Source organism: Chiloscyllium plagiosum, unplaced genomic scaffold, assembly GCF_037043375.1.
Source record: "Chiloscyllium plagiosum isolate Xiang-an unplaced genomic scaffold, Cpla_swu_hap1 HiC_scaffold_43, whole genome shotgun sequence".
In the NCBI taxonomy this organism is placed as follows: domain Eukaryota; kingdom Metazoa; phylum Chordata; class Chondrichthyes; order Orectolobiformes; family Hemiscylliidae; genus Chiloscyllium; species Chiloscyllium plagiosum.
The window spans coordinates 43912333-43984022 of NW_028270181.1; the positions used below are offsets into that span (position 1 = coordinate 43912333).

At 47.4% G+C, this 71690-nt stretch overlaps 1 protein-coding gene and 1 long non-coding RNA gene across 3 annotated transcripts in view; both read left to right on the plus strand.

The window, feature by feature from the left end:
• Nucleotides 1–3435, plus strand: part of LOC148137510 (uncharacterized) — a 13841-nt gene extending 10406 nt beyond the window's left edge. The window contains exons 5-6 of the long non-coding RNA XR_015754240.1: nucleotides 2258–2908; nucleotides 3278–3435. This is a non-coding gene — a long non-coding RNA (uncharacterized LOC148137510). The remainder of the gene's footprint in view (nucleotides 1–2257; nucleotides 2909–3277) is intronic.
• Nucleotides 3436–22205: 18770 nt separating this feature from the next.
• On the plus strand, nucleotides 22206–42135 carry LOC148137511 (uncharacterized). 2 transcript variants are annotated; one of them, XM_087982396.1, is made up of 5 exons: nucleotides 22206–22244; nucleotides 22696–22806; nucleotides 23009–23048; nucleotides 28590–28702; nucleotides 35115–42135. In XM_087982396.1, exons 2-5 carry the CDS (start codon nucleotides 22790–22792, stop codon nucleotides 35335–35337), a joined length of 393 nt encoding a protein of 130 aa, XP_087838522.1. In that variant the 5' UTR covers nucleotides 22206–22244; nucleotides 22696–22789; the 3' UTR covers nucleotides 35338–42135. The 2 variants fall into 2 exon arrangements, with proteins under 2 accessions (XP_087838522.1, XP_087838521.1); XM_087982395.1 differs by lacking the exon at nucleotides 22206–22244 and adding an exon at nucleotides 22265–22388 and having other exon boundaries at nucleotides 22665–22806.
• The last annotated feature ends 29555 nt before the right edge of the window (nucleotides 42136–71690 follow it).

Below are 71690 nucleotides of genomic sequence, written 5' to 3' on the forward strand. Positions count from 1 at the left end.
TTGGTGCAGTTCATCACTAAAGGAAGGATTTGTGCAGGATTGGTAATTCGGAGATTTGATACAGGGCCCGCTAAAATTAGAGAATTCTGGCAGCGGACCACTAAATGGGAGAATGGTTGTAAGAAAATACTAAATGGATGAACTGGTGCACAGTGGGACGAGAATTAGGGCCTGGCACCAGTAAATGGGTGAATTAGAGTAGGGCACCTTTAAATAGTAGAATTGGACTGGGCATCAGTAAATGGAAGAATGAGTATCGGGGTATGAGTAAATGGGAGAACTGGTGGGGCTTCAGTAGATGGGTTTGGTACACAGTGCCATTGCATTAGAAAATTAGTGGGAGTGCCAATACATTAGAGAATTGGAACAGAGCAGGTCTAAATGGGAGAATAGGGGCAGGGAATCAATAAAAAGGAGAAATGTTGCAAGCATCAGGAAATTGGAGTTTCAGTTCAGCGCACCCCAAAATGTACAAATGTGAGGAGGGAAGCAATCCGTGTAAGAAATATATCAGAGAACAGTTACATGGGCATCAATACTTGGAGACTTGCTCGAGAGAATGTACACGTGAGAGAGAGATTGCGAGTGCATGAGTGAGGGAATGTGTGTGTGAGTGAGGGAGTGTGCGTGCATGAGTGAGAGTGTGCAGGTGCGAGTGAGAGAGCGTGTGCACTTGCAGGACTTACACAGTTAATGGTAGTGCCCTGGGGAGTGTTGTTGAACAGAGAGACCTCGGGGTGCAGGTACATAGTTCCTTGAAAGTGGTGCCACAGGTAGGCAGGGTCACAGGGTGGTGAAGGAGGCATTTGGCAGGCTTGCCTTTATCGGGCAGAGCACTGAGCCCAGGAGTTGGGAAGCCATGTTACAGCTGTACAAGACATTGGTGAGTCCACATTTGGAGGACTGCGTACCATCCTGTTCACCCTGCTGTAGGAAGAAGGTTATTTAACTGCAAAGGGTGGAAAACAGATTGACAAGGATGTTCCCCCAACTGGAAGGCCTGAGTTATAAGGAGAGGCTGGGACATTTTCCCCTGGAGCACTGGAGGCTGAGGGGTGATCTTATCGAGATTTATAAAACCATGATGGACTTCGATTTAAGGTGAGAGGGGAAAGATTTAAAAGGGACCTGAGGAGTAAATCTTTAACAGAGCCTGGTATGTGTATGGAAGGAGTTCCTAGAGGATGTAATCGAGGGGCGTACAATTACAACATTTAAAAGACATGAGGGCAGATATAAGGAAAGGAAAGGTGTAAATGGGGCTTGGTCAGTTCAGAAAAGCTTTTCAACAAGGACCAGTTGTGTGACATGCTGTGGGACTACAGTTTCTAGAACTCACTCCTGGGTAATTGTTACTCTGTATGTAAGTGAGATTAATCCCCTCAATTCAATTCCAGTCTTTAACTCACCCCTGGATCACCATTATTCTGTGTAAACCTTCCATTGAACTCTCACTGCCTCCCTGCCACCTGCCTGGATTCATTCCTCCCATTGACCAACCAAGCTATACCCTCTACCGGCGTTCACCTCGCCACTCTGTCCCCTCCCCACCCTAAACCCTCCCCCACGCCCCCACCCCTTTATCAGCAGCTCCCCTTACCCTCACTACCGAAGCATTGCCCTCTCCACCCCCTGATGCTGCCTGGCCTGCTGTGTTCTTCCAGCCTCCTGCATGTCTCCGATGGTTAGTAAGGTGGCTCCAAATGTGGTGGTGGGGTAGTGAACGGTGAAGGAGGTTTACCTCAGTGTTAAACAGGACCTTGATCAGACGGGCCAATCAGGAGCTGATACAAGGTTGGGTTTAAGGAGCTGTTTTACAGATGGAAACAAAATCCTTGCTGATGGTCCGTCAATCTTCCAATTGATCCCAGGCTCCATTATGAAGGCCCAAGCAAACAGTGTTCACCCAGAGTCAGTTCCCACTGAGCCCAATGGAGTCAGTGAGAGCCACAAAACCTTTTCATGGCAGCACTGAGGGGGGGTCGGCTCATCTGCCACATCCAACCCCATTCCCCAGTGTCGGATCCGGTCTGTCAGTGAGCCCTCTGACTGGGCCGTGGATTCCCCACCAACACAGCGGCTGATTGGTGGAAAGAACCAAATAAAGAGAGGGGGTAATATCAGCATCAGGCCGGGGGGGAAGGGAATGGAACCAGAGAAAGGAAATCATTGCTGAAAATACATCTGTAATCAAAAGACACGGATTATTTACAGTATATTACTCTGTGTAATAGGAACATTCTCCTTTTTTATTTAGTTTTGCCCAGATGAGTGGATGAGTGAATTCCGTGAGGACAGGAGCCTGCTATTGCTGTTCCCACTCCGGCCTGCAGTGACCGATGATACTTGCCTCCAGGTCATTGACCTTGTATCTGGTTCACTCACTGACAACTGGTTGCTGGGGATAATGTTGTTCTGTGCTTGTCTTATTCCCCCTTCGGGGGAATCTTTCAGCTTTCTATTAACGGTTGCCCATTGCTGACAACACTTCCCACTGTTTTGCTCCTCCAGTCTCTTTGGTTTCGCTCCTCAGATGGAACCATTCCTTGCCCGTTAGGAAAGGAGTGTTACCGTGTTGCTGCTGCTCCTTCTCCTGTCAGTCCATTCCTCACCTGGACCCCTCATTCCATTATCTGCTGCCTTTAATGTTCACTCTCAGTTACTTGGATTTATTCATCAATTGAATTATTTTTATAACTGGATATTTCAGGGCATGTTTTAACTGGTCTCTGAAACTGTTCTGTGTCACCACATAAACAAGTGCATTGGTGCAGCAGCTCAGGTCCCACAGCTTGTGAGGCTTGTGAAAAGATATCGAAAGCAGTGGAATCCAAGGAATGAGCAACACGAAAGAAACGTAAAATATCCACCAACCAGAGAAGGATGAAACTTGCAGATATGGCAAAGAGTAAGATCACAGATTTCCTTCTGCTCTCTATCTCTGGGTCATTCTCTATCTCTGGGTCATTCTCTATTTTTCTCTGACCCCTGAGTCCCTTACGCACCGTAATGGTCTCAGAGATGTGTCCGACAGTCAGAACATTAAGAAAGAGAATAAAAGTGAATGGGAGCATTGGTGTTAAAAATCGCTCAAAGTATTGAAAACTTGCCCACCGGCGGTCAGTATAGTAACTGGACATGGTAGAACAGTACCATGGAACAATGTTGATGACCTTTCCAGGTTTAAATCTAAAATAGTTGGGAACATTTTTAAAAGAAAAGAAAATACAGATTGTTGCTCGAACCCTAATTGAACTATTCTCTGTCCCATACTTAGTTTTCATCTGACAAAAACAAATGGCGACAAATCGATCAAAAGAGAAAGTATGGGTGAACCAGACAGAACAATCAATGGCCCAGCAGCTCAACACATGGATAACACGACACACAGGAGTGATGTCCAGGAAACACCGAGGATAATAATAAAATGGAAACCAGTGAAGTACGATTTTGAAAGCAATGAATAGCAGATCCGATATTGTCATGGCCACCAGATAATGAGTGGTGCTTTTAGACAAACCACACTTGCCCCGAGCTTGGATTAGAATCACAACTAGACTTACTGTAAGAGAGAGAAAAGGGAAAAAAGAGACTTGACGTTACTGGTCAAATGTATCTGTGCCTGAGCCCAGACTATAAGTATTTTATGCAAAAGTGAGGACGGCAAATGCGAGAAACCAGAGTTTAGATCAGAGTGGTGCTGGAAAAGGACAGCAGGTCAGGCAGTATCTGAGGAGCAGGAAAATCATCATTTCGGACGAAAGCTCTTCATCAGGAATAGCATAAAGATAATTGTTGTTCCATATCACAGAAACGTTAAAGCTTCTGAATCATTTTCACTTTGAAAATACACAGGGATGAACACAAATAGCAGGTTCGTCTCAGAAACACAGTGACATATTCAACATTTTTTCTGGGGTTGACAGTGGTTGATTTATTCTGCTTTATACATTGCTCAGGCTCACTGGAGTTGTAAATTAGATAACAGCATTCACACAAACACTCCCAGGATCAGTAAAACAAAGAGTGGATGCACCTAACACAGACATGGATTACAAAACAAACTTGAAATCAGTTTTGGAGCCTCCACAGTTGAGTTTACTCCTAAAATTCTGCACCCACACAACATTAATTACAGTACATGGCACTGGATCACTCAACCGTGTCTAGGAATGGATGGTGTCTCAAATGTGAACAAAGAAATGATAGAGCATTGAGCCCCTCACTCTGAACATCCTGGCAAGCTGAACTAAGAAGATATTCACCAGGGTATCTGACCACCATGCCCCAGCTTGGATACCCAATGCAATCAGGAGAACTTCAACATTTGGCACTGACCCCCCACCAACTGTCGAACACTGTGTACCACGACCTCCACCCAAACCCAGACATGAGTAATATCCCAACAGTTAAGGAGAATCGGGGGCAGAGTTGAGTTTGGTAGCCATTACAAAAGAGAAAGTGCTAAAAAAAGAGCCAAAAGGTCTAAAAATCGATAAATCTCCTGGCCCGGATGGGGTATATCCTAGAGTTCTGAGGGAGGTGGCTGAGGAAATAGCAGAGGCATTGGTTGTGATCTTTCAAAAATTACTGGAGTCCAGGAAAGTCCCAAATAATTGGAAAATCACTGTTGTAACCTTCTTGTTCAAGAAAGGATCAAGACAAAAGATGGAAAATTATAGGCCAATTAGCCTAATCTCGGTTGTAGGTAAAATTCTAGAATCCATTAAGGATGAGATTTCTAAATTCTTGGAATTGCAGTGTCGGATTAGAACAAGTCACCACGGATTTAGTAAGGGGAGATCGTGCCTGACAAACCTGTTAGAATTCTTTGAAGAGTTAACAAGTAGGTTAGACCAGGGAAACCCAGTGGTTGTTATCTACCTAGACTTCCAAAAGGCCTTTGATTAGGTGTTTCACAGGAGGTTGCTGAGTAAGGTGAGCTACTGGCATGGATTAGGGATTGGCTGTCTGATATAAGGCAGAGAGTTGGGATGAAAGGTTCTTTTTCGGAATGGCGGTTAGTGACAAGTTAGATCCCGCAGTGTTCAGTGTTGGGGCGCAGCTGTCCACTTTAAATATTAATGGTCTGGATGGAGGGACTGTGGCATTCTGGTGAAGTTCACCAATGATACGAAGTTAGGTGGACAGGCAGGTAGTACTCAGGAGGTGGGGAAGCTGCAGAAAGATTTAGACAGTTTCAGAGAGTGGTCCAGGAAATGGCTGATGAAATTCAATGTGAGCAAATGCGAGGTCTTGCACTTTGAAAAAAATAAAACAGGAATGGACTATTTTCTAAACGGTGAGAAAATTCAGAAAGCCAAATCACAAAGGGATCTGAGAGTGCTAGTCCAGGATTCTCTAAAGGTTGACTTGTTGGTTGAGTCCATGGCTAAGAAAGCAAATGTAATGTTGTCATTTATCTCAAGAGGATTGAAATGTAAAAGCAGTGATAATAGACAACAGGTGCAGGAGTAGGCCATTCTGCCCTTCGAGCCTGCACCACCATTCAATATGATCATGGCTGATCATTCTTAATCAGTATCCTGTTCCTGCCTTATCTCCATAACCCTTGATTCCACTATCCTTGAGAGCTCTATCCAACTCTTTCTTAAATGAATCCAGAGACTGGACCTCCACTGCCCTCTGGGCCAGAGCATTCCACACAGCCACCACTCTCTGGGTGAAGACGTTTCTCCTTATCTCTGTCCTAAATGGTCTACCCCGTACTTTTAAGCTGTGTCCTCTGGTTCGGCACTCACCCATCAACGGAAACATGTGTCCTGCCTCCAGAGTGTCCAATCCTTTAATAATCTTATATGTCTCAATCAGAACCACTCTCAGTCTTCTAAACTCAAGGGTATACAAGCCCAGTCGCTCCAGTCTTTCAGTGTAAGGTAATCCCACCATTCCAGGAATTGACCTCGTGAACCTACGCTGCACTCCCTCAATAGCCAGAATGTCTTTCCTCAAATTTGGAGACCTGAACTGCACACAGTACTCCAGGTGTGGTCTCACCCGGACCCTGTACAGCTGCAGAAGAACCTCTCTGCTTCTATACTCAATCCCTCTTGTTATGAAGGCCAGCATGCTATTAGCCTTCTTCACTACCTGCTGTACCTGCATGCTTAACTTCACTGACTGGTGTACAAGAACACCCAGATCTCTCTGTACTGCCCCTTTACCTAAATTGATTCCATTGAGGTAGTAATCTGCCTTCCTGTTCTTGCCACCAAAGTGGATAACCATACATTTATCCACATTAAACTGCATCTGCCATGCATCTGACCATTCACCTAACTTGTCCAGGTTATTCTGTAATCTCCTAACATCCTCATCACATTTCACCCTGCCATCCAGCATCATCAGCAAATTTGCTAATGTTATTACTTATACCATTTTATATATCATTAACATATATTGTAAAAAGCTGTGGACCCAGTACTGATCCCTGTGGTACCCCACTGGTCACTGCCTGCCATTCTGAAATGGAGCCATTTATCACTACTCTTTGTTTCCTATCAGCCAACCAACTTTCAATCCAAGTTGGTACTTTGCCCCCAATACCATGCGCCCTAATTTTGCTCACTAACCTCCTATATGGGACTTTATCAAAAGCTTTCTGAAAGTCCAGGTACACTACATCTACTGGATCTCCCTCATCCATCTTCAGAGTTACATCCTCAAAAAATTCCAGATTAGTCAAGCATGATTTTCCCTTCATAAATCCATACTGACTCTGACCAATCCTGTTACTACTATCCAGATATGTTATAATTTCATCCTTTATAATAGACTCCAGCATCTTTTCCAGCACTGAGGTCAGACTAACTGGTCTATAATTTCCTTAATTCTCTCTCCCATCTTTCTTAAAAAATAGACAGATTGCCGGTGTCTCAGGGAGTCACGGAATATGTGGAGTGGGTAGGAAACTGGATTTGCAATCCAGTTCTGATTGGATTGACTGCCAGAACAGACTGAACAGTTTAAACAGGCTGCATAGTCTCCTGCTCACATTTCCTCAGCTCTTAGCTGTTTAATGAACGAGTTGTTTAATGAAGCAATTCCCAATCCCTTTGGATTTGGTTCAGAACTGATGGCTTCTGAATAGATTAGATGAGACTCCCTACAGTGTGGAAACAGGCCCTTTAGCCCAACCAGTCCACACCGACCCTCCGAAGAGTAACCCACCCAGACCCATTTCCCTCTGACTAATCACTATGGACAATTTAGCAAGGCCAATTCACCTAACCTGCACATTTTTGGACGGTGGAAGAAAGCCGGAGCATGGGAAAAAACCCACACAAATATTGGGAGAACGTGCAAACTACACACAGACAGTCACCCGAGGCTAGAATTGAACCTGGGACTCTGGTGCTAACCACTGAGCCACCTTGCCACCAAATTCTGGTGCTGTCAGACCTGCTGAGTTTCCCCAGCAATTTCTTGTTTGGATTTCAGCCCCAATCCAGTTGGTGATGATCACGGCCTTGTTAAGTGTGTTTGGGAATGGGGAAGGAGCTGCTAGCAGGGTGATGGTGGGATAGTGGTGAGCATAGCTGCCTTCCAAGCAGTTGACCCGGGTTGGATTCCCAGCCATCGCAGTGTTGTGGTATGTAAACAGCCTTTTAAAGGAAAGCCTTTTAAATCTGTCAGATTGCTCCTTGCTTTTCCTGGCGATGGTTCCTGTGAATTGCAGTGTGGAACCGGGCAGCATTGCTCGGCATCTCGGAAGCTTTCCCCTCTGCTGCTTCCCATTTCTTATTGAAATATTGGTTGCAGCACAAGGATGGGTTTGTTTTGCTCGAAAAGTGAGAGACTGCTCCCGTCAGGAACCTGAAATAATTACAGAAGCCGCTGGAAACACTGAACAGTTCCAACAGCTTCTGTAGTGGTGGGGAGGGAGGATTAATGTGTCACATCTACACAAGGATAAAATAAACTCCAGCCACAAAACAGTCAGATTTCCTAAGTTTTACAAACATCAGTATATCATTTTCCTGAGCCATCAATTCACCTTAAAACTCTTCCAATGTGGAATAGCATCTTTCTGATTCTCACTTTGAGAGATGTCCCTCAGTGAGCTCCTCCCCCATTCTTTCCATTTCACTGGGGACCCACTATCCGCAGTCTCCAATCACATGACCTGAACTCAGACACAGAGAGATCTTAAAGAGTGACACAATGCAGATAGGAAGTTGATTTCATTTCTGTTTCTGAGTCCAATCTTCACTCAGTGAGACAGAGTCAGGTATTCAAGGCTCCAACAAGAGCTGGATTCTGCTTCTGGTGATTGTCTTCATTCAGTGAGAAGGAGGGCCGTGGGCCGGAAGGAGCTCATCATTGTGCTTCGGGTTGGCTGCTCAGTCTGCAGCATTGCAGGCCGTGGGAGCAGGGCAGTGGGAAAGGTACCTCGTGTGGACTGCAATAGGACTTTCCACACATTGTTCCAGGGCAGTTACAGAGCTCCAGGAATTCTGAATGAGGATCGGAAAAATGCATTGATTGAAGGAGGAGGATCAGGGAAACAGGATAAAGCTGATGAGATCAGCAGGATTTCTCGGTCTAACTCTGTACCATACTTTATTTTCTGCTTCATAAATCTACAATCAGGAGCTCAACCCACTTAGAGCAATAAAAGCTCAGAAACAAATCATTAAGTCCAACACATCCATGCTGAACTGATATCCGATGTCAATCTCATCCTATTTGTCAGAATTTGGCCCATGTTCCTCAGAACCCTTTTTAATTCCTACACCCACCAAGATACCTTTTAAATGTTGTAATTGTATCAGCCTCCACTACTTTCTCTGGCAGCTCATGCACACAGTGCCCTCTGCGTGAAAAATGTTCTCCTTCGGTCCCTTTTAGTTTCCCCTCTCAACTTTAACATATGCCACCTGCTTCTGGACTCCCCCACCACAGGGAAATCACCTTGCCTTTTTACCCTATTGAGGACCTTCATGGTTTTGTGAACCTCTATCAGGTTACCCCTCAGCCACTGACGCTCCAGGGATAATAGCCTCAGCCTATACAGTCTTAACCTCCAGCACAAAACTCTCCAACCTTGGCAACATCCATGTAAATCTTTTCTAAACACTTTAAAGTTTCACAACACCCTTCTTACAGGAGGGAGTCCAGAATTGCACATTATATACCAAAAATGGCCGAACCAATACCGTAACATGACCTCCCAACTCCTTTACACAATTAACTGAGTAATAAAGACAAAAATGACAAACGCCTTCTTCACTATCCTATCGAAATGTTAGTCCATCTTCAATGATCTATGAAGCTGCACTCCAGGTCTGTTGGTTCAGCAACACCCCTAGTACCTTGTCATTAAGTGTATAAGTCCTGCTCTCTTTTGCCTTTCCAAAATGCAACACCACACATTTATCTAAATTAATCTCCATCTGCCACTCCTCAGCCCATTGGCCCATCTGATCAAGAGCCCATTGTCCTCTGAGGGAACCATCTTCACTGTCCTCCACACCTCCAATTTTACTGTCATCTTCAAACATACTAACCATTCCTCCTATGGTCACATCCAAATCATTTATATAAATGACAAAACAACAGTGGAGTCAGCACTGATCCTTGTGGCACACCGCTGGTCACAGGCCTCCAGTCTGAAAAGCAACCCTCCCCACCACCCTCTGTCTTCTACCTTCGAGCTAGTTCTCTACCAAAAGGGTAATTCTACTGCCCAACATACAAATGTGACAATATGACGCGTGTGTCAAAAGTACAACAAGAATCTATTCCTGATGACAACAGGCGGGTCAGTTTGCCACCGGTGCTGTTTATACTTGGAATATACCTGGAGCAGAGCAACACAAACCCAACTGGAGAGGGTGGCTCTGTATAAGGAGAGTCAGTGTGGAGTTAAAATTCAATAAAATAAAAGATTAATGAAGGTAAGGCCCTCCAATCTGTTTCACAAATTATTGCATTCGAGGCTGGATAAAAACTGAAGTTATTGTAAGAAATGACTCAAGCTCACCATGGGGAATTAATGTGCTCGGATGGAAAAGTGCTGAGTGATCATAAATTACTGCAACTTGCAAACAGCAGAATTAAAATCCAATTTGCTTTTTTCCTGCAAGGATGAATATTTTAATCATGTTGTTCTCGAAAGACAAATGATACAGACGGTTATTTATTATCGAGACAGAAAAGACAATTAATATTTTCTTTGACATCTGACTTGGATTTGGAGAAGATACTGTGGATGATAACGACCAACAGGATTGTTTGCATAGATAGGCGAATAATAATGTCACCAGAAATAGCAGAAGGTTGTGGAGGGAAATGAACAGACTGAAGCCCGCTGTGATGGAGTTTGGCATAAAAGGCTAAAGAGAGACAAACTCGACCGAACTGCAGAGTTTGAAATGTGAACATGGATAGAGTTGCCTTGGTGTTCATGTGCACAGGTCTGTTACTGCGACAAGATCTGTTGAAGGGGGAAATAGAAAACATGTGGGATCTTAAGCATCACAAATGAGCCATTGAATAAGGAGAAAGAAAATACATAAAGGGAAAACCCTGCTGTCCCTGGGGATCTGAAATCTAACCTCAGCAGGTCAGGCAGCATCTGGGAGAAGGGAACCAGAACCCATTTCTCCCACAGCAGTCTGCAAGGCACCAAGGGAGCTCCCTGATCTGATTGGCTCTGTGCTAATTAACACTGCACACAGATATTAATCCAGTGGGTCAGCTTCTTAGTTAAACAGCGAGTTCCTGAGAGTGACGAGGCAGACCCTTGTATGTTGTTCACACCTACATGGTCAGTAACATGGTACCCTGCCCGTCCCATTGCACACTCAGCTTCAACTCTGACCATATTTCCTGAAACCCAGCATCGGGAGGAAACACTGCCTCCTGGTCTTAGGTTCTTTGCTGTAGGAAAAGGTGTCACTTCCTGTGATCTCCCTCTGACAACTCCATTGCTTTTAGTTTCTCTCACATAATCGGCTTTCTGTCCCTTCTGGTTTCGTGGTCTAGTCACACTTCCCAAATCTGAAGCTCCTACTAAATGGTAGAATCTGGCTAGGGCATCATTAAATGGAAGAATTAGTACAGGGGTATGAGTAAATGGGAGACTTGGTGGGAATCAATAAATGGGAGATTCAGTGCACAGTGCCAATACATTGGAAAACTGGTGTGTGTCAATATATTAGGAAATTAGAGCAGAGCATGTCTAAATTAGGGAATAAGGACACCAATTAAAAAAAAATGTTGCATCAGTTAATTGGAGATTCATTTCAGTGCATCACTAAATGAAAAAATGCAGGACATTAATAATTGGGGAATTCATGCAGGTGCCATTAAATTCGAAGTGGGAGGATAACACTCAATGGGACAATTTGTGCAGTTCCAGGATTTGCGCAGGATTGGAAAATGGGAGAAATAGCCATAAACAGAGTCATACAATCGTCGAGATTTACAACACACAAACAGATCCTTCGGTCTAAGTTGTCCACGTGTCTATTTAAGAATTCTGACAGCGCTCCACTAAATTGGACAATCATTGCAAGGGACTACTTAATGGGAGAATTGGGCAAGGGCTTATCAAAATGTGAGAAATGTAACAGGGCATCAGTCAATAGAAGAATTAGTACAGGGGTATGAGTAAATGGGAGATCCGGTGCACAGTGCCGTTGCATGAGAAAATTGGTGGGAATGCCGATATAATGGAAAATTGGAGCAGAGCATACTTAAATTGGGGAATAGGGGCCAGCGAATCAATGAAAAGAAATGTTGCAAGCATTAGTAAATTAGAGATTCAATTCAGTGTATCACTAAATGAAAACAATTCACCAGGTCACCCGTACGTGGAAGAAGTGTTTCAGGGAAAACTTGAATCGAAGGACTTGATGGAGGACATTAATAATTGGAGAATTCATGCAGGTGCCTTTAAATAGGGCAGGATAATGCTCAATGGGAGAGTTGGTGCAGTTTCAGGATTTGTGCAGGATTGGTAAATGGGAGAAATGGTGCAGGCCAGCGGAGCCATAAATAGAGTCATACAATCAAAGAGATGCATAATATGGAAACAGACTCTTCAGTCCAACTTGTGTATGACTCAATTTTAGAATTCTGGCAGCGCTCCACGAAATTCGAGATTCATTCCAAGGAATTACTAAAGGAAGAATTGGGCAAGGGCTTATCGAAATAAGATACATTGGAACGGGGCATCCGATAACAGCAAATTAGTGCAGTTAGCAACAAATGGGAGAGTTTCAGTTCAGCAGAAAATGGGAGAATTGGTGCAGTGTAGCACTAAATGGGAGAATCGGGACAGGACAATACCTGATGCGGGAATGGGAGTAGGGCACGCCCCTAAATTGGCGAGGGCATCATTCAATATGAGGATTGGTGTAAGGTAAAACTGAATGGAGAACTTGTTCAGGACGTCAGTAATTGAGGGAAAATGGTACTAAGCAACACTGAATTGGAGAATTGGTGTGGGGTATCAGTAAGTGAAAGACCTGGTGCAGGGTGCTGATAACTTCGAGAATGGGAGCAAATGGGTGAATATGGGCAGCGAATCAGTAACTAGGACAAATGTTGCAAGGATTAGTGGTCCAGATTCAATACAGTGTACCATGAAATGGGGAAGTTGGTGTAGTTCACCACGAAAGGGAAGATATGTGCAGGATCGGTAATTTGGAGATATGATGCAGGGATCACAAGATGAGAGAATTCTGGCAGCGAACTACTAAATGGGAGAATTGTTGCAGGGAAATACTGAATGAAAGAACTGGTGCACAGTGGAGCTAAATTGGGGAATTGGTATATGGCACCAGGAAATGGGAGAATTAGAGTAGTGCACCCTTAAATGGCAGAATCAAGCTCGGGCATCAGTAAATGGAAGAATTAGTACAGGGATATGAGTAACTGGGAGATTCGGTGGAAACGATAAATGGGAGATCTGGTGCACAGTGCCATTCCATTAGAAAATTGGAGGGTGTGCCAATATTCTGGAAAATTGGAGCAGATCATGTCCAGATTGGGGAATAGGGGCCAGGGAATCAACAAAAAATAGAAATGTTGCAAGCATTGGGAAATTGGAAATTCAGTTCAGTGCATCGCTAAATGAAAAAATAAAATCAGCAGGGCTTCCGTACATTGAAGATGTTTATCTGGGAATAATTAATGAAAGGAATTGATGCAGAGCAACATTAATTGGACAATTCATGCAGATGCCATTAAATTCTAAGTGGGAGGACTGGGGCAGGATAACCTCAATGGGTGAGTTGGTGAAATTCCCGAATTAGTGCAGGATTGGTAAATGGGAGAATTGGTGCAAGGAAGTGGAGCACTAATTACACCCCTAGAGATGTACAGCACAGAAACAGACCCTTCAGTCCTACTTGACCACGCCTAAATTTAAGAATTCTGGCAGCTCTCCACTAAATTGCAAGAAACTATTAAATGGCAAAGTTCCGAAAGGGCTTATCAAAATGTGAGAACTTGCAACAGAGCATCAGATAATGGGCGAATTAGTGCAGTTCAGCACTAAATTAATGAGTTATGCTGTGTTGCACTAAATGGGAGAATTGGGGCAGGACAATACCATTTGGGAGATACAGAGTAGGGCATCGCTAAATTGGGCGAGGGCATCAGTCACTATGTAACACTGAGTGGAGAACTTGTTCAGGACATCAGTAATTGGGAGAAATGGTGCTAAGCAACACTGAATTGGAGAATTGGTGTGGGGTATCAGTAAATGAGAGACCTGGTGCAGGGTGCTGATAACTTCGAGAATTGGAGCAAATGGGAGAACACGGGCAGTGAATCAATAAATAGAACAAATGTTGCAAAGGATTAGTGGTAGAGATTCAATACAGTGCACCACGAAATGGGGCAGTTGGTGCTGTTCACCACGAAAGGGAAGATATGTGCAGGATCGGTAATTTGGAGATATGATGCAGGGATCGCAAATTAACAAATTCTGTCAGCGGACTACTAAATGGGAGAATTGTTGCAGGGAAATACTGAATGGAAGACCTGGTTCACAGTGGAGCTAAATTCGAGAATGGGTGCGTGGCAAATGGGGGAATTAGAGGAGCGCACCCTTAAATGGTACAATCTGCTAGAGCATCAGTAAATGGAAGAATTAGTACAGGGATATGAGTAAGTGGGAGATTTGGTGCACAGTGCCATTAATTGGAAAACTGGTGTGAATGTCAATATATTAGAAAATTGGAGAAGAACATATCTAAATTGGCGAGTAGGGGCATGGAATCAATAAAAAGAAATGTTGCAAGCATCGGTAAATTGGAGATTCTGTTCAGTGCATCACTAAATGAAAACAATTCAGTAGGGCACCAGAACGTGGATGAAGTGTTTCAGGGAACAATTAAATGGAAGGAATTGATGCAGGGCATCAATAATTGGAGAATTAATGCAGGTGCCTTTAAATTGTGCAGGATAATACTCAATGGGAGAGTTGGTGCAGTTTCAGGATTTGTGCAGGATTGGTAAATGGGAGAACAGCGGAACCATAAGTAGAGTCATAAAATCATAGAGATGTACAACATGGAAACAGACACTTCAGTCCAAGCTGTCGATGACTCAATCTTAGAATTCTGGCATCACTCCACGAAATTGGAGAATCATTCCAAGGAACTGCTAAATGGAAGAATTGGGCAAGGGCTTATCAAAATAAGAGGATTTGGAACGGGGCACCCGATAATGGCAAATTGGTGCAGTTAGCAACAAATGGGAGAGTTTCAGTTTTTCAGGAAATGGGAGAATTGGTGCAGTTAGCACTAAATGGGAAAATTGGGACAGGACAATAGACTCATAGAGATGTACAGCATTGAAACAGATCCTTCAGTCCAACCTGTCCATGCCGACCAGATATCCCAACCCAATCTAGTCCCACCTGTCAGCACCCGGCCTATATCCCTCCAAACCCTTCTGATTCATATACCCATCCAAATGACTCTTAAATGTTGCAATTGTACAGGCCTCCACCACATCCTCTGGCAGCTCATTCCATACACGTACCACACTCTGCATGATAAAGTTGCCCCTTAGGTCTCTTTTATATCTTTCCCCTCTCACCCTAAATCTATGCCCTCTAGTTTTGGACTCCCGGACCCCAGGGAAAACACTTTGTCTATTTATCCTATCCATGCCCCTTATAATTTTGTAAACCTCTAGATGGTCACCCCTCAGCCTCCGACGCTCCAAGGAAAACAGCCCCAGCCCGTTCAGCCTCTCCCTGTAGCTCAAATCCTCCAACTCTGGCAACATCCTTGTAAAAATACTTGATGTGGGAATGACAGTAGAGCACCCTTAAATTGGGCGAGGGCATCATTCAATATAACGATCGGTGTAAGCCCAAACTGAATGGAGAACTTGTTCAGGACATCAGTAATTGGGGGAAATGGTGCTAAGCAACACTGAGTTGGAGAATTGGTGCGGGACATCAGTAAATGATGGTGCCTGGTGCACAGTGGAGCGAAATTAGAGAATTGGTGCATGGCAACAGTTAAATGGGAGAATTACAGTAGCGCACCCTTAAATGGTAGAATCAGGCTAAGGCATCAGTAAATGGAAGAATTAGTACAGGGATATAAGTAAATGGGAGATTTGGTGGAAACAATAAATGGTAGATCTGTTGCACAGTGCCGTTACATTAGAAAATTGGTGGGAGTGCCACTATATTGGAAAATTGGAGAAGAGCATGTCTAAATTGGGGATTAGGGGCCAGGGAAACAATAAAAAGAAAAAAAAATGTCACAAGCATCGGGAAATTGGAGATTCAGTGCACTGCATCACTAAATGAAAAAAAAATCATCAGGGGTTCCAGACGTGGAAGATGTGTTTCAGGGAACAACTAAATGGAAGGAATTGATGCAGAGCAACAATAATTGGAGAATTCATGCAGGTGCCATTAAATTCTAAGTGGGAGGACTGGGGCAGGATAACCTCAATGGGTGAGTTGGTGAAATTCCTGAATTAGTGCAGGATTGGTAAATGGGAGAATTGGTGCAGGGAAGCGGGACACTAATTACAGCCTTAGAGATGTACAACACGGAAACAGACACTTCGATCCAACTTGTCCACGCCTAAGTTTAAGAATTCTGGCAGCTCTCCACTAAATTGGAGAATCATTGCAAGGAACTACTAAGTGCCAAAATTGGGAAAGGGCTTATCAAAATGTGAATATTTGCAACAGAGCATCAGATAATGTGTGAATTAGTGCAGTTCCCCACTAAATGGGTGAGTTGCGTTGTGTTGCAACTAAATTGGAAAATTGGGGCAGGGCCATACCTTTTGGGAGATTTAGAGTAGGGCACCTCTAAACTGGGACAGGGCATCAGTCATGGTGAGGATTGGGGTAAGGCAACACTGAGTGGAGAACTTGTTCAGGACATCAGTAATTGGGGGAAATGGTGCCAAGCAACACTGAATTGGAGAATTGGTGTGGGGTATCAGTAAATGAGAGACCTGGTGCACAGTGGAGCTAAATTGATGATTGGCAACAGTAAATGGGAGAATTAGGGTAGGGCACCCCTAAATGGAAGAATCAGTAAATGGATGATTTAATACAGGGATATGAGTAAATGGGAGCTTTGGTGGAATTTGGGCGAGGGCATCAGTCAATATGAGGATTGGTGTAAGGCAACACTGAGTGTATAACTTGTTCAGGGCGTCAGTAATTGGAGGAAATGTTACTAAGCAGCACGGAATTGGAGAATTGGTGTGGACCATCAGTAAATGAGAGACCTGGTGCACAGTGGAGCCAAACTACAGAATTGGTGCATGGCAACAGTAAATGGGAGAATTAGAGTAGCGCACCCTTAAATGGTAGAATCGGGCTAAGGCATCTTTAAATGATGCACTGTTGCACAGTGGAGTTGCATTAGAAAATTGGTGGGAGTGCCAATATATTTGAAAATTGGAGCAGAGCATGTCTAAATTGGGGAATAGGGGCCAGGGAATCAATAAAAAGAAGAAATGTTGCAAGTATTGGTAAATTGGAGATTCAGGTCACTGCATCACTAAATGAAAAAAAAATCGGCAAGGCATCGGTACGTTGAAGATGTTTGTCAGGGAACAACTAAATGGAAGGAATTGATGCAGGGCAACAATAACTGGAGAATTTATGCAGGTGCCTTTAAATTCTAAGTGGGAGGACTGGGGCAGGATAACACTCAATGGGAGAGTTGATGCAGTTCCCGGATTTATGCGGGATTGGTAAATGGGAGAGTTGGTACAGGGAAGCGGAGCCCTAAGTCGAGCCTTAGAGATGTACAGCTGCTTTATCTCCCACAACAGTGACTACACCTCAAGGACTTCAGTTGCTATGAAGCACATTCAGAAATCCTGAATGTGTGAAAATACATTTATAAATACCTTTGCAATGAATAAAAGACCCAAGAACAGGGCAGGAAATTGATATCAATCGGTCTCATCTCACAGGAGAGAAATCAGTGGGTAAAAACTGTGTTTTTGATGTGATTAACACCTGAACAATTAAATACCAGTTCAATTAAAGAGATAATTCATATCCAATGAAGTAAACTATTGCTGACAGAATAAACACAGTCCAGTTCTGGATGCAATAACAACAGAATACAATCACATGTTAACTCACTGGAATGTGTGTGTCACCATAGTCTTCCCAGACCACAGGGGCTGCTCTCTTCATTACTGAGAGAAGCGACTCATGGTGATTTGACCAGAGGCCCAGACCTCAGGCAAGGGGAGAATTTGAGAACGAGAGTCCTTCATGGTAACCTCAAACTGGTAATGGGAATTGAAACCACGCTGTTCACATCACACTGCTCTGTAAACCAACAATACAGCCAACTCAGCTAAACTGATTCCCCTGAACTGGAGCGTCACATGTGGGGATGAATAATTGAATCCCTTGCTACACACAGTGCAGGTGGACGTCCTCTCCCCACAATGTGTTTGTTGATGTTTCATCAAATCATTGCTACTCATAAAGCTCTTCTCACAGTCAGAGCATTTACATGTTCTCTCATTGATATGAACAAAGCCATAGCTGCTGAGGTTGGAGAACCGAGTGAACCCCTTCCCACACAAGGAGCAGGTAAAAGGTGTGAATGTGCTGGTGCTCACTGAGTACAGATGACTAAGTGAGTCCCTTCCTACACTCAGTGCAGGCGGACAGTCTCTCTCTCTCTCTCTCTCTCTAGTATGGCCACGCTCGTGTATTTGAAGCTTTGCTGATTTAATAAATCCCTTCTCACACACAGAGCAGATGATTGGTCTCTCTCCAGTGTCAACTCAACTGACATTAGGCTGAACTGGGAAGTTTATTCCTTCCCAAACAGAGCAGACAACGCTTCTCTCCCGACGATGAAGACGTTTGTGTGATATTACACTGGATCCCCAAGTGAATACCTTCCCAAACATGGAACAGCTGAATACCTTCTCTCCCATGGGAACAGGTTGATGTTAAATTATGGCTGAAAAATGTGTTGCTGGAAAAGTGCAGCAGGTCAGGCAGCATCCAAGGAACAGGAGATTCGACGTTTCGGGCATAAGCCCTTCTTCAGGAATGAGGAGGGTGTGCCAAGCAGGCTAAGATAAAAGGTAGGTAGGAGGGACTTGGGGAGGGGCATTGGGAATGCAATAGGTGGAAGGAGGTTAAGGTGATGGTGATAGGCCAGAGAGGGGGTGGGAGTGGAGAGGTCGGGAAGAAGATTGCAGGTCAAGAAGGCGGTGCTGAGTCCGAGGGTTGGGACTGAGATAAGATAGGGGGAGGGAATATGAGGAAGCTGGAGAAATCTGCATTCATCCCTTGTGGTTGGAGGGTTCCTAGGCGGAAGATGAAGCGCTCTTCCTCCAGGCATCGTGTTGCTGTTTGAGGACGTGGCTGAAGAGCTTCAGGGCAGAGGAGATGACCTGGGGGGGGGGCAGTTAGAAGGGGGACTCACTGAGATCCTTGTAGAGGGAGGAGGAGAGCTTCTTCAAGGAAGGCATCCTTGCAAGAGGATTCACAGTAGCAGAAAGTGAGGACTGCAGATGCTGGAGATCAGAGCTGAAAAATGTATTGCTGGAAAAGCGCAGCAGGTCAAACAGCGTCAAAGGAGCAGGAGAATCGATGTTTCGGGCATAAGCCCTTCTTCAGGAATGAGGAGGGTGTGCCAAGCAGGATAAGATAAAATGTAGGGAGGAGGGACTTGGGGGAGGGGCGTTGGGAATGCAAAAGGTGGAAGGACGTTAAGGTGTGAAATTATGACCATTGAATTTAAGACCTTTACACATCTTAAAGTTTTTTTTTCCTTCACAGTCAGGGGAAAGGTCTCTTGTCAGTGTGAACCCACTGGTGTTACATGAAGCTGGATGACAGAGTAAATCCCTTCCCACACATAGAGCAGGGGAACAGTCTCTCCCCAGAATGTCTGTGTCGATGAGTCTCCAGCTGGCCTGGGGATTTGCAATCCTTCTCACAATCCAGACATTTCCATGGTGCTGATCTCCTCACATATCTCCAAGTTGGATAATCTGTTGAATCCTTTCCCATAAACACAACATATTTATGGCTTCTCTGTCTGTAGATTTTTAAAGAATGTTAACTGGATAATGTTAAATAATTTCTGTAGTCAGTTCAGTGGAACACTCACACTGTTGTGTGTGCGTGTGTGTGTCTGTGAGTGTGTGTGTGTGTCTGTGTGCGCGTCTGTGTCTGTGCTGGCACTTTACAACTCAAAATGTTTACTTGAAATCTTTGCTTACAGACATAACAGATAAACATGTTCCCTTTATGTCCAAATGAATTAAGTGACTCTTTTGGATCTATATATCATGTTTGATTTGACTCACTCATCTTCAATTCTTTCAATCTATTTCTCTGTGAAATGATATTCAAATATTATCATGGTGCATACAGAGTAAAATCTCAAAACAAACAAATCCAATTTCAGAAAGACATCCTTCCTCTATTCTACACCCCCTCCCAAACAAATGATCTAATCATATCAAAAGATGCAAAAAGCACAATCAAAAACAAAAAGGAATGTTCCTGAATAAATCAGGTTGTTGTTCCAATATCTCTGAGACATTGTGTGTCCTGAGGTGCAAACCTGTTGTGGGATGTACCTCGCCAACTGGTGAACAGCACAGCCCCCTATCCAGAAGGATGTTACACAAGAGATGACCCCCTTTGCTGCTGCTGTACATCAATGGGGAAGAAAGGGAATGGGGAAGGTTGTTGTCAATCAAGAGAGCTGTTTTGTCCCACATGTTGATGAGCTTCTTGTGTTGTTGAAACAGCATTCAACCAGGCAAGTAGAGAGGATTCCGTATCACACCTGACTTACGTCTTGGAAGGTGGGCAGGCAGGAGGTGAGTTGAGTGCTGCAAGACTTTTTGCATCTGCCCTGATCTTGTATCAACTGGTTGTATGGTTAGTCCTGTTCATTTCTGGTCAATATTACACCCCCGGAATGCTGCTCATGGAGGATTCAACAATGATATTGCTGTGGAATATCAACAAGGGATACTCGGATATTCTCTTGATGATGATGGGCTTTGCCAGGCTCGGATATGATAAGACTGTTACTTGCCACTTGTGCAGATTTTAGATGCTGGCCAGGTCTTGCTACATATGGATATGTGGTGTTTTAGCTACGGTGAGGTTCAGGTTGTAAGATTGTTCTCAATGAGAACAAGCCTACGAGCTCAGTGAGCAAACTTACAACCTGAACATATGGATATGAGCTCCATCAGTATCGGAGCAGTTGAAAATGATGCTAGATATTGTCGAATTGTCAACCAACAATCCTGCTGCTGAAGGGAAAGTGATTGACAAAGCAGCTGAAGATGGTTGAACCTGAGACTCCATCCTGAGGAATTCCCCTCGAACTAACAAGGCCTGGATTCTCAAGGCCCACCTACTTCACAAGTGGGACATGACACGTCTGAACAGGTTGGTTAAAAATGTCACCTGCAGAAAACTCCAGGTATTCAAGTAGACTGCTGTTTGTTTCAAAGATCACCTGGGGGTGAAGCTGTTATAAAGCTATCGCCCAGGACACTGCACCACCCGGGCAATGGGTTCTGAAGAAGATGCACACAGGACTGGAATGGTTCACTCTGTTTCTCTGCCAGACCTGCTGACTTCCCCCAGCACTTTCTGATTTGATTTGAATGTGAGCAAAAGAGGTACAGTAAGTAAGATTGCAGATGACACCAAAATTGGAGGTATGGTGGACAGAGAAGAAGGTTACCTCAGATTACAACATATCTTGACCAGATGGGCCAATGGGCTGAGAAATGGCAGATGGAGTTTAATTCGGATAAATGCAAGGTTCTGGATTTTGGGAAAGCAAATCTTAGCAGGACAAGTACACTTAATGGTAAGTTCCTAGGGAGTGTTGATGAACAAAGAGACCTTGGAGTGCAGGTTCATAGCTCCTTGAAAGTGGAGTCACAGGTCAATGGGATCGTGAAGGCGGCGTTTGGTATGCTTTCCTTTATTGGTCAGAGTATTGAGTACAGGAGTTGGGAAGTCATGTTGCGGCTGTACATGACATCAGTTAGGCCACTGTTGGAATATTGTCTGCATTTCTGGTCTTCCTATTGGAAAGATGTTGTGAAACTTGAAAGGGTTCAGAAAAGATTTACAAGGATGTTGCCAGGGTTGGAGCATTTGAGCTATCGGGAGAAGCTGAACAGTCTGGGGCTGTTTTCCCTGGAGTGACGGAGATTGAGGGGTGACCTTACAGAGGTTTACAAAATCATTAGGGGCATGGAAAGGATAAATAGACAAAGTCTTTTCCCTGGGGTGGGGGAGTCCAGAACTAGAGGGCATAGGTTTAGGGTGAGAGGGGAAAGATATGAAAAAGACCTAAGGGGCAATTTTTTCACGCACAGAGTGGTACATGTATGGAATGAGCTGCCAGTGGATGTGGAGGTGGCTTGTACAATTGCAATATTTAAAAGACATTTGGATGGGTATATGAATAGGAAGGGTTTGGAGAGATATGGGCCGGGCGCTGGCGGGTGGGACTGGATTGGGTTGGGATATCTGGTCGGTATGGACGGGTTGGACCCAAGGCTCTGTATCCAGGCTGTACATCTCTCTGATTCTCGTCTCAGGTTTTCAGCATCTGCATGAATCACCCACAGGCCCCGCCCAATGACGTCACGCATTCCTCTGCGCATGCGTCCACATTCCCGGCCAAGATGGCGGCTGTTCACCTCGGAAATGCAAAACATTTACCCACAAGTTATTTTTCAAGGTACTCGCTTCTCTCTGGAAGGGTTTATTCTCGGTCTGAATCCCTCTGTCCAGCTCCTGCAGCCTTACCGTCTGGAAAAGCGCGTCTCTTCCCATTTCCCACGGAAACAAACCCGGCACTGCGGCTGCGCCGCCCTCGCCTGTAGTGAGTATAGAGGGTATTCAGCACCGCGGGGAATGCTGGGTAGGTACTCCGCCATTGAGGAGATTAACACAGAAGGTTAATTCTGTTCATTAATAATTTTCTCTTGCCTGTATTCCAATCTTCTGCTATCCAAATAATCTTTGGAAGAACAAAATTGGCTGTTAGAAATTACTGTCCTGAACTGATGGTGGTACATTTTGGAAACTCCTTTAACAGGTGGATGTTTAACACTCAAGCCAAGAGATACATTTGTTTATTCTGAATGTCTCTGAACAGGTTTCTTTTGTCATCTCCTTTTACAAAATAGTGGAAGGACTGAAAACTGAAGTGTTTCTCTGATGCCAGTTCTGTGCTAACTTCTCAGCTTCAAGCTCCAGCCAGAGAGTTTACATTGAAGTACAATGACACTGATTCAGAGGTGAATATTTTTGAGCATTCATCTATAATTCAGTAGTTAACGTGCTTTGCTGTGGTTCATTGGTTAGGCCCTGGTGTGATCTCTTTACTGTGGATCTGAATCCCTGTCCTCCATGACAATCTCTTTGCCAATGTCCAACCTGCGCTACCTTTAATAATGAGTATTTTAACACTCTGTGACAGTTTACTGTTATTTCTTCCAGTTATGGTCAAATGAGAGCTTCATCACTGCAGGTCCCTGAGGTATGTGCTGTTAATTTATTCCACTCGTATGTGTGGCCTCCCTCAGCAACATCACTCAGACCCTGCTATGCTCCGTATTGCTTTCATTCTTCATGCTACCTCTTACACACACTATTCCCTTCCCTGCTCGTACACACCCGTGCTTACCCTCCCGTCGCCTTCCCCCTCCCGTCCCTTCTTCCCCCCCGTCCCTTCTCCCCCCACGTCCCTTCTCCCCCCCCCGTCCCTTCTCCCCCCCCCGTCCCTTCTCCCCCCCCCCCCGTCCCTTCTCCCCCCCGTCCTTCTCCCCCCCCCGGTCCCTTCTCCCCCCCGTCCCTTCTCCCCCTCCCGTCCCTTCTCCCCCCCCCGTCCCTCCTACCCCCCCCGTCCCTTCTCCCCCCCCCTTCTCCCCCCCCCGTCCCTTCTCCCCACCCGTCCCTTCTCCCCCCCGTCCCTTCTCCCCCCCCGTCCCTTCTCCCCCCCCGTCCCTTCTCCCCCCCCCGTCCCTTCTCCCCCCCCCGTCCCTTCTCCCCCCCCGTCCCTTCTCCCCTCCCCCGTCCCTTCTCCCCCCACCGTCCCTTCTCCCCCCGCCGTCCCTTCTCTCCCCCCCCCGTCCCTTCTCTCCCCCCCCCCGTCCTTCTCTCCCCCCCCGTCCTTCTCTCCCCCCCCGTCCCTCTCTCCCCCCCGTCCCTTCTCTCTCCCCCCCGTCCCTTCTCTCCCCCCCGTCCCTTCTCTCCCCCCGTCCTTCTCCCCCCCCGTCATTTCTCCCCCCCCGTCCTTCTCCCCACCCGTCCCTTCTCCCCCCCCCGTCCCTTCTCCCCCACCGTCCCATTCTTCCCCCCCCGTCCCTTCTCCCCCCCCGTCCCTTCTCCCCCCCCCGTCCCTTCTCCCCTCCCGTCCCTTCTCCCCCCCCGTCCCCCCGTCCCTTCTCCCCCCCGTCCCTTCTCCCCCCCGTCCCTTCTCCCCCCCCGTCCCTTCTCCCCCCCGTCCCTTCTCCCCCCCGTCCTTCTCCCCCCCGTCCCTTCTCCCCCCCCGTCCCTTCTCCCCCCCCCGTCCCTTCTCCCCCCCGTCCCTTCTCACCCCCATCCCTTCTCCCACCCCCGTCCCTTCTCCGCCCCCCGTCCCTTCTCCCCCCCCCCGTCCCTTCTCCCCCCCCGTCCCTTCTCCCCCCCCCGTCCCTTCTCTCCCCCCCCAGTCTTCTCTCCCCCCCCCGTCCCTTCTCTCCCCCCCGTCCCTTCTCCCCCCGTACCTTCTCCCCCCGTCCCTTCTCCCCCCGTCCCTTCTCCCCCCCCGTCTCTTCTCCCCCCCTGTCCCTTCTCCCCCCCCGTCCCTTCTCCCCCCCCGTCCTTCTCCCCCCCCGTTCCCTTCTCCCCCCCCCGTCCCTTCTCCCCCCCCGTCCCTTCTCCCCCCCGGTCCCTTCTCCCCCCCCATCCCTTCTCCCACCCCCGTCCCTTCTCCGCCCCCCGTCCCTTCTCCCCCCCCCCGTCCCTTCTCCCCCCCCGTCCCTTCTCCCCCCCCCGTCCCTTCTCTCCCCCTCCCAGTCCTTCTCTCCCCCCCCCGTCCCTTCTCTCCCCCCCCGTCCCTTCTCCCCCCCCGTACCTTCTCCCCCCGTCCTTCTCCCCCCCGTCCCTTCTCCCCCCCCAGTCCCTTCTCCCCCCCCCGTCCCTTCTCCCCCCCCGTCCCTTCTCCCCCCCCCCGTCCCTTCTCCCCCCCCCGTCCCTTCTCCCCCCCCCGTCCCTTCTCCCCCCGTCCCTTCTCCCCCCCGTCCCTTCTCCCCCCCCCGTCCCTTCTCCCACCCCGTCCCTTCTCCCCCCCCGTCCCTTCTCCCCTTCCCCCGTCCCTTCTGCCCCCCCCGTCCCTTCTGCCCCCCCCGTCCCTTCTCCCCCCCCCGTCCCTTCTCCCCCCCCGTCCCTTCTTCCCCCCGTCCCTTCTCCCCCCCCGTCCCTTCTCCCCCCCCGTCCCTTCTCCCCCCCCCGTCCCCCGTCCCTTCTCCCCCCCGTCCCCTTCTCCCCCCCCGTCCCTTCTCCCCCCCCGTCCCTTCTCCCCCCCGTCCCCTTCTCCCCCCCCGTCCCTCTCCCCCCCCCGTCCCTTCTCCCCCCCCGTCCCTTCTCCCCCCCCCATCCCTTCTCCCCCCCGTCCCTTCTCCGCCCCCCCGTCCCTTCTCCCCCCCCAGTCCCCTTCTCCCCCCCCGTCACTTCTCTCCCCCTCCCCGTCCTTCTCTCCCCTCCCCCAGTCTTCTCTCCCCCCCCCATCCCTTCTCTCCCCCCCCCCGTCCTTCTCTCCCCCCCCCCGTCCCTCTCTCCCCCCCCGTCCCCTTCTCTCCCCCCCCGTCCCTTCTCTCCCCCCCCGTCCCTTCTCTTCCCCCCCGTCCCTTCTTCTCCCCCCCGTCCCTTCTCCTCCCCCTCCGTCACCCTTCTCCTCCCCCCTCCACCCCTCTCCTCCCCCTCCACCCTTCTCCTCCCCCTCTGTCACCCTTCTCCTCCCCCTCCCGTCACCCTTCTCCTCCCCCCTCCGTCACCCTTCTCCTCCCCTCTCCGTCACCCTTCTCCTCCCCCTCCGTCACCCTTCTCCTCCCCCTCCACCCTTCTCCTCCCCCTCCACCCTTCTCCTCCCCCTCCGTCACCCTTCTCCTCCTCCCCGTCACCCTTCTCCTCCCCCTCCGTCACCCTTCTCCTCCCCTCCGTCACCCTTCTCCTCCCCCCGCCGTCACCCTTCTCCTCCCTCCCCCCGTCACCCTTCTCCTCCCTCCCCCGTCACCCTTCTCCTCCCTCCCCCGTCACCCTTCTCCTCCCTCCCCCGTCACCCTTCTACTCCCCCTCCGTCACCCTTCTCCTCCCCCCTCCGTCACCCTTCATCTCCTCCCTGTCACCCTTCTCCTCCCCCTCCGTCACCCTTCTCCTCCCCCTCCGTCACCCTTCTCCTCCCCCTCCGTCACCCTTCTCCTCCCCCTCCGTCACCCTTCTCCTCCCCCTCCGTCACCCTTCTCCTCCCCCTCCGTCACCCTCCCTCCTCCCCCCTCCGTCACCCTTCTCCTCCCCCTCCGTCACCCTTCTCCTCCCCCTCCGTCACCCTTTCCTCCCTTCCTCGTCACCCTTCTCCTCCCCCTCCGTCACCCCTTCTCCTCCCCCTCCGTCACCCTTCTCCTCCCCCTCCGTCACCTTCTCCTCCCCCTCCGTACCCTTCTCCTCCCCCTCCGTCACCCTTCTCCTCCCCCTCCGTCACCCTTCTCCTCCCCCTCCGTCACCCTTCTCCTCCCCCTCCGTCACCCTTCTCCTCCCTCTCCGTCACCCTTCTTCTCCCCCTCCGTCACCCTTCTCCTCCCCCTCCGTCACCCTTCTCCTCCCCCTCCGTCACCCTTCTCCTCCCCTCCGTCACCCTTCTCCTCCCCCTCCGTCACCCTTCTCCTCCCCTCCGTCACCCTTCTCCTCCCCCTTCGTCACCCTTCTCCTCCTCCCGTCACTCTTCTCCTCTTTCCCCCGTCACCCTTCTCCTCTCCCACCCCGTCACCCTTCTCCTCCCCCCATCATCCCTCTCCTCCCCCCGACACCATTCTTTCCCCCGTCACCCTTCTTCCCCCCCGTCACCCTTCTTCCCCCCGTCACCCTTCTTCCCCTCCGTCACCCTTCTTCCCACGCCCGTCACCCTTCTCCCCCCGACGCACGTCACCCTTCTCCCCCCGTCACCCTTCCTCCCCACCCCTGCCACCCTTCTCCCCCACCCCCGTCACCCTTCTCCCCCACCCCCGTCACCCTTCTCCCCACCCCCGTCACCCTTCTCCCCCACCCCCCGGTTACCCTACCCCCCCCACCCCCGTCACCCTTCCCCCTACCCCCGTCACCCTTCCCCCTACCCCCCGTCACCCTTCCCCCCCACCCCGTCACCCTTCCCCCCCCACCCCGTCAACCCTTCCCCCCCCCCCACCCCGTCACCCTTCCCACCATCACCCTTCTCCCCCATCACCCTTTTCCCCCTGTCACCATCCTTTCCATCGCCTTCCCCCCATCACCTTCCCCCATCACCTTCCCCATCACCTTCCCCATCACCTTCCCCATCACCTTCCCCATCACCTTCCCCATCACCTTCCCCATCACCTTCCCCATCGCCTTCCCCATCGCCTTCCCCATCGTCTTCCCCCATCGCCTTTTCCCCCCATCGCCTTTTCTCCCCATCGCCTTCTCCCCCATCGCCTTCTCCCCCATCGCCTTCTCCCCCATCGCCTTCTCCCCCTCGCCTTCTCCCCCCATCGCCTTCTCCCCATCGCCTCTCCCCATCGCCTTCTCCCCATCGCCTTCTCCCCCATCGCCTTCTCCCCCATCGCCTTCTGCCCCATCGCCTTCTCCCCCATCGCCTTCTCCCCCATCGCCTTCTCCCCCATCGCCTTCTCCCCCATCGCCTTCTCCCCCATCGCCTTCCCACCCCCCATCGCCTTCTCCCCCATCACCTTCCCACCCCCCCATCGCCTTCCCAACCACCCATCGCCTTCTCCCCCATCGCCTTCTCCCCCATCGCCTTCTCCCCCATCGCCTTCTCCCCCATCGCCTTCCCACCCCCCATCGCCTTCTCCCCCATCACCTTCCCACCCCCCCATCGCCTTCCCAACCACCCATCGCCTTCTCCCCAATCGCTTTCCTACCCCCATCACCTTTTCCCCATTACCTTCCTACCCCCCATCACCTCCTCCCCCATCGCCATCCCACCCCCCCATTGCCATCCCATCCCCCCATCGCCTTCCCACCCCCCCCATGGCCCTTCTACCCCCCTATCGCCTTCCCACCTGTGCCTTCTCCCCCAATCGCCTTCCCACCCCATCGCCTTCCCTCCCCCCACATGACATGGAGTCCAATTCACCCTCTGGGACAGGAGGACAGGGACGGAGTGGAGAATGGGGGGAGAGAGAGAGAGGGGGACAGGTTGTGGTGAAGGGGGGATGCTGGTTAGAATAAAACCCAGTGAGAGAACAAGACAAAGAGAATGAAAGTCAGAAAGCAGAATAAACAAATACCTGGTGGAGGGGAGACAGAACGACAGGGAGGGAGAGAGAAAAGGACAGACGGAGGGAGAGAGAAAAAGCCCAGGGAGAGCGAGAGGGAGAGCGATAGAGAGATTGGGAAAGACTGAACGATTAAATAATTCCAGGAAAAAGAGTGAGGAGGCAGAGAGTAATAGGAAGGGGATCTCCAGGGGAACATGAACAGGATGGAGATGGGAAGGATGGAGAGAGCTGGGGATTGAAGGAAAGATGTAGGGAAGAGAGAGAGAACACGGGAATGTAGATGGGAGCTGCAGTGAGTGACCGAGGCAGTATCATCTGTGGGATCAGACTGTGCAGCAACTCCCTCTCCAACCTTTCTGCCCCTTTGTCTCCCCCTCCAACCCAGAGCTCGCCCCTTATGGTAAAAGTCCCAGAGACAGCCTGAACCCCACAATTCTTTTCCGTCTGTGTGTGTGTGTGTGTGTGTGTGTGTGTGTGTGTGTGTCTGAGTGTTGTGTGTGTATCTGCGTGTGTAAATGAACAACAAGGAGACAGGACGGTTTCTGATTATTCTCTCTCTCTGGTTCCAGCTCTTGTCTGATGATTCCTCACGGCAGAATGATTGGATTCTCTCTGTCTCTTCATCGTCCAAGTTTCAGCTCCCAAATCAAATCCCCTCCTCGGGGGGAGAGACTGTTGCAATGTAGGCTACTCTGCAGGTGGTTTGAGACACAGCAAGATCCCACAAGTAGTATTACTCTGATATTAGAACAAGTCTTTAGATCGAGTTTCTCATTTGAGGTTTTAATTCCCTCCTTGGGGAATCCTGTCTGTCAGACACTCACTGGGGATTGATGTATTTGTGCCAAATCCCAGGCCCCAGTTATTTTAGCCCCAGTTATTTTAGTTATTTTAAAATCTATTTTAAAAATGACAGGGCCGCAATCTGACAGGAGCCAGTTAACCAGAGGCCCCTAAAACCCAGGGCCTCCCAGAGGAGATTCGCCCTCGGGGTAAATAAACACACAACTCATGTGGGCCCCCTCGGGGTGCAGCCTGTTGACTAGGTCTCAGGGCCATGTCCCCTCTGGAGAAAGCTTTTGTTCAGAGGTCTCCTGATCCCAAAGTTTCACTCTTTGAATCTTCAAGTGGCCAGCAAGATCCCTTGGAAGGAAAGAGACAGCACTATTTGAAATGCAAAGGAGAGGAGGCGAAAGGGATTGAAGGGGGAAAGGAGAGGGAGGGAAGGAGAGTTGGAGGCGGGAGATGGAATGCAAGGGGTAGGGAATGATGCGGGGAAGGATTGGGGGGAAGGGGAGAGGGGGAAAGGACAGGGGGAAGGAGGGTGGGATAGAGAGGAGTTAAGGGAGAAGGGAGAAGGAGAAGGGGAAAGGGGTGAAGGAGAGGGGTGAGGAAGCAGCGTGGAGGAATGGAAGGAGATGGAGAGAGGGGGAAAGGAGAGGGGGGAAAGGATAGAGGGTGGGGAGGAGAGGGTGGGAGGATGGGAGCGGAGCAGAGGGGAAGCCGATTGGTAGGGAAAGAGAGGGGAGAAAGTAAGGGGGCTGGAGGGAGAGGCAGAAAGAGAGAAGAATGAGTGGGGAAGGAGAGGGGAAAGGAGAAGAGGTGTGAAGGGGGTAGGAGAGATGGGAAGGAGAGGAGGAGTGGTAGGGGGAGGAAGCAGGTGGAGGAGAGAGGGAGGACGGGGCGGAGTAGAGGGGAGAATGTGATTGGTATGGTAGGAGAAGAGAGAAAGTAATATTGGAGGGGAGAAGCAGAGAGAGAGAAGAGTGGGTGGGGAAGGAGGGAGGAGAAGAGTGGAAAGGAGAAGGGGCGTGGAGAGGGGGGAGGAGAGGTGGAAGTAGAAGGTGGAGAGGGGAGGAGGCAGACATAGGAATGGGGGAACAAGGGGGAAGAAGGGGAAAGGAGAGGGAGTGGAAGAGGGGGTAAAGAGAGGGGAGAAGGAGGGGAGGTAGAGGGGGAAGGGAAAAGGGAGGGAAGAAGGGGTGTGAGGGAGGGAAGGAGTAGGAGAGGGGGAAGGAAAGAGGGAAGGAGAGGGGGAAGGAAGGAGTGGAGCGGGAAGGAGGGGCGAATGGAGAGGGGAAGGATATAGGGAAGAAGAACAGGGATGGAAGGAGAGAGGAGAAGGAGAGGGTGGGAAGGGGGAAGAAGGGGTGATGGGGCAGAGTAGAGGGGGAGGCAACTGGTAGGGTACGAGAAGGGAGAATGTAAGGGGGATGGAGGAGAGAGGCAGAGAGAGAATAGGAGGGGAGGAGAGGGGAAAGGAGAAGAGGAGTGGGTGGGAAGGAGTGGGGGAAGGGGGGAAAGGGTGAAGTAGAGGGTGGGAAAGAGAGGGTTGGAAGGAGAGGGAAAAAGGGGAGGGGGAAGGAGAATAGGAGGGAGAAGGAGAGGAGGACGAGTGGGGAAGGGAAGAGGGGGAAGGAGGGAGGGGGTAGGAGAGGAGAAGGAGATTGGGGGAAGGATGAGGAGGGAGAGGGGAGGACAGGAGGGGGGAAGGAGAGATGGCGAAGGGGGGAGGGGAGGAGGAAGAGAAGGGGAGAGTGTGTGTGAAGGAGGGGAGGGATTGGAGAGGAGTGCAAGGAAGCGAGGAAGAAGGGGGAGGGAGGAGAGGAGGAGGAGGAAGAGGTGGGTGAAGGAGGTGGGGAAGGAGAAATGGGATGAAGGAGAGGTGGGGCGAGGAGACGGGGAGGAGGAGGGGGTTGGAATGGGGGAAAGGAGATTTGGGATCAATTGCCTTTTACTGAGAACAGTTCCCAACCTGTACGTGCCGTAGCTCCCTCCAATCTGAAACCCTCATTCCCCTCTATCCTGTCTCTGAGCCAATGGTGTCTTCATTCCCAGGAGAGGGACAACATGGGGCTAGATACAGAGTAAATCTCCCTCCACATTCTCTGCATCGAATACTCCCAGGACATGTGCGGCCTGAGGTTAGATACAGAGTATAGATCCCTCTGCACTGTTCCTATCAAACACACACAGGATAGGGACAGCACGGGGTTAGGTACAAAGTTAGGCAGCATTGTAGACAGTGCAGATGGTACCTTAACATTACAAAGGGATATTGATAGACTGGGTGAATGTGCAAAGCTGTGTTAGATGGAGTTCCGTGCAAGCAAGTGTGTGGGTGTTAGGTTGGAGCACAGAGAGGGAGCACAAAGGAGGTTTACAAGAATGATCCTGAACCTCAGGGGTTACATTCTGAGGGGACACTCGACAAATGAGGCCGTTTTCGTCCAGAATTGAGAAAGTTAAGGGGTGATCTGATCAAAGCCTCCAAGGTATAAACAGGATGAGACAGGATCGATCAACATCAACGATTCCCACTGGTTGGAGATTCTAGACCGAGAGGGAGCAGAGTCTGAGAATGAGGGCCCAGAGCGTTCAGGAGAGATGGTAGGAAGCACTTTGACACACAAAGGGTGGGAGAGGGACTCTCTTCCACAAACAGCAGTGGATGCTGGATCAGTCGTTCAGGTTAAATCGGAGAGAGATACATCTTTGTTCAGTGAAGATATTGAGGGATATGGGCCAAAGGAAGGAATGTGGAGTTAGGCCACCGATCAGCAATGATCCCATTGAATGATGGAACAGGCTTGAGGGGCTGAATGGCCTCCTCCTGTGTCTATGTTCCTGAATAAAGATCCCACTACACTGTCCCCATCAAACACTCTTCAGGGCAGGGACAGAATGGGGTTAGATACACAGTAAAGCTGCCTTTACTGTATCCCCATCAGGGCAGCATCAGAACAGGGTTAGATACAGAGTAAAACTCCCTCTACACTATCCCCAACAACCCCTCACGGAGCTTTAATATTTGAAGATGCTCATATTATTCTGTCATTCCTTGTCCCTCAGTAACTGCGTGTGTGCGTATGTGAGAGAGTGAGACAGAGACCATTATTGGGTCAGGTACTCCTGTACCTCAGTACTTAGAGTCATAGAGTCACAGAAACAGACCTATTCAACTCATCCATGCTGACCAGATATCTCAACCCAATCTAATCCCATCTGCCAGCACCCAGCCCATATCCCTCCAAACCCTTCCTATTCATATACCCATCCAAATGCCTCTTAAATGTTGCATTTGTACCAGTCTCCACCACTTCCTCTGGCAGCTCATTCCATACATATACCACCCACTGTGTGAAAAACGTCCCTTAGGTCTCTCTCTCACCATAAACCTACACCTCTCACCCACCTACACTATCCAACCCCAGGGAAAATACTTTGTCTATTTATCCTTTCCATGCCCCTCATGATTTTATAAACCTGTGTAAGGTCACCCCTCAGCCTCTGACGCTCCAGGGAAAACAGCCCCAGCCTGTTCAACCTCTCCCTATAGCTCAAATCTTCCATCCTTGTAAATCTTTTCTGAAACTTTCAAGTTTCACAACATCTTTCCAAGACAGAATTGCACGAAACGTTCCAACAGTGGCCTGACCAATGTCCTGTATAGCTGCAACATGACCTCCAAACTCCTGTACTCAATACTCTGACCAATAAAGGAAAGCATTCCAAATGCCTTCTTCACTGTCCCATCTACCTGCGTCTCCACTTTCAAGGAGATATGAACCTGCACTCGAAGGTCTCGTTGATCAGCAACACTCCCTAGAACCGTATCATTAAGTGTATAAGTCCTGTTAAAATTTGCTTTCCCAAAATGCAGCACCTCACATTCGTCTCAATTAAACTGCATCTGCCACTTCTCAGCCCATTGGCCCATGTGATCAAGATCCTGTTGCAATCTGAGGTAACTCTCTTCGCTGTTCACTACACCTCCAATTTTGGTGTCAACAACTCAGTGGGAGAATTGGGGTCAGACAGTATTCAATAGGATAGTTGGTGCAGTTCATCACTAAAGGGAGGATTTGTGTAGGATTGGTAATTCGGAGATTTGATGCAGGGCCCGCCAAAATTAGAGAATTCTGGCAGCGGACCACTAAATGGGAGAATTGTTGTAAGAAAATACGAAATGGAAGAACTGGTGCACAGTGGGGTGAAAATTGGGGCCTGGCACCAGAAAGCGGGTGAATTAGAGTAGGGCACCTCTAAATAGTAGAATTGGGCTGGGCATCAGTAAATGGAAGAATGAGCATCGGGTTATGAGTAAATGGGAGAACTGGTGGGGCTTCAGTAGATGGGTTTGGTACACAGTGCCATTGCATTAGAAAATTAGTGGGAGTGCCAATACATTAGAGAATTGGAGCAGAGCAGGTCTAAATGGGAGAATGGGGACAGGGAATCACCTAAGAAGGAGAAATGTTGCAAGCATCAGGAAATAGGAGTTTTAGTTCAGCGCACCCCAAAATGACCAAATGTGAGTAGGGAACCAATCCGTGTAAGAAGTATATCAGAGAACAGTTACATGGGAATCAATAATTGGAGACTTGCTCGAGAGAGTGTACACGTGAGAGAGAGATTGCGAGTGCATGAGTGAGGGAATGTGTGTGCGCGCATGAGTGAGAGTGTGCAGGTGCGAGTGAAAGAGTGTGTGCACTTGCAGGACTTACACAGTTAATGGTAGTGCCCTGGGGAGTGTTGTTGAACAGAGAGACCTCGGGGGGCAGGTACATAGTTCCTTGAAAGTGGTGCCACAGGTAGGCAGGGTCACAGGGTGGTGAAGGAGGCATTTGGCAGGCTTGCCTTTATCGGGCAGAGCACTGAGCCCAGGAGTTGGGACGTCAAGTTACAGCTGTACAAGACATTGGTGAGGCCACATTTGGAGGACTGCATACCATCCTGTTCACCCTGCTGTAGGAAGGAGGTTATTAAACTGCAAAGGGTGGAAAACAGATTGACAAGGATGTTCCCCCAACTGGAAGGCCTGAGTTATAAGGAGAGGCTGGGACATTTTTCCCTGGAGCACAGGATGCTGAGGGGTGATCTTATCAAGATTTATAAAACCATGATGGACTTCGATTTAAGGTGAGAGGGGAAAGATTTAAAAGGGACCTGAGGAGTAAATCTTTAACAGAGCCTGGTATGTGTATGGAAGGAGTTTCTAGAGGATGGAATCGAGGGGAGTACAATTACAACATTTAAAAGACATGAGGGCAGATATGAGGATAGGAAAGTGTAAATGGGGCTTGGTCAGGTCAGAAAAGCTTTTCAACAAGGACCAGTTGTGTGACATGCTGTGGGACTACAGTTTCTAGAACTCACTCCTGGGTAACTGTTACTCTGCACGTAAGTGAGATTAATCCCCTCAATTCAATTCCAGTCTTTAACTCACCCTGGGTCACCATTATTCTGTGTAAACCTTCCATTGAACTCTCACCGCCTCCCTGCCACCTGCCTGGATTCATTCCTCCCATTGACCAACCAAGCTGTACCCTCTATCGGCGCTCACCTCACCACTCTGTCCCCTCCCCAACCTAAACCCTCCCCCACACCCCCACCAGTTTATCAGCAGCTCCCCTTACCCGCCCTCCCGAAGCATTGCCCTCTCCACCCCCTGATGCTGCCTGGCTTGCTGTGTTCTTCCAGCCTCCTGCTTGTCTCCGATGGTTAGTAAGGTGGCAGATGGCTCCAAATGTGGTGGTGAGGTAGTGAACAGTGAAGGAGGTTTACCTCAGTGTTAAACAGGACCTTGATCAGACGGGCCAATCAGGAGCTGATGCAAGGTTGGGTTTTTGGAGCTGTTTTACAGATGGAAACAAAATCCTTGCTGATGGTCCGTCAATCTTCCAATTGATCCCAGGCTCCATTATGAAGGCCCAAGCAAACAGAGTTCACCCAGAGTCAGTTCCCACTGAGCCCAATGAAGTCAGTGAGAGCCACAAAACCTTCTCGTGGCAGCACTGAGGGGGTTCGGCTCATCTGCCACATCCAACCCCATTCCCCAGTGTCGGATCCGGTCTGTCAGTGAGCCCTCTGACTGGGCCGTGGATTCCCCACCAACACAGCGGCTGATTGGTGGAAAGAACCAATTAAAGAGAGGGGGTGATATCAGCATCAGGCCGGGGGGGGGGGGGGGGGGGGAGGGAATGGAACCAGAGAAAGGAAATCATTGCTGAAAATACATCTGTAATCAAAAGACACGGATTATTTACAGTATATTACTCTGTGTAATAGGAACATTCTCCTTTTTTATTTAGTTTTGCCCGGATGAGTGAATTTCGTGAGGACAGGAGCCTGCTATTGCTGTTCCCACTCCGGCCTGCAGTGACCGATGATACTTGCCTCCAGGTCATTGACCTTGTATCTGGTTCACTCACTGACAACTGGTTGCTGGGGATGATGTTATTCTGTGCATGTCTGATTCCTGTTTCAGTTATACTTTTGTTATCCAGCTTTCTATTAACGGTTGCCCATTGCTGACAACACTTCCCACTCTTTTGCTCCTCCAGTCTCGTTGGTTTCACTCCTCAGATGGAACCATTCCTTGCCTGTTAGGAAAGGAGTGTTACCGTGTTGCTGCTCCTTCTCCTGTCAGTCCATTCCTCACCTGGACCCCTCATTCCTTTATCTGCTGCCTTTAATGTGGGCTCTCAGTTACTTGGATTTATTCATCAATTGAATTATTTTTATAACTGGATATTTCAGGGCATGCTTTAACTGGTCTCTGAAACTGTTCTGTGTCACCACATAAACAAGTGCATTGGTGCAGCAGCTCAGGTCCCGCAGCATATATGAGGCTTGTGAAAAGATATCGAAAGCAGTGGAATCCAAGGAATGAGCAACACGAAAGAAACGTAAAATATCCAGCAACCAGAGAAGGATGAAACTTGCAGAAATGGCAAAAAGTAAGATCACAGATTTCCTTCTGCTCTCTATCTCTGGGTCATTCTCTACTTTTCTCTGACCCCTGAGTCCCTTACGCACCATAATGGCCTCAGAGATGTGTCCGACAGTCAGAACGTTAAGAAAGAGAATAAAAGCGAATGGGAGCATTGGTGTTAAAAATTGCTCAAAGTATTGAAAACTTGCCCACCGGCGGTCAGTATAGTAACTGGACCTGATAGAACAGTACCATGGAACATTGTTGATGACCTTTCCAGGTTTAAATCGAAAATAGTTGGGTATATTTTTAAAAGAAAAGAAAATACAGATTGTTGCTAGAACCCTAATTGAAGTATTCTCTGTCCAATACTTAGTTTTCATCTGACGAAAACAAATGGTGACAAATCGATCAAAAGAGAAAGTAACGGTGATCCAGACAGAACAATCAATAGCCCAGCAGCTCAGTACATAGATGACACTACACACAGGAGTGATGTCCAGGAAACACCGTGGATAATAATATGTTCGAAACCAGCGAAATACGATTTCGAAAGCAATGAATAGCAGATCCGACGTTGTCATAGCCACCAGATAGTGAATGGTGCTTTTAGACAAACCACACTTGCCCCGAGCTAAGATTAGAATCATCACTAGATTTACTGCAAGAGAGAGAGAAAGGAAAAAAAAGAGACTTGACGTTACTGATCAAATGTATCTGTGCCTGAGCCCAGAGTATAAGCATTTTATGCAAAAGTGAGGACGGCAAATGCTGGAAACCAGAGTTTAGATCAGAGTGGTGCTGGAAAAGCACAGGTCAGGCAGCATCTGAGGAGCAGAAAAATCGTCATTTCGGACAAAGGCTCTTCATCAGGAATAGAACAAAGATAATTGTTGTTCCATATCACACAAACGTTTAAGATTCTGAACCATTTTCACTTTGAAAATGCATAGGGATGAACACAAATAGCAGGTTAGTCTCAGAAACACAGTGATATACTCAACGTTTTTTGGGGGTTGACAGTGGTTGATTTATTTTACTTTATACATTGCTCAGGCTCGCTGGTGTTGTAAATTAGATGATAGCATCCACACAAACACTCCCAGGATCAGTAAAACAAAGAGTGGATACACCTAACCCAGACATGGATTACAAAAAAATCTTGAATTCAGTTTTGGAGCCTCCACAGTTGAGTTTACTCCTAACATTCTGCACCCACACAACATGAATTACAGTACATGGCACTGGATCACTCAACCATGTCTAGGAATGGATGGTGTCTCAAATATGAACAAAGAAATGATAGAGCATTGAGCCCCTCACTCTGAACATCCTGGCAAGCTGAACTAAGAAGATATTCACCAGTGTATCTGACCACCATGTCCCAGCTTGGATACCCAATGCAATCAGGAGAACCTCATTTGGCATGGACTCCCCACCACCTGTCGAACACTGTGTACCACAACCTCCACCAAACCCAGACATGAGTAATATCCCAACAACTAAGGAGAATCAGGGGCAGATTTGAGTATGGTAGCCATTACAAAAGAGAAAGTGCTAAAAAAAACAAAAGGTCTAAAAACTGATAAATCTCCTGGCTCTGATGGGCTACATCCCAGAGTTCTGGGGGAGGTGGCTGAGGAAATAGCAGAGGCATTAGTTGTGATCTTTCAAAAATCACTGGAGTCAAGGAAAGTCCCAAATGATTAGAAAATCACTGTTGCAACCTTCTTGTTCAAGAAAGGATCAAGATAAAAGATGGAAAATTGTAGGCCGATTAGCCTAATCTCGGTTGTAGGTATTATTCTAGAATCCATCGTTATGGATGAGATATCTAAAATCTTGGAAGTGTAGGTCGGATTAGAACAAGTCAGCACGGATTTAGTAAGGGGAGATCATGCCTGACAAACCTGTTAGGATTCTTTGAAGAGGTAACAAGTAGGTTAGACCAGGGAAACCAGTGGATGTTATTTACCTAGACTTCCAAAAGGCCTTTGATTAGGTGTTTCACAAGAAGTTGCTGAGTAAGGTGAGTGCCCATGGTGTTTGAGGTGAGCTACTGGCATGGATTAGGGATTGGCTGTCTGATAGAAGGCAGAGAGTTGGGATAAAAGGTTATTTTTCGGAATGGCGGTTAGTGATAAGTGGTATCCCACAGAGTTCAGTGTTGGGGCTGCAGCTGTTCACTTTAAATATTAATGATCTGGATGGAGAGACTGGGGGCATTCTGGCGAAGTTTGCCGATAAGACGAAGTTAGATGGACAGGGAGGTGGGGAGGCTGCAGAAAGATTTAGACAGTTTCGGAGTGGTCCAAGAAATGGCTGATGAAATTCAACGTGAGAAAATGCGAGGTCTTGCACTTTGGAAAACAGAATACAGGCATGGGCTATTTTCGAAACGGTGAGAAAATTCATAAAGCCAAAGTACAGAGTGCTAGTCCAGGATTCTCTAAAGGTTGACTTGTTGGTTGAATCCGTGGTTAAGAAAGCAAATGTAATGTCATTTATCTCAAGAGGGTTGGAATATAAAAGCAGTGACAATAGACAAGAGGTGCAGGAGTAGGCCATTCTGCCCTTCGAGCCAGCACCACCATTCAATATGATCATGGCTGATCATCCTTAATCAGTATCCTGTTCCTGCCTTATCTCCATTACCCTTGATTCCACTATCCTTGAGAGCTCTATCCAACTCTTTCTTAAATGAATCCAGAGACTGGGCCTCCACTGCCCTCTGGGGCAGAGCATTCCACACAGCCACCACTCTCTGGGTGAAGAAGTTTCTCCTAATCTCTGTCCTAAATGGTCTACCCCGTATTTTTAAGCTGTGTCCTCTGGTTCAGCACTCACCCATCAGCGGAAACATGTTTCCTGCTGCCAGAGGGTCCAATCCTTTAATAATCTTTTATGTCCCCTCTCAGTCTTCTAAACTCAAGGGTATACAAGCCCAGTCGCTCCAGTCTTTCAGTATAAGGTAATCCCGCCATTCCAGGAATTGACCTCGTGAACCTACGCTGCACTCCCTCAATAGCCAGAATGTCTTTCCTCAAATTTGGAGACCAGAACTGCACACAGTACTCCAGGTGTGGTCTCACCAGGGCCCTATGCAGCTGCAGAAGAACCTCTTTGCTTCTATACTCAATCCCTCTTGTTATGAAGGCCAGCATGCTATTAGCCTTCTTCACTACCTGCTGTACCTGCATGCTTACCTTCATTGACTAGTGTACAAGAACACACAGATATCCCTGTACTGCCCCTTTACCTAAATTGATTCCATTGAGGAAGTAATCTGCCTTCCTGTTCTTGCCACCAAAGTGGATAACCATACATTTATCCACATTAAACTTCATCTGCCATGCATCTGATCACTCACCAACTTGTCCAGGTCACCCTGTAACCTCCTAACATCTTCATCACATTTCACCCTGCTACCCAGTTTAGTATCATAAGCAAATTTGCTAATGTTATTGCCAATACCATCTTATATATCATTAGTATATATTGGAAAAAGCTGCGGTCCCAGCACTGATCCTTGCGGTACCCCACTGGTCACTGCCTGCCATTCCGAAATGGAGCCGTTTATCACTACTCTTTGTTTCCTGTCAGCCAACTAACTTTCAATCCAAGTTAGTACTTTTCCCCCAATACCATGTGCCCTAATTTTGCTCACTAATCTCCTATGTGGGACTTTATCAAAAGCTTTCTGAAAGTCCAGGTACACTACATCGACTGGATCTACCTCGTCCATCTTCAGAGTTACATCCTCAAAAAATTCTAGAAGATTAGTCAAGCATGATTTCCCCTTCATCAATCCATGCTGACTCTGAGCTATCCTGTTACTACTATCCAGATGTGTCGTAATTTCATCCTTTATCATAGATTCCAGCATCTTTCCCACCACTGAGGTCAGACTAACTGGTCTATAATTTCCTGTTTTCTCTCTCCCACCTTTCCTGAAAAGTGGTATAACATTAGCCACCCTCCAATCCGCAGGAACTGATCCCGAATCTATCGAACTCTGGAAAATAATCACTAACGCATCCACAATTTATCGACCTACCTCCTTCAGTACCTGGGGATGTGGACCATCAGGCCCCGGGAACTTATCAACCTTCAGACCTAACAGTCTCTCCAACACCAATTCCTGGCAAATATAAATTCCCTTAAGTTCAGGTCCTACAGCCACTGTTAACTCAGGGAGATAGCTTGTGTCTTCCCCAGTGAACACAGATCTGAAGCACCAATTCAATTCTTCTGCCATTTCTTTGTTTCCGGTAATATATTCCCCTGTTTCTGTCTTTAATGTCCCAATTTTAGTCTTAACCATTTTTTTGCCTTTCACATCCCTGTTACTGAGACTTTATAAAGCTCTGGTTAGGCCCCATTTAGAATACTGTGTCCAGTTTTGGGCCCCACATTTCAGGAAGGACATACTGACACTGGAGCATGTCCAGCGGAGATTCACACAGATGATCCCTGGAATGGTAGGCCTAACATACGATGAACGGCTGAGGATCCTGGGATTGTATTCATTAGAGTTTAGAAGGTTGAGGGGAGCTCTGATAGAAACTCACAAGATAATCCGTGGCTTAGAAGGGGCGGACGCTGGAAATTTGTTTCTGTCAGGTTGGATACTAGGACCCATGGGCACAGCCTTAGAATTAGAGGGGTCAATTTAGAACGGAAATAATGTACTATTGCTTGGCATCTGAACCGATCACTTTGGGTTCAGGCCACTGTGAAAGATAAGCAGAGATGATGGCCTCAGTGTCTCATCACTAGATTATTAATTCAGAGACCGATGTTCGATGTCCACCATGGCAGATTGTGGAACTTCAATTCAATCTAAATCAAGACTTCTACTGTCTGATGGTGGCAATGAACGGTTGTCAGTTATTAGAAAAGAAACCATCTCACTCACTAATATCCTTTAGGGAGTGTAATCTGTCATCCTTTCCTCGTCTTGGTGTACATGTGACTCCAGATCTACAATAGTCTGGTTTATTCTGGGCAATAAGGGAAGGGTGGTAAGTGTTGGTCTAGCCAGTGACACCCATAACCTTTCAATTAATAAAAGCAAATGGAGTTCCCTGTGCACAGATAACTCACTGTTCCTGAAGAATGCTCCCTTTTTAGACCACTCCCTGGTATTTGAATATCCCCATGTCTCAACTATGAAATTCCCAAAATGGATCCACTTTTGAAGATCATGTATCCTGAAACTCACTCAGTGTAGATACCTGGAATCGGGAGCACCTATACATACATTGGCCATTACTCTGCAGGCAACCGAGGCAACAGGTTCTGTCTACTGGTTTTGAGACCATCAAGAGTTGGGAAACTCATTGGACTTGGCAAATTAAGCTTTAACACGGATTATCCACTGGGATTTGCTGATGCCCTGAATTCAGCAGAACCTCAGCACCAAGCATCCAGCCTTTCACCTTGTACATTTGTCCCACTCTCTGCCATACAGGACGTTCCCTTAGAGACTAGCCAGCCTTTGGATTCAGAGATCTCCCCTGGCAGATGTGGAAATTGTGATTACTTTAAAATGTACTTACGGAGTGTAAGCTTTAACTGTCAGGAACGTGATGGTGTCTCTGTGCATTTGCGTCCCTTGTTCTTCCAGGTGCTGGAGGTCATGGGTGTGTGAGATACTGGTAAAAAGAGCCCTGCCCTATTCCTGGTTTGCATCTTGTAGGTGGTGTTCATTGCTGGCTGTGGTGTCATTGGTGAAGAGAGTGTGTGCTGAATGGTCAGTGGGGAAATTATGCCAATCAGCTGTTTGTCCTGGACAATGTGGAGCTTTGTGAATGTTGCCTCAGTGTTGTATGTGAGCTGCACTCAGCCAGTTACTTGGACAGAATTCAATCCCACTCCTGAGCGATGCTTTCTGGATGGTGGGGATGGATTGGAGAGGCAGGCAGGGAGGTTATTGTCACAGTATGCAGAGTGTCTGACATACTCCTGTGTCCACAGCACCTGTACGGCTGGAACAGGTCATTTCCTCGTCAATGATTGGTCCGGGTTGTGGATCATAATGCACTCAGTGATGGCAATGTCATAAAACGCCAATAGGAGATTGGTAGATTCTCATGTTTTGAGTTGGTGCTTGTGGGATATGAATGTTACTTGTCAATGATCAGCTCAAGCCAGATGTGATCGCACTCTGTATGGACACAGACCTCTCTGTTATCTCAAGAGGAGTAAATGGTGCTGAACATTGTGTATTCACGAGGAAACCTCACTAATTTTGAAATTATGACAGAGGGACCAGCATTGATGAGGTGCCTGCAGATTTTAGGACCAAGGTACAACTGTGAAGAATTCCTGCAGAGATGTACAACGGCTGAGATGACTGACCTCCCACAGCCAGAGCTAGAAATGTGTTGCTGGAAAAGCGCAGCAGGTCAGGCAGCATCCAGGGAACAGGAGAATCGACGTTTCGGGCATAAGCCCAATTCCTGAAGAAGGGCTTATGCCCGAAACGTCGATTCTCCTGTTCCCTGGATGCTGCCTGACCTGCTTCGCTTTTCCAGCAACACATTTCCAGCTCTGATCTCCAGCATCTGCAGACCTCACTTTCTCCCACAGCCAGAATCATCTTCACCTGTCCTCGGGCTGAAACAAAAGAGTCATCATCTCATGGACTCCAGTTTTTCGAGAGCTTCTTATTGTCATTATGTGTTCATAATATTTTTGTTTAAGATTTGAACATTTTTCACAATTAAAGTGTTACTGTGTAAACAGTTGCAACTGATTGAGGAACAAATATTCAATCCTTCTGGAAATACAAGTCAACCAATTCTGAGGTTGGTGTATTACAGGGTTAACATGTTGTTGTGTTGGAAGGTCAGAGGCTATGGTATAAAAACCAAGCGATGAGTGACAGAGTTTGGGCTCCCGACAGAATCAGAATGTTTGTCATTCTCACATGTACAGAAGGGAAATGCTCATAAATCTGCAAATTGGATTTGTGAACGGTGTTTGTGAAATAGAGGATGCAGGTGTATAAATAGCACTAGGTGATACAAATATGGAAATGATATTCCCACTAATGAGAGGGACCGTGACTGCAGCTCATGAATATGGAACACTCATTCTGGTTTAGAAACTGAGTAATGGGAGAGGCTTGTGTAGTATATTAAAGCAGGGTGTTAAATGTTCCGTATTGTGGGCTCTCAAGTTGATGTAATGCTCCTTAACTTGATTATTAACCATAATCAGAATATTGCAAGTACTAATGTCAGTTATTTGTTGAAACTGACATTTTAATTCCTATTATTATGAGTGTTTTGTTTTATTTTCATATATTGCCTTAAACGGATTGATGCTCAGTTCCCATCAAAACCTTTTCCTCCCAAGGAAGACTCACATCACAAAGTGAAGAGCAGCGGTCGCTGGAAAATTCGCTGGGGAAAGATTATGAATTACAATTTCAAACATTGTTAATCTGAATCTAACCAGGTACACCTCTGAAAGTTTGTTAGCATTTGCTGTTGTATGTTCGAGATGGCACAGTGCTCAGTACTGCTGCCTGGGAGCCTAGGTTCAATTCCATCACCAGGTGTACGGCGGGGTGGTGGAGTGTTTCGCTGAGTGCTCCAGTTTCATTCCACAGTTCAAACATGTGCAGGCTTGGTGCATTAGCTACAGGAAATGTGGGGTTACAGGGAGTCAGTGCGATATCCTTTGGACGGTTGGTGTGTCTCAAATGGCCTGCTTCCACACTATAGGGATTCCATTTTATGATCTCAATCCTGATTAATGTACATTCGCACAGCAATGTCCCACAACTTGTCCAAACCTTACAAAGATTAATCATGACCAAAAGTATTATTTAAATCAGCATAATATGTCTACTGGGTAGTTTACTGAATTAACATTATTGCTCTGTCATTTTCCTTTCTGAAAACTATTATCACATCTATTCATCGCCAATGGAACATTTCACTTTGAAAACTTAGCATCGAACATATTCAACCAGCTGCCAAGATGTTCCCAGTTACAATCCATTGTAATTTTACAAACGACATTGACAGCTCCATCAGTGGACAGACAGAAATGAGAAATCTCCCAGAAATGAAGCACCATGGGATTCATATCTATATGGTCCTACTTCCCACTGTGGTCAGATATTCCGTTTCATCCAGTTTTCCACAACAGTGAAATTCTACAGTCAGAAGTACTCCTACTTACACAAGGCCACTGGAGTAGGCTGTTCTCCTCTAGTTAGTAACCCACAATCAGTGTAAGTTTACTTTGAGAAATGCCCCCAGTAACATTTAGAGACTGGAATTTGTTATTGCCCTTTGGCTAGGAACCCACACTCCGTAATATTCGAATTGAAAAATGTTCCCTGAATCACATTGTCACCGACCCTTCAGGCTATTGACACACACACACACAATACAGTTGGATAGTGAAAGATATTCCCAGTAAAACTTGCAATTGAGTTAATGAGTATTCTGCTGTTAGTGCTGAACACTTACTGCAATACCGCATTTACAGCGAGCTGTGAAAAGCAAGAACACTGGGCCAGAAAATATCATTCCAGCAGTAACCCCCACTCAGTCCAATTCGGCAATGACACATACCCCCAGCAACATGAGGCCACAGCAATCAGAGGGTCCCAGCCTGAGCTTCGTCATCCCCATTCAGTACAATTCCATGATCAGTAATACCTTCACTTAGAGGGATTCCTGGAGATCTGGATCAGTAGTGCACAACATTCTTGGAATGTCATGGTGAGTTACTGATCTCCTGACTTCCCCAAATGCCTGTCCACTGCCTCCAAGACACAAATCAGGAGTGTGATGGAATATTGTCTACTTGTCTGGATGGGTGCAGCCCCAACAACTCTGAAGAAACTTGACACCATCCAGGACAATTCAGGCCATATGATTGGCATTGCATCCACAAGCATCCTCTCCCTCCACCACCGACGCTCAGTAGCTGCAGTGTGCAACATCTACAAGATGCACTGCAGAAATTCACTAATGATCCTCAGACAGAAATGTGCCAAACCCATGACCAGTTCCATCTAGAAGGACAAGGGCAGCATATATATGGGAACTCTAAAAGTTTCAGGTTCCACTCCAAACCACTCACCATTCTGATGGAGAAATATATTGCCATTCCTTCACTATTGCTGGGTCAAAATCCTGGAATTCCCTCCCTAATGGCATTGTGGGTCAGCCCATAGGAGGTGGGCTGCAGTGGTTCAAGAAGGCAGCTCACCACCATCTTCTCAAGGGCAACTAGGGATGGACAATAAATTCTGACCAGCCAGTGATGCCCACATCCTACACCAATGAACAAATAGAATCATAGTCATAGATTCCTACAGCACGAAGACAGGCCCTTTGGCCTAAACTGGGCCCTGCTGACCAAATGTCCATCCATGCTAACCGCATCTCCCTGCACTTGGCCCATATCCTCTTAATCCATTCCTATCCATGTACTTTTCCAAATACCTTTTAAACCTTAATGTAAACAGCTCAACCAGTTCCACTGGCAGCTTGTTCTGTATGTATACCACCCTCTGTGTAAAAAAAGTTTCCTTTCAGGTTACCTTTTATTCTTTCCCCTCTGACCTTAAACTGATGCCCTTCAGTCCTCGATTCCTCAACCCAAGGAAAAGGATTGAGTGCATTCACCCTGTCCATGCCTCTCATGATCTTATGCTCCTCTATAAGATCTCTCCCCCTCCTCAGTCTCCTACGCTCTGAAGAAAAATGTCCGAGACAGTCCAACCTCTCCCCCAACTCAGACCATTGAGTCCAGGCAACATCCTTGTAAATTTCTTCTGCACTCTTTCCAGTTCACTAACATCCTTCCAATAACACAGTGACCAAAACTGAACGCAACATTCCAAGTGCAGCCTCACCAACCTTCTGAATAACTTTCACGTAACTTCCCAACTTCTCAGTGCTGTGATTGATGAAGGCCAGAGTGCCAAAAGCCTGCTTCCCTGCCCTGTCTACCTCTGCCTCCACTTTCGGAGAACGGTGAACCTGAAATGCAAGATTCCTCTTTTCCACGACACTCCTTAAGACCTCACACATCTATTTTTGACTTCATGTGCCATTTATCGGCCCACTTCCCCAGCTGATCAAGGTGCTGCTGCAATTTCTGATCACCTTCCTCACTGTCCATGATACCACCTATTATAAGGTCATCAGCAAACTCACTGATAATTCCATTAAATCACTGGATAATGCACTGTGCCCACGCGGTATGGACAAAAGATTTTCTTTTCTCAGGAGAGGAATGACACCACAGCATTCGTTTGGAAATGTTAACTGTGCACATTGGTATCACACAAGGAACTCGTACTGTCCTCATCCAGTGCCCAGTGAATCATGGGTAAAATGTATCTGTCATACGCAACATTGGATTAGTGTTCAGACAGCACCCCACACCAATGAGTAGGATCCTCTAGGGTAGTGAAAACTGAACTCCAAGATAAGAATAAAATATTTCAAGAGAGCCCATTACAGAAAGCTAGTGCCTAACTCAGTCTTCTGCATTGTACTAACCTCTGGTCACAATGGCACTAACACATGCTCGGTGAACCTTACACAATCCTATTAAAGCCTGCACGACTGTACTGTACATCTTTTTACAAATGGCCCAACTCACACGTCCTTTGTCAATCAAATAATTCAACAACACACATCATCATTGGAACACTGTACACAGTGATCACAGTCTCCCAGTGATCTGTCCTCACAAACATCACACTCCCATATGTCTGCTCACAGGCAACACACAGAATAGTCAAAGCCATCCATGCTGACCCTCGCTTATCACTCCATAATGACCTGCCCAACTCACCTCTTGCCCACGTTGTCCCTGTGCTCCCATCGGAGCCATCTGTCTGAGCAAGATCTACCAACAAAATCCCTTCACATCAGGGAATGGGAAACACCAGGTGGCACTGAGAGATGGGTAGTTACAAACCCCTCTGACCGAACTACCACAGAGAGAGAGAGAGATAGAGAGAGAAAGAGAGAAATTTGTCTTGCTAAACAATTTCTTGGCCAGCGAGAGTCAGTACTCAGCCAAACTCCATCATTGTGGCCTCAGTGCAAACCCATTCTGCACTGTAAGGAGGAAGAGACAATGCTGCACATTACTGATGAGCCTCATAAATGACAAACTATTCACTCAAAACTCAGTCAGTGAGTATACTATTGTCTGGCATTGGGATTTTCTTTGCTAAATAGAAATAAAATAATTACCATTAATAGTGTGGAAATAAGTCTGATTTAATGCAATAAATATGATTTAATACAACTTACATTGTCCCAAGACTTACCAGGAATACCAACACAGGCAAGGATAGTGTAGTATACTTTTCTGACCATTTGCCTTGGAAGATGCATTTTGTTGCTTGTGGAACAACCTCTCCTTTCCTGGTGCTGGCAATCTGTCGGAATTGGAGAATTCTCTGGGTATTGGGGCTGACACAGTTCCACAGTCTTTATTTTATGTTGTGTGGTATCTCCACCGGGAAACTGTGATCACATCTTCATTTTGAACAAACAGATTACGACAACATGTTTATTTTAATGATGTGATACCCGTGAGATTTAGGTCTCTCCTGAATACCCCAAAGACTGGATTAATCTTTTCCCATTGTGTCTTAAATATTAATTGCAAATTATCTTCAAACAACAAGATTTGTATTATTTCAAACACTATCAGTCCCATCAAGATCTAAATTATTTTTGATATTTTTCCCCCGCTGATTCCCTTCATTTTGCTGAGGCGACTCAATCATTTAGTACCTCATGTTGTAAAGCTCCTTGCGATCTCTTCTACTGCACACTGTTACACCACTGCTTCCCTTGTTCATTCAGTTATCCAACTCAATTGGGAAATTTTACCCGTGATCTAATACAAAAACTGATGCTGATCGAAGCAACCGGTAGAAATTACAAGAGGTGATATCTTTTTCAAAACAAATACAAAAAACCCGAAGCCAATTCAGATTCTTCCCTTCAGAATCATTGAATGACAGAATCACATAGAACAGGAGAGGGCCTTGAGCTAAATTCACATTATATTACGCTAAATTCACATCACTTCCACTTTCCATCACTTGGATCATAGCCTTGAACGTTATGACGGTTCAACTGTTAATCCAAGTGTGTTTTCAAGGTTGTGAAGTTTCCCATCTCAACCATCTTCCCAGGCAGTGCAATGCAGGCCCCTACCATCCTCTGGGTGGGAAGATCTTTCCTCATGTCCCCTCGAAACTTCCTGTCTTCCAGCTTAAAATAATGCCACCTTATTATCTGCTAATGAACAAGGGGAGCATCTGTTTTCTATTCACCCTGTCCACACCTCTCAGTCCTATACACCCCAATCACTGCTCTAAAGAAAGCAGCCTGAGCTTATCCAGCCTCTCTCTTCACAGCGACATTGCTACAGCTCAAGCAACATTCTGCTGAATCTCCTTTGCACTCCCTCCCTTACAATCACATCCTTCCCATCGTGCAGTGACTAGGACTGTACACAATACTCAGACTGTGACCCAAACAAAGCAGGACCTCCCTGCTCTATTATAATCGATGACTCTATTGGGAAGGGCATGTTCCTGTCTGCCTTCTTTACCCTATTAACCTGTCCTGCCGCCTTCAGGGATCTGTTAACAATCACCTCAAGATCTTTCTGTTCCTCTAAGTGTCCTGGTGTTCTGCCATTTATTGAGTGTTGCCTTGTCTTGTGACTTCTGCCAAAGTGCATCACCTCACATTTATCAGGGTTAAATTTCATCTGCCACTGATTTGCCCGTCTGACCAATCTGTCTGGATCTATCTGTAACCGATGACTATTTCTCTCACTGCCAACTACTCGGTCAATATTTGTGTAATATGCAAACGTATGTATCATCACCAAACTCCCCTTGTACCTACCCCCACACCACCATACCTACCCTGCACGCCCTGAGTGATCCCACCCCCTCCCCACACAAACATACACCTTTATCAATGTCATCTGTGATTATCACAAACAATGAGTCACCCAGCCCTGAGAGCTGTGGAACACCATTGGACACCAACTTCCAATTATCCAAACAGCCTTCCATCAACACCCTCTGTTTTCACTGACTGAACCCATTTTAGAGCCAAGTTGCCAAGTTACTCCGGATGCCACGTGTTTTTACCTTCGTTATCTCCCATGTGAGTCCTGGTCAAAGGCTTTTCTGAAATCCATGCAACCGACAGCAATTGGCCTACTCTCATCTACACACCTGGTCACCTCCTCAAAAGTTCCACCAGATTGGTTTGGCATGGCCCTACTCTGACAAAGCTGTGCTGACTCTCCATGATCAGATTGGTTTGGTATGACCCTACTCTGAGAAAGCTGTGCTGACTCTCCATGATCAGATTGGTTTGGCATGGCCCTACTCTGACAAAGCTGTGCTGACTCTCCATGATCAGATTGGTTTGGCATGACCCGACTCTGACAAAGCTGTGCTGACTCTCCATGATCAGATTGGTTTGGCATGGTCCTACTCTGACAAAGCTGTGCTGACTCTCCATGATCAGATTGGTTTGGTATGACCCTACTCTGACAAAGCTGTGTTGACTCTCCATGATCAGATTGGTTTGGTATGACCCTACTCTGACAAAGCTGTGCTGACTCTCCATGATCAGATTGGTTTGGTATGACCCTACTCTGACAAAGCTGTGCTGACTCTCCATGATCAGATTGGTTTGGCATGGCCCTACTCTGACAAAGCTGTGCTGACTCTCCATGATCAAACCGTGTCTCTTGAAATTGAGATTAATTCCCTACTTTGAAATTTTCTCGAACAGCTTCTCTGACACTGATATAACACACACTGGTCTGTTATTCCTGTTCTAGCTTTATTGCCTTTTTTGAAAAGCTTAATTTGAATTGATTTGATTTGATTTGATTTATTTATTGTCATGTGCACCAAATTACATCGAAAAATCTTTGTTTATGAGCAAAACAGGCAGATCATAGTAAGCAAGGATGTACAGATTAGAAACACTGAGATAGAAGCATACAGGTAACATTGCACAGCACCTGCGACTCAACAGTGACCCTTCACCACTGTCTGTCCCCGCAGTGACCCTGCACAGCCATGTGACCCAGTAGTGATCCTGCACAGCCATGTGATCCAGCAGTGATCCTGCACCACTGTCTGACCCCGCAGTGACCCTGCACAGCCGTGTGACCCAGCAGTGACCCTGCACAGCCACCTGACCCAGCAGTGACCATGCACAGCCATCTGACCCTGCAGTGACCCTGCACAGTCGTGTGACCCAGTAGTGACCCTATACAGCCGTGTGACCCAGCAGTGACCCTGCACAGCCACCTGACCCTGCAGAGACCCTGTACAGCCGTGTGTCCCAGCAGTGACCCTGCACAGCCATGTGACCCTGCACAGCCATGTGACCCAGCAGTGACCCTGGACAGCCATGTGACCCAGCAGTGACCCTGTACTACTGTCTGACCCCGCAGTGACCTTGCACAGCCGTGTGTCCCAGCAGTGACCCTGCACAGCCATCTGACCCAGCAGTGACAATGCACAGCCGTGTGACCCAGCAGTGACCATGCACAGCCCTTGTGACCCTGCAGTGATCCTGCATCACTGTTTGACCCTGCAGTGACATGGAGTTCAGTCTCAGAAAAACAAACAGTGAAATTCACAGCTGTGGAGAAAACTCACTGCAGGGGAACTGCTCACTTTGTTTGAAAAATCCTTCCTTACACCTCTTTTTAAATCTACAATAATGAATTGAATGGGGCTTTTGTGCATATGCTTTATTGAGATCTCTCTTGATTAATTTTAAAAAATAAAACACAGGTACCAAGTTATCCGAGGGCAGTGTTTTTCGAGCAGCAAGACTGGGCTATTTTCTCGGTGTGTGGATTGTTCAAGTGCAGTAATGGCCTTTGGGAGAATGATGTCCTCTTCTTGTTGGACTTGGGAGATTAGGGATAGTTTCCATAGTACTGGGAATGATGTTTCTACAAAGTATGTCTTGTTGCAAATCATATCAGATTGCCTACCTTTGTAGGTTGGAGCGACCGTTAGAGGGAATGAGGAATTTACAGGAGCTACGGGGTGTGATGGATGACAGTTGCAGGGAGGGAGATAAACCAAAGATTCAGTCAGCGAGATGGGGGACCTCCAGGAAAGGTAAGAGAGGGAGGCAGGTCATACAGGGCCCTCCTGTAGAAATCGCCACCTCAAACAAGTATACTGGTTTATACTGTACACAAACATGAGAGAGAGAGAGAGAGAGAGAGTACGTGAACATGAGAAAGATTTTGTGCGAAAGCTAGAGAGAGTGTGCAAATGCAAGAGAGAGAGAGAAAGTGTGTGCAAACACAAGAGAGATAGTTTATGTCAACGGGAGAGAGAGAGAGTTGACGCGAATGTGAGAGAGAGTGTGCGCAAATGTAAGAGAGAGTGCGCGAAGGCGAGAGGAAGTGGGTGTGCGTGAGAGAGAGAGAGTACACATGTGTGCAAGGGGAAGAGTGTGTTCATGACCGAGACATTCTGTGCGTGTGCAAAAGAGAGTGTATGTATGAAAGCAGGAGTGTGCATATGTGAGAGAGTGCGTGTGTATGTCAGAAAGGTTGTGTGGGTGCACTCAAGGGAGTGTGTCTTCGAGAAAGTGTGCTAGAGAAAGCATGTGAGAGAATGTGTGCGAAAGAGAGCATGTGACAAAGAGAGTGTGTGTGTACCTGCATTAGAGAAAGAGACTGTGTGTAGGTGAAAGACAGTGTGCAAACAAGGGCAAGAGTGTGCTCAAGAGAGTGTGCGCATGTGAGAGGAAGAGTGTGTCTTTGTAAGAGAGTATCCCTGTGCGAGAGAGACAGAGAGCATGCATACACAAGGGAAAGAGTGTCTGAGTGCATGAGAGAGAATGAGCGTGTGCGAAAGAGTGTGTGCAAGGGAGAGCATGTGACAGAGAGCGATTGTGTGCCTGTATGAGTGAAAGACACTGCACAGGTGACAGAGAAAGAGAGTGTATGCGAGCAAGAGTGCACGAGAGAGTGTGTGCGTGTGAGAGAGTGCATCCTTGTAAGAGAGTGTCCCTGTACAGGAGAAACAGAGTGCATGTGTGAACAGGAGAAGGTTTGTGTGTGTGCATGAGAGAGTGTGAGCATGTGCACATGCAAGAGAGATAGAGTGTGTGAGAGAGATAGCAAAAGACAGTGGGTGCAAGAGAGAGAGATTGCATGTGAGAGAGAGGAAGTATGTGCATGTTGGAAACAAATCTGGAAGAGTTGATAGTTGTTTATAATCTGCGGTAATTTACAGAAACAAGCTGGAATGAAATCTGCAAGTGGTAATAGTTGTTTATGATCAGCACGGTGTTCCAGGGACATGCAGGAATGAAACTGAAAAGAGAATAATAGTTGTTTGTAATCTGCATGATGTTCCAGAGAGTATCAGGAATGAAATCTGGAAGAGGTAATGGTTGTTTATGGTCTGCAGGCTGTTACAGAGACTATCATGAGTGAAATCTGGAAGAGGTAATATCAGTCTGACCCACTTGTGGGGAGAAGGCATAGTGTTTCGAGTCCCGTGATAGAATTCTGTCGTTTATTGATTTATCCTCAGGCTCCAGTATTGGTCACCTGATTTCCTGGAATATCTCACTGATCTAGAATTGGTTGGACTATATTCAACTGCAGACGTTAAAACATTAATCACTGCTTTTGGGAGAGTTACCTGTATACTGCGGGGAAATGTTCACCATCTGGTCAGTTGGCCAAAAACCTGTGAAATGGAATTCCATCTGGAGATTGGTGAGATTCAGGAAGAGATCACTTGTTACGGATCTGTCATCCTTTCTACAGACAGGTCAACATGAAACTACAGAGAGATCTGAGCTGTCCCCTCAAGCAACATATTGCCCTGTTCCATGAACAATGAAAGTAGATGTAATTTTGAGCAAATCGGTTACAATCCTTGTCCAGAATTCAATGTGAGACAATCTATTTCACTGGATTCACCTTTGCCAAGCCTGTGTTTTATGGAGTGTTACTAAATTGGAAAAGTTGCTGGTCAGTAATTAAATAATCTGTCAGCCAGTTAGGTTTCCAATAGAGTTAGGGTATTCCAATATTTCTTTCTTTTGTTTGTATTTTATCGATAATGTGGAGTAAAGTGTGTTTTGCTTCAAGCCTGGCAGTTCGAACAATTGAATTACAATGCCTTACACTTACCTTTTAGAGAATTTTTTTTCTTTAAAAAGGCCTGGGCCATTTTCTTAATATATGTTTGGGGGGTTTGGTTTGTTTCATAATATCCTCAATGTCTGTGAATAAATGTGCCCACAGTCCTGAACAATGACATGTACAGAACAGAGGAGGAGACACAGACATATTGATCATTATTACCTCGGACAGGAGTTATTTAGGAATGATATTCCTTAGACCGGACAGTATTAGAAAATGAACATTTCCCAGGAGACTAACAAAGGTCACTAACAGAGCGGGAGCTGGAGAGTCAGGAACAGAATAACAGGGACAGTCCGCTCTGTTCACTGACCCTTGACCCCCTCAGTGAATCCAGTGCCAGGAATGACTGCTATTAGTCAGACTGACAGAATGTGATCAGATGCACACACTGACCTTCCACATCATCAATATCGCCCAGCTCCCACCCTGTCTCAGCTCATCTGCCCCTCTGCCATCTTCAATAGTATAATCGGGGCAGCATTAAGTGCCGTGCTTTGAGCTGAGCGGTCTTACCTTCTGTACTCTCTCTATAAACGGCTCCAATTCCCCCCGATCCCTCTCCGGTTTAAGATGCTCCTTGACATCTGCCCCAATGAATGAGGTAGACCTCACCTGACCCAATATCCCCTTCCGTGGGTCAACGTCTCTGGGATTACAAACACAGTCCTGCAGATCCCGGAGAGCTGAACCCCAACATGGAGATTGTTGGAGAAACTCAGCAGGCCCAGCAGGATCTGTGGGGAGAAAGCAGAGGGAACTTTTTAAGTCCAGTGATTCTCCTTCAGAGCTGAGGGATTCTGATGCTGATGCTGCCAGACTTGTTGAGCTTCGCCAGCTATTTCTGTTTTTATTTTAATTCAATTGGTGATGATGTCGGTGTTGTTAAGTGTGTTTGAGAATAGCGAGCACCCAGCTGGCAGGGGGATGGCGTATAGTGGGCAGCATGGCTGCCTTCCAAGCAGTTGGTATGGGTTCAGTTCTCAGCCATCGCACGGTGGCACCTTTGATGTGATGTTCAATGGAAAACCCCGAGATGAAGTCAATGAGATCCATCTGTCAGAAGTTTTCCAAACATTTTAGAATGGGATACCAGCTGCTGTTCCACTTCCAGAGCTGGCAAAACTCTGAGAGATTCTCTAAATGGTTACTTCAACAGGGAGTGATTAATCCAGGAGAGTCAGCATGGGTTTCTCAGGGAAGGTTGTACCTTGCTCAATTTGAGAGAATATTTTTGAAGGAAAAAGATTGATCGATGGAGAGAGTGTTTGTGATGGGGATAAAATGGATGATAGGAATCGTGCTGCATTTGCGTGTCTGGATAAACTCAGTGAGGAGAGTGTTAGACCCTCTGATCTAAGCTGGTTCAAGCATCCTTCAGGTACAACGTTGATGGGGCTTCACTGAGACAAACCCGAAACGCCGTGTGGCTGCTTTCCGTGCTGTCATCTGTCTCCAAGTCCCTGGCTCTATCTGACAGTGTGTTCAACAAGGGAAACTGACAGGTTACATTGATCATGGTGAAAGGTAAGGACGGACTGGTGATGCCTGGCAAAGGAACCAATTGTCAATGAGGAAATAGGGTTTGTGCCACAATCTGTCCAACACTGACATTTGCATTCTCCATTTTTAGCATCGTCTGGTTAACTCAGGGAAATAAAATGGGGAATTACCGGGAATTAGAGCGAATTTAATGAAAGGTAGGTTGTGAAATTAGCCAGGTTATCAGCACAGAGAGCCCTCACAAATACAATGTGTGTATTAGTTTGTTCAGTACTATAACAGCTGTAGTATTCTATGATTCTGAATTATGACGGATTGTTCCAAATCTCCACCTCCCCTTCAACTGCTGTAACGGCCTGTAATTTCTCTGTTCCTGCAGACACAGTTGGAACTGAAGGAACCTGGGCAATTTCAAAAGGCCACACCATGACAATGTCTCCACCAGGGTGAGGTGTTTCTGGCCAGATTGATAACAATGTTAGCTGCCAATTACACAGAGGTAGGGTTCTATTGAGTAGATTTGGCACAAAGTCAGAGTGAGGTAATGGTGTTCCCAGTGTCTCGCTGATGGGAACAGATCAAATAGATCAAATAGCACATTATGGTGCACTGTGTGTGGCAGTTTGAGAGGAACCACTCCAGCAGAATGACACATTCCCCGGTGACAGTGTCTCGATCTTGAAAGCCCACAATTATGTGTGAACTCGAGCCAGTGCAAAGGCTGTCCCTTACATTCCAATTGACCTGCCAGTCTGAAACAAGTTAATTTCTGTCACTGTTGTACAGCGCACCAAGTGCGTCCCATTCCCAATGTGGTTCAATGCTATCCGCTTCTCCCTGGGCCGGGGCAGATTCTCTTTGGTTTCTCAGCTTCTGGTTTGGGACATGGAGGTTCCATCTGTGCTCCCAATATGATCTGACCTGCCAAACATTTCTGAGCCAATACTGATGTCAGCAACTGAATTGGGGCCCTGAAGTACTTGGGGATATGCTGCACTTATTGTGACACATATAGACCTGAGCACCGAACTTTCCAAGGGATGTGTGAACGCTGCACATCTTTAAAAGAATTGTCCCAGAATGTGGATATCAGCTATGTTGATAGCTTGGAGAAGCTGGGCATTTCTGTTTCGTTTGGAAGTGATTTTATTAAATAGATGTCCTCAAAAGTGTGGGTCATCTGGCCCAATAAAATGGAGTTAAGCTACCCCCCTCCCAGAAAGGAGGAAGGCAAACGGACACTCAGGTTATTGTCAAAAGAGCAAATGGCAGAATGAGATGATTCCAAACAAAAACAAAGAATACTTTGAGAGGAGCTAAAATGATCCGTCTGAGCCTGGTTTGGAACTAGATTATACCAGAACGGTATTGCATCAGCAACTGGGAAAAGCAAATCCATGCCACGGCAGGAGGGTGACAATGAGGGGACCTGAATTTCTCCAACACAGAGATGGGACGGACATGGTACAATGACAGGTCAACTACATTCCTACAGGTAATCTAGGATATGGGAATTATCTGAGACATGGGTAATGACAGCCCATGGTAGAGCTATGGTAGAGGGCTCGCTAATGTCAGGGATTCATACAATAAATGGTCATGACTGACATCACGGAGACAATGTGAGGTACATTCCCTCAACACCAAGCTGCTGGACAAAAATCCAACACAAATTAGAAAGCAAATTTCGCTGTAAGCGGGGCATTCAGGAAGAGGAAAACAGGGTTGATGCAGCAAACAAAATCACATCCATCCACTAGAAAGCAATGTAATCTCTTTATGTGAAGGCAGCATTATTACAACAGCAGGCTGCCTCTCTGTTCATAAAGTGGCGACAATTACTGGGTTTTCTAATGAGACAGCGGCTACACATCCTTAACGTGATATGATCCGGCCTTGAAGTTCCTATTTGCATTGGTACAGAGCTCCATGATGTACAGTGAATGGACTAGTAAAGGGGCAGTGTCCCCAGCTCTGGGCTGCTGGACCTGGCTTCAAGTTCTGTCTTTTCCATCGGTGCAGTGTTACATCTCTGAGCAGATTGATTAAAAACTGTCTCCAGAGAGTTGACAAATTGGAGGAATGCATCCAACAACAATTAACACAGTTTCCAATTATGATTCTTCCCTCGATGAGGTCATACCTTCCCTGTCACAAACCAATTTCAGTGATAAACATCTTCTACCAACTGGGAATGATAAAGCTGTCATCATCAGAGCTGCAACACCAATCTCCCAGTGGAGATCACACAGAATATAATGGAAACGCGCAGAGAATGTAACACCGCAGAGTTTAATGCTTGCATTTTTATGTGTAAGATTAAAGGATGACCACTCTGCATTTAAAATGCATTGGCCAATTGACTTAGCCAGGAAAGTTTTCGACATGGTTTTTGCCATCATTCGTGTTCCTGGGAAGTGCTTCTAATTATTTACAATTTGTGGATGAGATCGCCCCTGTTTTTCCTTGTTAATTAAGAGATTTGCGTTCGCGTGTAATATTCAGTGTTATCCCAATCCGTTGTTGTAATATCACAGTTACATTTTATATTTTATTGTCGTTTAATTGCTTTACTCCATGACTACCCTTAGTCAAATGTTATGAACTCCTGAGTCGCACCTTAGACTGGAGGCTACTTTTAGGGAAGGAGTTATTGGAAATGTCAAGAAGTATAGAACTGCAATGGATCTTGGTCAGTCAGTGCAGTGGATCTCATAAACCCAGTGTTCTCACATTCCTGCGTGTATCTGTGTTTGTGCAGTTGTATTGATAGCAGCACATTTCCTCCTTCCTACTTTAGGGAGCACTACAGTAAAAGGGTTTTGAGCTGGTTAATCTCCTTTACACCGTGTGGGTATCAGATTCTGTTAGCTGTGACTGTTGGATGTTCAGAATCCGTTGTCGGCTTGGGTAACTGTTGAGGAGCACGGATTGACCTTTCCAATTATGGGAGTGATGAAGATTTGAGGAATAATTTTCTTCTTATAGAATCACGCAGCACAGAAACGGCCCCTTTGTCAACTGCTCCATCCTGACCAGATATCGCAAATTAACCTAGCCACATTTACCAGCATTTGGCCCATATCCTTCTAAATCCTTCCTGTTCATATACCCATGCCTTTTAAATGTTTTAATTTTACCCACCATCACCACTGCCTCTCGCAGCTCGTTCCATCCATGTCTCGGTTCAAAGCTGTAACCTGCCGTGGGGCCTGCTGTTTGTGGATGGAGGGTGTCCCTATGGGGACAGACAAGTGTAACGGTCAGGTGTACATTCTCGGGTTCCAAAATATAGGATCGAAATAGAATTAAAAATAAATACCAGTTCCCTCGGACTTGTTAAACATTGGATTTGTCATGACATTCCTCATTCCGCTTCCCCTGTCCCACCTGCAAGTCGTTTTTTTTTTCCTGAATGAGTACAGAGTTACACACTGAGGATGACTTTCCTTCCTGACCGTGGCTATCCACTCGACTGTAAAATATACAATAAACCCGAGCATTCCTTAAACCCATAGGGGCCATGACCCATTCTCAGTGAGAGAGCAAATCATTTTCTGTCAAATGACCCTTGACGATATCCCATGGCTTCCCCCCGAATGTTCAGGTTGGATAATATTTATTAGATTCCAGTTCTCTGCCATTCTGAATGGTATAGCTCCCCCACCCCATAATCCGTCACTAATCCTGGGTGTTCCTGCTTTACCTCTGATTCTGGAACAATTGGCAGCTGTTGGAACCGCTTATCCTTCTGTTGCTGTCTGCTGGATAAACTGGAGGGTTTTTAAATCTCTCTTTCCTACAACACAGTTCATAGCTTCACCTGGCTAATCCCAGACTGTTCATTTACCTTCCCCCACTTTGACAGTGATCCTGGATTTATTTTTCGGGAATGAAGCTGGGCTGACCTCTCAGTGAGGAAGCATTTTGCAGGCAGTAATTATAACTCAAGATTAACTTGGAAAAAGACAAGGATGAGGGGGAAATCAAAGTTCTAAACTGTGGGAATAAGATCGGGTGTGATTAGACCGAGAGCAGAAACTTTTAAGTAAATCCATGTCAGAGCAGTGGGATGTATTGAAGATGGAAACATGGAAATTACAGAGCCACGTGTTCAATGAAAGATAAAAGGTGGTACTCGGAAATGCTGTGAACTCTGCACATCAGGGGATTTCCAGGATAAGTTCACTGGTAATGCAAAAATTGATGGAAAATGGAATTCAATCCATGAATGTGAGCTGATGCACTTGGCGGGACAAAAAACACAAGTGATACATTATGAATATAGAAACCTGGGAAATACTGAATCAGGGGGATCTCGGTGCACATGAAGATCTTAAAGTAGTAGGACAGGTCGATGAAATCGTTGAGAAGGTATTGGGATTTTTTTGGCTTTTAAATGCGAGACATAGAGATTAGGAGCAGGGACAATATGTTGGCACTGTATAAAATATTGGCTAGGCTACAGCTAGAATGTTGCAATATTTTGATTTTCTGAAAGAAGGTGGAGACTTTCCAGGAAGACTCCAAGGTAGTAAAGTTTTGGGTATGAAGGGAGATGGGATGGACTGGGATTGTTTTCCTTGGAGCAGGGGAGATTGATAGGGGGAATCATTTAAAAGTATATTGTTATAAGGGGCATAGACAGCACAGAAGGATATAAGTTTTCCCCTTTGTTTTCAGTTTTCCACCGGAAGTGTTGTGACAATGTGGAACTTACTTCCTGTAAGGGTAGTAGAAGCAGATTCCCGATAGCATAGAACTCTTTAAATGTGCACTTGTAATGTCAGGGTGATGGAGCTAATGCTGGAAAACTGGATGAGAATTGTGGGGCAATTGTTTCATGGATTCTATGGGGCAAAGTACATTTTTATTTTCTGTACTGTAAGTCTCTATGTCTCCAAGCCATCTCCAACTCCCAGCTGGACCATTGTCTTTTCAACCAATACTTCCCCCAGAGCCATTGACTCCAACAATGATCCTGACTGCAATTATCCCAAACTCTGTTACTTTTCGGGGTATCTTTTTGCTTTTGCAGCATCTCTGTCATTTCAGCAACTTTCCCTGTGATGCAGCATTCCATGCCAGTGCCTTTGAAATTGTAGCAACCCCTCCAACATTGAGCAAGCCATCCTCAGGCATTTCGCACTGTTCAGCTACAGACACTATGCAATGTGTCTTGCCTCACAAGGTATTCCACAGGCTCTGCTGATAGACAGGGTTACTCTTCCATCATCTCTGTTGTTTATCATTTTTTCTGAACCATGAGTTGATTTGATATAATTTATTATTATATTGTCACGTTTACCTCTGTATTGTGGGGGAAAAAAAAAACTTGTTTTGCTTGCAGTGTCGCGAATATTCCATGGAAAGACACAAAAGCCATCGGGTGATTGAACAGAGTGAGGGATACAGAGTTATAGCTGCAAGGAAGGTGCACAAGAAGCAAGATCAACATTAGGTTGAAACTTTGAGAGGTCCATTCAGAATGCAAATAACTATGGGGAAGAAGCTAGTCTTGAACATAGTGCTCTGTGTGTTTATGGTTTTGTATCTCCGAACTGACGGAAGAGGTTGGAGGAGAGTTTAACCGGGGTGGGAGGGTCTTTAATGGTGTTGGCTGGCTTTCTCCGGCAACAAGAAATGTACATTCAGTCAATGGATGGAAGGTTGGCTTGTGTATGATCTGGCCTGTGTTCACAACTCTCTGTAGTTACTTTCGATTTAGATACCTGTCCACAAGAAATCTTCTGGAACACTGAATTTCCAGTGTATGCCTGAACAGTTTATTTTACTAAAGGTGCCCTGCGAAATCCGCCCGAGCTTCTGAACAACACCCAGTTTAACTCGACATTTTGCCTTTGTAAACTTCCAGTACATTTTGAACTGAATGATGAACAGCATGTTATTAATTTTCGAAAGCTTGCAGGAATCCACATTGAAAGTAAAGAATCCAGTGTCAATTCACTACAGTCACCTTCCTGGATGTGATGTGGTGATAACTGAGGAGAATTAGTGCAGCTTTGCTGGGGCTGGCAATGGTATCTTGTTACTGTTACCTCTATCTCCATGCACCCACAATGTTGGTTCAACCAACAGGATCAGCCTGTCATTCCCCATCATATTTACAGATGGTTGGGGTTTGCGCTTGACCAGATTTACCACAATCCCAACTCCCTCATCTTTCATTGTGCTTGCACATGAAGCATTTACCTCCACCTGGAAATCACATTTTAACAGCATGGATTATCACTGCCTCGGATCATCATCCCTTTGTTGTTGAACCGCATCTACCCTCAAACCGATCATAAAAAAACATTTTCCCACCTTCCCAAATACACCTTTTTACTTTCATGACAATTGATTTAAAGCTGCCCTGTTTTGATTTTTCAGCACTCTGATGATTTGTTTTCATCCTCATAAATTAATGCAAGGACTCACTGAAAAGAGTTACTTTTGTTTGTGATGACTGTTTGATCTTTATTGCTGTTGTAGCAACAATGCAGATTGCTTGTAAACTTATACAGAAAAGAGTGCTCATTAATATTAAGTCATTTTTCCTTTTTCCTTCTGACAGTGAATTGTGTGGCTATCATGATCCTATCCCAGGGAAAATGTGGCCTTGCTCCCTGCACAACACGCTATCTGGTGGCGATGGCAGCAGCAGATCTGCTGGTCCTTATCAGTGAGGTCATACTGAAGCAATTTCGTTCTTATTATTACCCAGTATGTTTCCTGGATATCACTCCTGTGTGCAGTGTTATTAATGTCCTGATCTGTGCATCTATAGACTGTTCTGTCTGGTTCACCGTCGCATTCACCTTCGATCGGTTTGTCAGCTTTTGTTGCCACAAACTGAAAACTAAATATTGCACTGGGAAAAACGCATCTGCAATTCTCTCAATAACCGGGATTCTGCTTTGTTTAAAAAATGTCCCTCGGTATTTTAGATTTGAGCCCACAAAGATAATCAGGAACATACCATTTTACTGCAGGAATAAGCGAAGCTACTTCACTGACTCTCGCTGGATTGGATTCCGCTCATTTGCTGTGGCTCTAACCCCATTGGGACCATTCTTTTTCATTGTGTTCCTCAATGTTCTGACAATCGCACGCATTTTATTTAAGTCAAGTCAAGTCCGTAAGGGACTGAGGGGTCAGAGTAAGGAAGGGAAGCAGGTTGATCCAGAGATGGAGAGTAGAGTTAAGGCAGTGATTTTACTCTCTGTTATATCTGGAAATTTCATCCTTCTCTGGCTATTATATGTTTTATATATAATTCGTGTCCCGGATCAGTTAAATGATTATGACTATGGCATCTTTAAACAAGTTGGGTACATGCTGGGCAATGTAAGCTGCTGCACAAACACCCTTATTTATATGGCAACTCTGCCCAAGTTCAGAGCTCAGTTCAATAGAGCGGTGAAATATCCAGTTTCCAGAGTTATTGAACTAATCACTGAATAAAGCTGATAAACGCTCAAACTCCCGTGGGTGATGGGCAAGAAATGACCATGGAGGATCAAAGGGATCCCTTCTACAGATGCAAATCTGTCAGAGAGATCAGAGAAGATAGAATATTTAGCAGACATCAAGAGAACTGAAAGAAGACGAAGATAATAACACAGGTTTCCCAATTCAGGGAGCAGAGGGAATATTTCTGTTCTGGAAGAGGGTCACTGGACCCGAAACTGTAACTCTGATTTCTCTCCCACAGATACTGCCAAACCTGCAGAGTCTTTGCAACAATTCCTGTTCTGTTTTGGTTTAACATTTTGGGGACCAGTGTGAATGAGCTGGACTCACTGCACAGGCCAAAGGTCAGTGGAGCAAGGGGAAAGAGCCATGATTTGTCCAAGATAACCAGGTGCAGGGTCTCTGCTTCCTCCTGTATCAGAGGAAGTGATCCAGGGTGTCGACTCCAACTCTGCTGCTTCGGTTTTCAGCTCTTTCCATCCGAGAAAATAAACAACATTTCTGTTTTAAAAATGAAAATCCATGTAGATGCTGAGATGCTTCTTATCCCAATTATTCATGTCATTCTGATTCTCCCACCAGTAGCTGGTGCCGGTGGTATTCTGTTCTCCAGCTGCCTATTCAGACTGCTCGGGTGATTGGGAGGTGGGAGAGATGGGGTGGGTGAGTGGAGTGAGATAGTCTAGACACATTATATCTATAAACATGATGATTGCGAACACTAAGTATCTCAGTCCAAGGAGCCTGTCTAAAGGATTGGGAGAAAAGCTGGAGACAATTCCAGGAACTGAGTCTCCATTCAGCACAGGGGTCAATGTCATCGCTTGACAGCACATCACATACTCCACACCTTCCCGGGAATTGTCTCAGACAGTTCCCAATCTCAGTTTTAAATCCGAGCTTTTGGACTTCGAACCAGGTCTCAGCATCACGTGTGTTTGTTTGTGTTTAATTACTGCATCAATCCACATGCTGTTTAAACCTTCCGATATCAGATTAAAATGGGATCTTGATCAGATGGGCCAATGGCCTGAGAAGTGGCAGATGGAGTTTAATTTACATAAATGTGAGGTGCTGCATTTTGGGAAAGCAAATCAGAGCACTTTTTTTGTAAATATATTTATTAGCAATTATTTTAACTTTACAAACATATAAAATTATTGAAAAATACAATCAATAGAAATATCAGTATAATAAAGAGGAAAAAACACAAATTACAATACATTACTGTCTACTAACTACTAACCTACCCGAGCATACAAAACAATCCCTCACATTGCAAAACAACACCAATATACAAGTAAATAACTAATAGATCAAAACAAAAGAAAGAAAAGCAAAATAAAACACACACAAAAATGCAAAATACAGAACAGCTATGCTCAGCACAGAGCTCCCAAACAAACGAACGGGAGCATTGTATATATACCCGTATGAACTCAGGAGACCCCGCTCCAGGGCCCAGGGCTTGACAAACCCACCATCCTGGTTAAACAAACACTCTAGTTAAGATAACTGACAAATCTATACCCAAATAGCTCAAGTAGGGCTGCCATGTCTTATAAAATGTCTGTTGTGTGGTGCACCATGTTTGTAAAAAAGTCCAAGGGAATGTGTTCCATAATTAAGTTCTGCCATCCCAGCAATCCCAGCGGGTTCTCAGACACACTGTTCATCAGAATATTCCTCAGTGCATAGTAAGTAAGAATATTAAATAGTTTTTTCCCCTGCCCATCTAAAGATGGTAAATTTGGTAGACCTAAGAGGAGAGCTATTGGGTCTACTTTAACTTCAGTCCTCAATACCCTCCCTATCTCTCCCACCACGGCCCACCAATAAACACTGAGCCTGTGGCATGTCCAGAAGCAGTGGGTAAGAGTACCTACACTTATTTTACATTTGGGGCATATCGGAGATGCCCCCTTTTTTAAACTTCACCAGACAGTCCGGTGCCAGATGAACGCTGTGCAGAACTTTTAACTGCATCGTGCACTTCATTTCACAGATTGAGATCTTTTGAGCATTCTCCCATATGTTCTCCGATGTTCCAGAAGAGATCGTTACTCCTAGCTCTTGCTCCTAGACCTGTAGCTTAGTCACCGCAGGCCGCGCAAAACCTGCCGTTTCAGTGGCTTTCAACTGTGTCTCAAGTAGATGCTGCTGTTCCCCCTTCTGTCATTTCCGGCTCGCTGAATAGGAAATAGCTAATTCCCTAGCAAAGGCCTTAGCGCTCTCCCACAGCATAGATGGACTACTAGCCATGCCTGAGTTGATAGTCAATAATTCCTGAAACTCCTCAGAAGGTATTCCACAAATTTGGAATCCTTAAGGAGAAAAGGTTCCAAACGCCAGTGACGCAAACCTAGCCCTTCACTCTTGGCGTTAACCTTCAAATATACTGCCCCATTACCAGAGATACCTATATTCCCAATTTTACAACCCATAATCGAATCCAAAAGGGCCAAGGGAGCCAGAAAGAGATCAATCCTCGTGTGACATTCATGTGAGTTTGAAAAAAAATGTGAAGTCCCTGCCGGTAGGGTGAAGACATCTCCAAATATCCACCAGCCCCAACTCCTCGCATAAGGCAACCACTTGCTTGGCCTGTGAAGAAGTAGGTAGGGGCCAACAAGGCATCCTGTCCACTGTCAGATCCAAAAGACACTTAAAATGCCCCCCATCCTAATGCGCCGTGTTCCAAAGACACTCAGTTTAGAGAAAGCCCGAATCAAAAATTTGAGAGGATGCGCCGGAGGACAGTAGACATTTAAAATGCCATATTCCTCCCCATGTATCAGGGCCTTCAGTATCACAAACTGTCCCTGCTCATCTTTCACCTGCTCTCATAATGTGAGCGGGAGATTTATCTGGATAAGTACCACCACTCCCCTACTTTTAGTGGTAAAGGATGAAAAAAAATAAACCCCTGTTGTAATTTCAGAAAATCCAGATGGATTTCCTGCAACAAATCGATATCAACCCTTTCTCTCTTAGGGCTAGAGAATACCTTTTGTTCTTTTTAACAGGGTAATGACTTCTCTTGATATTCCAGGTACACCATTTAATAGGACACTTCGCCATATCCCCTTTCAGAGACCCTTGAACCCCTGGGAGAGTGAACCCTGCTTGCAAAGCCCTGAGCACAAGTAAATAAAGACTCAGAGTCAAAGAATTATGTATACATGAACTACTCTGTCATGATACAAAGAACTATTACTCCCAAAAAACTACAAAGAAAACCAACTATAAAACCCTGAACGGAAGACTCTTCCCCCCTGCCAATAGGGGACACTCACCCTACTCATCCACTCCTTCACAGCTCCTTCAAGCCCAGACTGTGTCCCAGTCTAAGGCGAGAGAAACAAGAACAGGGAGATGATGCTAAAATCAACATTACAGAAGACAAAGTCAGGATGAGCACTCCACCCATCCCTGGCATCATGTCACCCCAACTTGTGACTAAAAGAGAAACAGAACAAACAAAAACAGGAGGGAGACAACAAAGACCATCCACATAATTTCCTGTTATAACATCCACTTATTACAACAAAAAGGAACAACACAGTCCAAGCTTTTTTTTAATTCTAAATTATTAGGGAGAAAGAAAGGGGAAAAAAGGAAGGGAAAACACAAGGAAAGAAGGAAAAGAGAACCAACATTAACCGTGTTCTTCAGGCCAGTCCGTGTACTTTAATGTGTCTACAAAGTTTTTAGCTTTATCGCTGAGTCAAATGTGTAAACTGTGTCCTCGTGGCTGAAACGGAGCACTGCGGGGTATCTCATGGAGTACTGGATGCTCAGGTTCCTCAGCCTCTTTTTAACTTCAGTGAAGGACTTCCTCTTTCGAGTTAAAGCTGTCGAGAAATCCTGAAAAAACATGATTTTGGACCCTTTATCCAGCAGCACATATGGATCTTTTCCCAGGGATCTGGAAGCTTCTATCACTTTTTGCATGTCCTTATATGAGTGGAAGTGCACTAGGACCGAGCGGGGGTGCTGCACTGGCCCTGACCTGTGCACTGTAACCCGAAAAGCACTTTCAATCTGCAGCCTGCTGGACTGATGGGAAGGCCCGAAAACTTGGGCAGCCAGTTTTCAAAGAAGCCGATTGGCTGCTCACCTTCCTCACCTTCAGGGAGCCCGACAATTTAGAGATGTATCCTCCAACCTCGATTATCGACGACATCGATACGGTCTCGCAAGGCCCGCACCTCTCACGCCAACACCTGTATCCGACTGGATGAGGACTCCATCGCAGCTTCCGAGGCCTTAGTTGGACCCTCCACCTCCTCCAGCCTCTCCCCGAGGCCCTGGATCTCCTGCTCATGCTTCTGCAGCATGGATATGATAGGTTGGACCTGGGCACGAATCTCCCCACGGACTTCCTCAATCACAGCCCCAACTTTTAAGGTAGGTCTCTCCAACTCCGCAGCCAATTACAGCCAGGTCCCGGGGGGGGGGGGGGGGGGGGGATGGCCAGGAGAGGCTGTTCTGGCTGCTGCTGCAGTCTCTGGTGTGGTAGGTGCTGCAGGGCAGTGCCCTCCCTGCTGCTGCAGTCTCTGGTGTGGTAGGTGCTGCAGGGGAGTGTCCTCCCTGCTGCTGCAGTCTCTGGTGTGGTCGGTGCTGCAGGGCAGTGCCCTCCCTGCTGCTGCAGTCTCTGGTGTGGTAGGTGCTGCAGGGCAGTGCCCTCCCTGCTGCTGCAGTCTCTGGTGTGGTAGGTGCTGCAGGGCAGTGCCCTCCCTGCTGCTGCAGTCTCTGGTGTGGTAGGTGCTGCAGGGGAGTGCCCTCCCTGCTGCTGCAGTCTCTGGTGTGGTAGGTGCTGCAGGGGAGTGCCCTCCCTGCTGCTGCAGTCTCTGGTGTGGTAGGTGCTGCAGGGCAGTGCCCTCCCTGCTGCTGCAGTCTCTGGTGTGGTAGGTGCTGCAGGGGAGTGCCCTCCCTGCTGCTGCAGTCTCTGGTGTGGTAGGTGCTGCAGGGGAGTGCCCTCCCTGCTGCTGAAGTCTCTGGTGTGGTAGGTGCTGCAGGGCAGTGCCCTCCCTGCTGCTGCAGTCTCTGGTGTGGTCGGTGCAGCAGGGCAGTGCCCTCACTGCTGCTGCAGTCTCTGGTGTGGTAGGTGCTGCAGGGGAGTGCCCTCCCTGCTGCTGCAGTCTCTGGTGTGGTAGGTGCTGCAGGGCAGTGCCCTCCCTGCTGCTGCAGTCTCTGGTGTGGTCGGTGCTGCAGGGGAGTGCCCTCCCTGCTGCTGCAGTCTGTGGTGTGGTAGGTGCTGCAGGGGAGTGTCCTCCATGCTACTGCAGTCTCTGGTGTGGTCGGTGCTGCAGGGCAGTGCCCTCCCTGCTACTGCAGTCTCTGGTGTGGTAGGTGCTGCAGGGGAGTGCCCTCCCTGCTGCTGCAGTCTCTGGTGTGGTAGGTGCTGCAGGGGAGTGTCCTCCCTGCTGCTGCAGTCTCTGGTGTGGTCGGTGCTGCAGGGGAGTGTCCTCCATGCTACTGCAGTCTCTGGTGTGGTAGGTGCTGCAGGGGAGTACCCTCCCTGCTGCTGCAGTCTCTGGTGTGGTAGGTGCTGCAGGGCAGTGCCCTCCCTGCTGCTGCATGTCTCTGGTGTGGTAGGTGCTGCAGGGGAGTGTCCTCCCTGCGGCTGCAGTCTCTGGTGTGGTCGGTGCTGCAGGGGAGTGCCCTCCCTGCTGCTGCAGTCTCTGGTGTGGTAGGTGCTGCAGGGGAGTGTCCTCCCTGCGGCTGCAGTCTCTGGTGTGGTCGGTGCTGCAGGGGAGTGCCCTCCCTGCTGCTGCAGTCTCTGGTGTGGTAGGTGCTGCAGGGGAGTGTCCTCCATGCTACTGCAGTCTCTGGTGTGGTAGGTGCTGCACGGGAGTGTCCTCCCTGCTGCTGCAGTCTCTGGTGTGGTAGGTGCTGCAGGGCAGTGCCCTCCCGCTGCTGCAGTCTCTGGTGTGGTAGTTGCTGCAGGGGAGTGCCCTCCCTGCTGCTGCAGTCTCTGGTGTGGTAGGTGCTGCAGGGGAGTGCCCTCCCTGCTGCTGCAGTCTCTGGTGCGGTAGGTGCTGCAGGGGAGTGCCCTCTCTGCTGCTGCAGTCTCTGGTGTGGTAGGTGCTGCACGGGAGTGTCCTGCCTGCTGCTGCAGTCTCTGGTGTGATCGGTGCTGCAGCGGAGTGTCCTCCCTGCTGCTGCAGTCTCTGGTGTGGTAGGTGCTGCACGGGAGTGTCCTCCCTGCTGCTGCAGTCTCTGGTGTGGTCGGTGCTGTAGGGGAGTGCCCTCCCTGTTGCTGCAGTCTCTGGTGTGGTAGGTGCTGCAGGGCAGTGCCTCCCTGCTGCTGCAGTCTCTGGTGTGGTAGGTGCTGCAGGGCAGTGTCCTCCGTGCTGCTGCAGTCTCTGGTGTGGTCGGTGCTGCAGGGGAGTGCCCTCCCTGCTGCTGCAGTCTCTGGTGTGGTCGGTGCTGCAGGGGAGTGTCCTCCCTACTGAAGTCTCTGGTGTGGTAGGTGCTGCAGGGGAGTGCCCTCCCTGCTGCTGCAGTCTCTGGTGTGGTAGGTGCTGCAGGGCAGTGTCCTCCCTACTGAAGTCTCTGGTGTGGTAGGTGCTGCAGGGGAGTGCCCTCCCTGCTGCTGCAGTCTCTGGTGTGATCGGTGCTGCAGGGGGGTGCCTCCCTGCTGCTGCAGTCTCTGGTGTGGTCGGTGCTGCAGGGCAGTGCCCTTCCTGCTGCTGCAGTCTCTGGTGTGATCGGTGCTGCAGGGGGGTGCCTCCCTGCTGCTGCAGTCTCTAGTGTGGTAGGTGCTGCAGGGCAGTGCCCTCCCTGCTGCTGCAGTCTCTGGTGTGGTAGGTGCTGCAGGGCAGTGCCCTCCCTGCTGCTGCAGTCTCTGGTGTGGTAGGTGCTGCCGGGCAGTGCCCTCACTGCTGCTGCTGTCTCTGGTGTGGTAGGTGCTGCAAGGGAGTGCCCTCCCTGCTGCTGCAGTCTCTGGTGTGGTAGGTGCTGCAGGGCAGTGCCCTCCCTGCTGCTGCAGTCTCTGGTGTGGTCGGTGCTGCAGGGGAGTGCCCTCCCTGCTGCAGCCTCTGGTGTGGTCGGTGCTGCCGGGCAGTGCCCTCACTGCTGCTGCTGTCTCTGGTGTGGTAGGTGCTGCAAGGGAGTGCCCTCCCTGCTGCTGCAGTCTCTGGTGTGGTAGGTGCTGCAGGGGAGTGCCCTCCCTGCTGCTGCAGTCTCTGGTGTGGTCGGTGCTGCAGGGGAGTGCCCTCCCTGCTGCTGCAGTCTGTGGTGTGGTAGGTGCTGCCGGGCAGTGCCCTCCCTGCTGCTGCAGTCTCTGGTGTGGTCGGTGCTGCAGGGGAGTGCCCTCCCTGCTGCTGCAGTCTCTGGTGTGGTAGGTGCTGCAGGGGAGTGCCCTCCCTGCTGCTGCAGTCTCTGGTGTGGTAGGTGCTGCAGGGGAGTGCCCTCCCTGCTGCTGCAGTCTCTGGTGTGGTAGGTGCTGCAGGGCAGTGCCCTCCCTGCTGCTGCAGTCTCTGGTGCGGTCGGTGCTGCAGGGGAGTGCCCTCCCTGCTGCTGCAGTCTCTGGTGTAGTAGGTACTACAGGGCAGTGCCCTCCCTGCTGCAGTCTCTGGTGTGGTAGGTGCTGCAGGGCAGTGCCCTCCCTGCTGCTGTTTGTTTGCTCCTTTTCCCTTTGGCATCCTTCCCAATCCCAAATATTAACAAATATGTGTTCTGTAAGGTTTTAAACTAATCATTCCACCACTTAAGTTGTCCAGGGATGGCAAAAAACCCCAGTATGCCTTGGCTGTTAGGCAGAGCTGTCCACAGCAGTTCGACAGAATTGCCGCCATCTTGCCGAGCCCTAAACTATTTTTTAATGTAAAACAGAGATACCACGTTGTCCGAGGGCAGTGTTTTTCGAGCAGGAAGACTGGGCTATTTTCTGGGTGTGTGGATTGTTAAAGTGCAGTGATGGCCTTTCGGAGAGTGATGTCCTCTTCCTGTCGGACGTGGGAGATGAGGGATAGTTTCCATGGTACTGGGAATGATGTTTCTACAAAGTATGTCTTGTTGCAAATCCTATCAGCTTGCCTACCTTTGTAGGTTGAAGCGACCGTTAGAGGTAATGAAGAATTTACAGGAGCTATGGGTTGTGATGGATGGCAGTTGCAGGGAGGGAGATAACCCAAAGATGCAGTCAGCGAGATGGGGGACCTCCAGGAAAGGTAGGAGAGGGAGACAGGTCATACTGAGCTCTCCTGTAGAAATCCCCACCTCAAACAAGTATACTGGCTTATACTGTACACAAACGTGAGAGAGAGAGTGTACGTGAATGCAAGACAGAGAGAGTGTGTGAATGCAGTAAAGAAAGAGTGTGTGACCACAAGCGAGAGAGAGTTTATGTGAATGCGAGAGAGAGAATTTAAGCAAACACGAGAGTGTATGCGAATGCAAGATAGAGAGATTATGGGAATGCAAGAGAGAGTGAGCAAATATGAGAGGAAGTGAGTGTGTGTACGAGAGAGAGTATGTGCACAAGGCTAAGAGTGTGTGCATGCCTGGGAGAATATGTGCGTGTGTGAGAGAGAGTGTACGCATGAAACCAAGAGTGTGCATATCCAAGAGAGAGAGTGCATGTGTATTCAACAGAGAGAGTGTGTGGGTGTGCACAAGGGAGTGTGTCTTCGAGAGAGACTGTGTGTGTGTGTGTGTGAGAGAGAGAGAGTGCACACGACCTAGAGAGAGTGTGTGCCTGCATGAGAGTAAGAGACTGTGTGTGGGTGAGAGAGAAAGAGAGCATGTGAGAGCAAGAGTGTGCGTGTGAGAAAAAAGAGAATGCGTGCTTGCGAGAGACTGTGTGAGAGAGAGTGCATGAGACTGAGAGAGAGTGCTTGTGAGAGAGAGGAAGGGAGCGGGTGTGCATGAGAGAGGAGAGTGCATGAGAGTGAAGGAGAGTGCTTGCGAGAGAGAAAGGGAGAGTGTGTGCATGAGAGAGGAGAGTGCATGCTTGAAGAGAGAGTGTCCCTGTGCAAGAGAGACAGTGTGTATGCTTGCAAAAGAGAAGGAGAATATGAGTATGCAAGAGAGAGAGTTTGTGTGCGTGCATGTGAGAAAGTGTGTGTGTTCGCATGTGAGAGAGATGGAGTATGTGTGAGAGGGAGATAGGAGTGGGTATTAGAGAGAGAGAGATTGCATGTGAGAGGCAGGAAGTGCGTGCCTGCTTGAAAGAGTGGGTGCACGTGAGACAAAGTGTGCACATGCAAGAGATAGAGTGCATGCGAGAGACAGACTTTGTGTGAGAGATAGAGGGCCTATGGAAGAGAGAACGTGCGCATGTGCAAAAGAGAGAGAAAATGTGTGAGCGAGATTGAGTGTGTATGTGTGAGAGAGAGCATGTGCGAGAGAGAGTGTGTGCATGCACAAAGAGACACAACGTGTACGTGTGTGAGACAGAGAGAATGTGCATGTGTGAGAGAAAGAGAGTGTGAGCCTGTGAGAATGAGCATATGAGAGCAAGTGTGCATGCAAGAGAGAGTTTGTGTGTGCAAGAGAGAGCGTGTGCATACCAGAGAGAGAGTGTGTGTTAGCGTGTGTAAGAGGAGGACTTTTGGAGACAGTATGTGTGTGACAGGGTGAGTATATGAAGGATATATGTGGGAGAGTGTGAGACTGTGTGTGTATGCGCGCGTGTGTGTGAGACAGACAGTGAGTGGGAGGGTGTGCGCATATGTGTGAGAGTGAGTGTCTGTGAAGAACAGAATGTGGCATGATAGTGTGT

What these genes read in the sequence shown, in the direction of transcription:
- LOC148137511 (XM_087982396.1), top strand. An exon ending in CATCACTGCAGGTCCCTGAG is followed by an intron (nt 23,049 to 28,589) that starts GTATGTGCTGTT and finishes CTCTGGTTCCAG; the next exon opens with CTCTTGTCTGATGATTCCTC. An exon ending in GGGGGAGAGACTGTTGCAAT is followed by an intron (nt 28,703 to 35,114) that starts GTAGGCTACTCT and finishes TTTTTTATTTAG; the next exon opens with TTTTGCCCGGATGAGTGAAT.